At 40.0% G+C, this 72,089-nt stretch overlaps 1 long non-coding RNA gene across 1 annotated transcript; it reads right to left on the bottom strand.

Moving 5' to 3' along the window:
* Positions 1–21,581: 21,581 nt before the first annotated feature.
* Positions 21,582–67,116, bottom strand: LOC133085581 (uncharacterized). The gene is made up of 3 exons (XR_009699567.1): positions 67,022–67,116; positions 63,325–63,395; positions 21,582–21,703 (listed from the first exon to the last, which is right to left on the bottom strand). It is a non-coding gene; the product is annotated as an uncharacterized LOC133085581 (long non-coding RNA).
* Positions 67,117–72,089: the final 4,973 nt, after the last annotated feature.

The following is a 72,089-nucleotide window of genomic DNA, read 5'->3' as shown; positions in this document are numbered from 1 at the left end:
GTGATTTCCTCACGTTCCAAAACCAGAAAGTAGGTGTGACATATATGTCTCATATATTGCATAGTCTATATTCTAATTCATGACTCAACATAGGCTGTCATGTACCCTACTACAGAAATTAGATAAATCAGTGAAAAATGGAACAATCTCATATATGAGAGACATTTGATAACCTATTCATAACTAGATACTTCTCATTCATCTTTATCAGTAATATTTCTAAAGCATCAATGAAAGTAAAGCCCTGTGCTCAGTATAAAATGTTGGGAACAAGAAAGGAACACATAAACACAAAACATGGGTCCAACCTCAAGGCACTTTTGGTCTACTGGGGAGAAGTGGAATTTTTTAAAGCTACAAATAAAGCTACATAAAATTAGAAACATCAACTACACTTTTGGTTGCTCTCTTCAATACATTTGTTTTAAAAAAAACTTTACAGGAGTATAAATTTAGAAATCACATTTATAATTTAGTTGCTCTCTTCAATACATTTGTTTAAAAAAAAAAACTTTACAGGAGTATAAATTTAGAAATCACATTTATAACCCAAGCCCCCAAATATTCTTAAAATATTTATGACAAAATTAAGTTCTAGCAAAATTTTTATGGTGATATCTTTACAGTATCTTATTTTTATTTCATCTTGCTTCCTTCTTGTTACCATCAAATATTTATGCAGTATCTTTTCTTTGTAAGACACTGTATTGAGGGTTTTACAGTAGTTTGATTGTTGTGAATTAAATAGATAACCTGAGCACATTGCCATTGAGCTGGGGTGAGAGCACAGTATTAAGTGACAGTCTTCCTATCCCTTGCTACTTCAGTGTCAGCAAGATGGTCATGGTGTCCACCTTTTTCTTTTCTATTTTATCCCTTTGCATTTGGTATTAAATGGACAATGCAGATATTGTGAAACGGTGGAAGTTCCTCCAGAACTCTGGCACTTCTGAGAAATGACCAGAATTAATTGATAATGTTGAGAGAGAAGAGTTGCAGCTGCACATTCGTTCAATAAATAGATATTAAGAGCCTCCTTTATGGTTTTTAACTATTTTTGTTTGTTGTTTTTGTTTCTGTTTTTTGGCCCACACCAACGAAAATCAGATGAAAGCTATAGACTTACATCTCAAAAGATGCCAAAATGCATCACAAAACTTCACGACACTTCCAGGCTGCTTGTCAGCATGCATGGATTTCCCACTGGGTTCAAGGACCAGGCAGAGAGTACCAGGCTTCGTTACACTGTACTATGCTGAGTGTTGGAATAGAAATATGTAAACACATGGTCCCTGTTTTCAAAGAGCTTTCATGCCAGTGAAGAATAAAATAGACACAAATATTTTTATTGCAGTAAGATCATATTTTAATTGAACTACATACAGAAAAAAGCCTTTTGGTAAACACCACTATTATTTGTACATGCTTATACCTTTTTTGAAACAAAATGCCTAGAGCTCTTTATAAACCATATTATCTAGATGGAAAAAACAGGAGAAAAGAGAGGTTCTGAGCCTGCCAAATATGACTCAGCAAGTCAGTGACATACCTAGAAATAGAAAGAAGTGAAACCAGTTTCCCACTATCTACCTTGAAATAAGCGCTCTCTCCGTTAGCTCAGCGCTGCAGTTGGGAGAGAGACACGGTCCTCTGACACCGTAGGAGGAGGAAGCCAGTGAGTCAGCTCAACGTGGAGACCAGGTCTGAAGAGAGTCCTCCTGTGTGGGACAGAGCAGAACTCTGACTCCCAGCCTTAGTCACTTCCTCCCTGGTGGCTGGTGAGACCCGACCAGGATATATGCAGCTGCCCATCCTGGCACCTGTGTTTTCTTTGATCCATAACACAGAACCTGTCACTTCTGACTTCCTAGAACAGCTCTTGCTTCCTGCAGGTAGACCAACTGGCTGGAGGTTGAAGGGGAAGAGAGTTCCAGCCTGTGAACTCTATCCTGCAGACTTTCGGGAAAAACTTGAAAGCCCTGAGACCTCTTGGTGAAAAACTCTCCAGATGAAATGATGTGTTTCTGTCCCCAGCACTTGCCTAGGGCTTGGCTCATATGTGGATGTTTAATGAAATGTGTTGTGAAATTGAGTCAGTTCTTCATGACATGTTAAGTCAGGAAATGGTGTCATCATACGTATCAGAACGTGTTAAGAGTTGTGTGCTCAGTATTCTTCTCTAAATTGTGGTTTCCTAAAGGGTCAACATGACATTTATTTATTTCATTTTTAATGCCTAATATATGACCTGGAGCACAGTAGATGCCCAATCAATTAATGAATTAGTGACTCTTGAATTATGGAGGTTCTATATGATGCTAGTTCTTGGTAAAGGAAAAAAAAGGGAGTTGCAGAGAAAGGATTCAAACCAAGTTTTTAAGGACATTTTTATTAGACTTACTGCTTATTTTTAAAAATCCAAGCAATAACTGGAAGTACAAAGAATAAAGTAATTATCAATTGCTTGAATCCAAAAGTAACCTTGATGAAAATTTAGTGGGTATCATTCCAGACATACCTTAATGCATAGATTAACAGCTAATATTTTTAAATATGAAACTGATCCATTCTAATTTCCTTCTGAATTGGTTCCCCAGCAGCCTTCCCTCATCAGAGTTGAGTTGTTGAGTTACAAGGCTTATTGTCACTGGGGAAGAACAAGTATGGCCTGGAACAGGGAGCATGGATCACAGCTAACTTCCTTGACCTCTTTTTTTTTTTTTAATTTTTTCCTTTTAATTAATTAATTAATTATTTTATTTTTGGCTGCATTGGGTCTTCGTTTCTGTGCGAGGGCTTTTTCTACTTGCAGTGTGCGGGGGCCACTCTTCATTGCGGTGCGCGGGCCTCTCACTGTTGCGGCCTCTCTTGTTGCAGAGCACAAGCTCCAGACGCGAAGGCTCAGTAGTTGTGGCTCACGGGCCCAGTTGCTCCGCGGCATGTGGGATCTTCCCAGACCAGGGCTCGAACCCGTGTCCCCTGCACTGGCAGGCAGATTCTCAACCACTGCGCCACCAGGGAAGCCCCCCTTGACCTCTTGATTTCAAACAAGAAAATATTCAGGAAAGCCAGATGTAATCAAGAGAGAAAAGGATTTTTAAGCTATGTCATCTCCCCCTTTAACATCAGTACTAGATCATAGAGCTTCTTCTCTGGCATACAGGAGCCCTCTCTCCGGTGTGTGATGGTCATGTCATGAGGCTGGCTACCCTAGGAACAGCATGTCAGAAGACAGATGTGCTACAGATGAAACAGAAACCCCCAAACCTGCCCAATTCTCACTCCAGGAATTGTAGGAGAAGAAGGGTCAGACAGAGATGGAGAAGGTCAGACACAAAGTTCTGGTTTTCAACCTGCCTCAGAACCAAAATTGTATGCACAAAGGGAATCTTAAAACATCCACATAGCTAACCGAAGCCAAAGAGCTGGAGGGCTTCCCCACCCATCCTACAAGGAGGTTGTCAATCTCTAGAGCGGCACTGCAGGCCCCGCCTCCGATAGGGCACAGGGCAATAGTGCAGCAACTTTGGTGGGGCTCAGGAGGATAGTTCAACCTGAGGTCGTGCTCCTCATCCCCCAGGGCTTGGTGTGGCCTGCAAGGGGCCCAGAAGTTCCTGCACGACTGAGGGCAGGAATGCAGAGGAGCTGACAAGGTCAGTGGACAGGCAGAAGCCTGCTCGTGGGGGACTTCAAGACCAGAGGCAACAGGCCAGCGCCATCAATGCCAGTGGTGGGTGCCTCAGAAGCCACAGGCCAGGAAAGAGCCCACAACTGCCAGTGCAAAGCAGAGATCACTGGTGATCAGAGGGTTGAGTGTGGATTTGAGGACTTCGTCTTTCCCTCCCTGCTGATGACACCATGAGGCCATAAAATCCACAGACTCCACCTTGGAGAAGAGCAAGGAGAATCTGAGAGACTGAGAATTTACCACAATGAACTCCTTAAACCACTTCATTATATTAAGTTTACCAGACTGGAGTAAAATTTCAATCCGTCCTTCTTTGTATTCCATCCACCACATCATAGCTGAAGAAGCTTACAACCAATACCAGAGCATTTATTTAAAACAAAGTGGTGTCTTTTCTTTGTACATAGGAGTATAGTCAATGTGCAGCTCAGCTATATAGACGTACAGATAAAAGTATACAGAGGTAAATATAAACAGTTGTACCAACATGTGACCATGTTTGTATGTATCCATTAGGACGCAGTTGCAGGTAACAGAAAGCTCTTGTAGTTTAAGCAGACAGGGAGTTGTGTGCAGACAGAATTCAGGAAGGACCCAGGGATCAGGCTTCAGGCTTGGGCCTCTAGGTATAATCTCCAGAACAATGCTTTAGAACAAGTGTGTCAGGCAATGTCTGCTTCTGCCACAATCAGGAATCTGGAGAACCAGTAAGATACTGCCCCAAATTCAGGCTCCAGGATCATGCCATTTATGGTATACTAAAAGATAGCCCTAAAATATATCCACGTCCTAATCCCTGGAACCTGTCAATATTACCTTATATGGAAACAGGGTCTCTGCAGATGTGATTAAACTGAGGATCTCGAGATGATTATCATGGTAGGATTATCCTGGATTATCGGGGTGGACCCTAAAGGCATGGATACAAGTGAATGAATCCTTATATGAGGGAGGAGAGGGAGACTTAACACAGACAAAAATGGAGAAGGCAACTGAAGATAGAGGCAGAGATTAGAGTGATGTGGCCACAAGCCAAGGAATGCTGGCAACCAGCAGAAGACGGAAGAAGCAAGGAACAGATTTCTCCCTAGAGCCTCTTGAGGGAGCCTGGCCCTGCTGGCACCTCAGCCCAGTGATACTAATTTCGATCTTTGGGCTTCCAGAACTATAGTACAATAATTTTCTGTTGTCTTAAGCCACCAAGTTTGTGGTAATTTGTTACAGGAGCCACAGGAAATTAATATACCACCCGAAGGTGATCTGGCCACAAGGAAGTCACCACCTTAGTTCTCAGTAGTGGCTCAGGAACCACCGGGTTGCCTTAGCTGCAACACAGGAGTCAGAAGCCCCAAAGGAATTGTGGGCTCCAGAGCCATGATGTAACTGCTGAAGCTCCATTGCCACCAGCTTATCCTCACTGAACTCTGTGCTGAATTCATCTCACAGAAGTGCATCTGATTGGTGGCTCCTAAATTCTATTGGAACAGGAGCTGCAAGAGTGTGGAAATACAGATCCACTGTATCATTCCAGCCCCAGAAGAACAGGAAGACACAGTAGACTGAAACTGAAGAGATGTTAAATATTGCATCTACCATACTATCCACGCTATTTTTAGGAAAGTATTAAATTTAATATTACTCAAAAAAAAGGAAAAAAGAAAATAAATGAACTTGAAGTGAAAACAGGAAAGTGCCAAACTTCAGATAAATGTTACCTTCACCACTCAAGATATTGCTTCCTCAAAGAGCCCCCTACAATTAAGATGAAAATATTATTCAAAACAAAACAAAACTCAACAGGTTAAAGTGCCTTTAAACAACTGTTTTAATTTTAGACAAGATATTTTGGCTTCCTGGTATACATTCATAGCTTGTTCCCAGTGCCCCTCTGAATACAACTGAAGTTTGATTATATTAAATTTACCTTGTCAAGGTTTTAACATTTACATCGACATGTATAGCATAAATCCCATAGGATCCAAGGCTAATTTCTGATTCTTTTTCCTTTTTTGACTTCTCTATTTTGATTCCTCTCCTAGGGTCTTGCACTTCAACTTTATCAATAAGTAATTTATTCAAGAAGGACCCATAGTAATATATACCGAGCTCTTCCATGCTTGAGACTATGTGCCTATTTACTTTATTCTTGAAGCATAAACTGGATAAATTGTTAGGTCACAAATCTTTTCTCTGAGAAGATGGTAAATATTCTTCTATTGTCACCTAGCATTGAGTGTTGGGCAGGGTTTTTTGGTTTTTAAATTTTTTTATTTATTTATTTTATTTATATATTTGGTTGCGTTGGGTCTTCGTTGCTGCACGCGGGCTTTCTCTAGTTGCAGTGAGCGGGGGCTACTCTTTGTTGCCGTGCACAGGCTTCTCATTGCATTGGCTTCTCTTGTTGCAGAGCACAGGCTCTAGGCGCGTGAGCTTCAGTAGTCATGGCGCACGGACTTAGCTGCTCCGCGGCATGTGGGATCTTCCTGGACCAGGGCTTGAACCCGTGTCCCCTGCATTGGTAGGCGGATTCTTAACCACCGTGCCACCAGGGCAGTGCAGGATTTTTTGTTTGTTTGTTTGTGTTTACTACAGTTTACCTATTCAACCCCTGTCTAACTGGATTTCATAACCCTTTAAAAAATTTCTGGCAGGAAGTTGTACTTTTTAAAAAATTTTAAATTTATTTATTTTTTATAGACCAGGTTCTTATTAGTTATCTATTTTATACATATTAGTGCATATATGTCAATCCCAATCTCCAATTCATCTCCCCACCGCCCACCCCACTTTCCCCCCTTGGTGTCCATATGTTTGTTCTCTACATCTGTGTCTCTATTTCTGCCTTGCAAACTGGTTCATCTGTACCATTTTTGTAGATTCCACATAAATGTGTTAATATACGATATTTGTTTTTCTCTTTCTGACTTACTTCACTCTGTATGACAGTCTCTAGGTCCCTCCACGTCTCTACAAATGACCCAATTTCGTCCCTTTTTATGGCTGAGTAATAATCCATTGTATATATGTACCACATCTTCTTTATCTATTCATCTGTCGATGGGCATTTAGGATGCTTCCATGACCTGGCTATTGTAAATAGTGCTGCAATGAACATTGGGGTGCATGTATCTTTTTGATTTATGGTTTTCTCTGGGTATATGTCCAGTAGTGGGATTCCTGGGTGATATGGTAATTCTATTTTTAGTTTTTTAAGGAACCTCCATACTGTTCTCCATAGTGGCTGTATCAATTTACATTTCCACCAACAGTGCAAGAGAGTTCCCTTTTCTCCACACCCTCTCCAGCATTTATTGTTTGTAGATTTTCTGATGATGCCCATTCTAACCGGTGTAAGGTGATACCTCATTGTAGTTTTGATTTGGATTTCTCTAATAATTAGTGATGTTGAGCAGCTTTTCATGCGCCTCTTGGACATCTGTATGTCTTCTTTAGAGAAATGTCTATTTAGGTCTTCTGCCCATTTTTTTATTGGGTTGCTTGTTTTTTTAATATTGAGCTGCATGAGCTTTTTATATATTTTGGAGATTAATCCATTGTCCTTTGATTTGTTTGCAAATATTTTCTACCATTCTGAGGGTTGTCTTTTTGTCCTGTTTATAGTTTCCTTTGCTGTGCAAAAGCTTTGAAGTTTCATTAGGTCCCATTTGTTTATTTTTGTTTTTATTTCCATTACTCTAGGAGGTGGGTCAAAAAGATCTTGCCGTGGTTTATGTCAAAGAGCGTTCTTCCCATGTTTTCCTCTAAGAGTTTTATAGTGTCTGGTCTTACATTTAGGTCTTTAATCCATTTTGAGTTTATTTTTGTGTATGGTGTTAGGGAGTGTTCTAATTTCATTCTTTTACATGTAGCTGTCCAGTTTTCCCACCACCACCTATTGAAGAGACTGTCTTTTCTCCATGGTATATCCTTGCCTCCTTTGGCATAGATTAGTTGACCATAGGTGTGTGAGTTTATCTCTGGGCTTTCTATCCTGTTCCATTGATCTGTATTTCTGTTTTTCTGCCAGTACTATATTGTCTTGATTACTGTAGCTTTGTAGTATAGTCTGAAATGAGGGAGTCTGATTCCTCCAGCTCTGTTTTTTTCCTTCAAGATTGCTTTGGCTATTTGGGGTCTTTTGCGTCTCCACACAAATTTTAAGAGTTTTTGTTCTAGTTCCATAAAAAAAATGCCATTGGTAATTTGATAGGGATTGCACTGAATCTGTAGATTGCTTTGGGTAGTATAGTCATTTTCACAATATTGATTCTTCCAATCCAAGAACATGGTATATCTCTCCATCTGTTTGTGTCATCTTTGATTTCTTTCATCAGTGTTTTATAGTTTTCTGACTACAGGCCTTTTACCTCCTTAGGTAGGTTTATTCCTAGGTATTTTATTCTTTTTGTTGCAATGGTGAATGGGATTGTTTCCTTAATTTCTCTTTCTGATCTTTCATTGTTTGTATATAGGAATGCAAGAGATTTCTGTGCATTAATTTTGTATCGTGCAACTTTACCAAATTCATTGATTAGCTCTAGTAGTTTTCTGGTGGCATCTTTAGGATTCTCTAAGTATAGTATCATGTCATCTGCAAACAGTGACAGTTTTACTTCTTCTTTTCCAATTTGTATTCCTTTTATTTCTTTTTCTTCTCTGATTGCTGTGGCTAAAACTTCCAAAACTATGTTGAAATACAATGGCGAGAGTGGACATCCTTGTCTTGTTCCTGATCTTAGAGGAAATGCTTTCAGTTTTTCACCATTGAGAATGATGTTTGCTGTGGATTTTTAATATATGGCCTTTACTATGTTGAGGTAGGTTCCCTCTATGCTCACTTTCTGGGAAGTTGTCATCATAAATGGGTGTTGAATTTTGTCAAAAGCTTTTTCTGCATCTATTGAGATGATCATATGATTTTTATTCTTCAGTTTGTTAATATGGTGTGTCACACTGATTGATTTGCATATATTGAAGAATCCTTGCATCCCTGGGATAAATCCCACTTGATCACAGTGTATAATCCTTTTAATGTGCTGTTGGATTCTGTTTGCTAGTATTCTGCTGAGGATTTTTGCATCTATATTCATCAGTGATATTGGTCTGTAATATTCTTTTTTTGTAGTGTCTCTGTCTGGTTTTGGTATCAGGGTGATGGTGGCTTTGTAGAATGAGTTTGGGAGTGTTCCTTCCTTTGCAATTTTTTGGAAGAGTTTGAGAAAGATAGGCATTAGCTCTTCTCTAAATGTTTGATAGAATTCACCTGTGAAGCCATCTGGTCCTGGACTTTTGTTTGTTGGAAGATTTTTAATCACAGTTTCAATTTCATTACCTGTGATTGGACTGTTCATATTTTCTATCTCTCCCTGGTTCAGTCTTGGAAGGTTATACCTTTCTAAAAATTTGTCCATTTCTTCCAGGTTGTCTATTTTATTGGCATAGAGTTGCTTGTAGTAGTCTCTTAGGATGCTTTGTATTTCTGCAGTGTCCATTGTAACTTCTATTTCATTTCTAATTTTATTGGTTTGAGTCCTCTCCCTCTTTTTCTTGATGAGTCTGGCTAAAGGTTTATCAATTTTGTTTATCTCCTCAAAGAACCAGCTTTTAGTTTTACTGATCTTTGCTATTGTTTTCTTTGTTTCTATTTCATTTATTTCTGATCTGATCTTTATGATTTCTTTCCTTCTATTAACCTTGGGTTTTGTTTGTTCTTCTTTCTCTAGTTCCTTTAGGTGTAACGTTAGATTGTTTATTTGAGATTTTTGTTGTTTCTTGAGGTAGGCTTGTATTGCTATAAACTTCCTTCTTAGAACTGCTTTTGCTGCATCCCATAGGTATTGGATTGTCATGTTCTCATTGTCATTTGTCTCTAGGTGTTTTTTGATTTCCTCTTTGATTTTTTCAGTGATCTCTTGGTTATTTAGTAAGGTATTGTTTAGCCTCCATGTGTTTGTGTTTTTTACGTTTTTTTCCCTGTAATTTATTTCTAATCTCATATCGTTGTGGTTGGAAAAGATGCTTGATATGATTTCAATTTTCTTAAATTTACCAAGGCTTGATTTGTGACCCACGATGTGATCTACCCTGGAGAATGTTCCCTGTGCACTTGAGAAGAAAGTGTAATCTGTTCTCTTCAGTTGGAATGTCCTATAAATATCAATTAAATCTATCTGGTCTATTGTGTCATTTAAAGCTTGTTTTTCCTTATTAATTTTCTGTCTGGATGATCTGTCCATTGGTGTGAGGTGTTAAAGTTACTCACTATTATTGTTTTACTGTTGATGTCCTCTTTTATAGCTGTTAGCAGTTGCCTTATGTATTGAGGTGCTCCTATGTTGGGTGCATATATATTTATAATTGTTATATCTTCTTCTTGGATTGATCCCTTGATCATTATGTAGTGTCCTTCCTTGTCTCTTGTAACATTCTTTATTTTAAAGTCTATTTTATCTGATGTGAGTATTGTTACTCCAACTTTCTTTCGATTTCCATTTGCATGGAATATCTTTTTCCATCCCCTCACTTTCAGTCTGTATGTGTCTCTAGGTCTGAAGTGGGTCTCTTGTAGACAGCATATATATGGGTCTTGTTTTTGTATCCATTCAGCAAGCCTGTGCCTTTTGGTTGGAGGATTTAATCCATTCACATTTGAGGTAATTATTGATGTGTATGTTCCTATTACCATTTTCTTAATTGTTTTGGGTTTGTTTTTGTAGGTCCTTTTCTTCTCTTGTGTTTCCCATTTAAAGAAGTTCCTTTAGCATTTGTTGTAGAGCTGGTTTGGTGGTGCTGAATTCTCTTAGCTTTTGCTTGTCTGTAAAGTTTTTGATTTCTCTGTCGAATCTGAATGAGATCCTCGCCGGGTAGAGTAATCTTGGTTGTAGGTTCTTCCCTTCCATCACTTTAAATATATTGTGCCAATCCCTTCTGGCTCATAGAGTTTCTGCTGAGAAATAAGCTGTTAACCTTATGGGAGTTCCTATGTATGTCATTTGTCGTTTTTTCCTTGTTGCTTTTAATAATTTTTCTTTGTCTTTAATTTTTGTCAGTTTGATTACTATGTGTCTCGGCGTGTTTCTCTTTGGGTTTATCTTGCCTGTGACTCTCTGTGCTTCCTGGACTTGGGTAGCTATTTCCTTTCCCATGTTAGGGAATTTTTTGACTATAATCTCTTCAAATATTTTCTTGGGTCCTTTCTCTCTCTCTTCACCTTCTGGGACCCCTATAATGTGAATGTTGGTGTGTTTAATGTTGTCCCAGAGGTCTCTTAGGATATCTTCATTTCTTTTCATTCGTTTTTCTTTATTCTGTTCCATGGCAGTGATGTCCACCATTCTGTCTTCCAGGTCACTTACCCGTTCTTCTGCCTGAGTTATTCTGCTATTGATTCCTTCTACTGTATTTTGCATTTCAGTTATTGTATTGTTTATCTCTGTTTGTTTATTCTTTATTTCTTCTAGGTGTTTGTTCTTTAATTCTTCTAGGTCTTTGTTAAACATTTATTGCATCTTCTCAGTCTTTGCCTCCATTCTATTTCTGAGGTCCTGGATCAGGTTCACTATCATTATTCTGAATTCTTTTTCTGGAAAGTTGCCTATCTCCACTTCATTTAGTTGTTTTTCTGGGGTTCTATCTTGTTCCTTCATCTGGTACATGGTCCTCTGCCTTTTCATTTTGTCTGTCTTTCTGTGAATGTGGTTTTCATTTCACAGGCTGCAGGATTGTAGTTCTTCTTGCTTCTGCTGCCTGCCCTCTGGAAGAAGTTGTACTTTTCTCCTTGTTTGGTTGTTCTTAGTGAAGCTTGTTTGTATGTTTATTGGTTAGTTGGTTGTTTTTGTTTTGTTTGGAGAGGCAGGTTTTATTATTTGCATATTATTGCATATTAATCTGGGAACCAGTTTTCCTTGCCATCTTTACCTGAAACTCTCCAAAGAGTTGTTTGGAAGATTAGCATTGGAAACTCCATCTGGTAGCCAGGTCCTGGGGTCTCTATTGGTCATAAATATTGAAGACACACAGTCAGAGTGTCCCTACAGGCTGGTTCTCTCTGCTAGAGCAAAGTACACTCCTGCTACAAGTAGCAACCTGAGAAGTGGCCCTTCATATGTTTGCAAATGGCTCTCCTATTCCCAGTCTCTACTTCTTTCTAGCATAAGTATTCCCAAATCATTTCCACATCTTTTGCCATCTTGACTGGATTTCTTTTTATCACCATCCCTCTTCTAATGTGATTCCCAGCACAGAACACTGCAGATACGACAATGACATATCTGCAAGGACACTGCAGGTCTGAGCAGACTTGGGCCTTCCTTTGTTTGGGACCCTCTAAGCCTATTAATATGGCTCAAGTTCATGTTAACATTTTTGCCAGCTATATTTCACCATTTACTCATGACAAGTCTGTCTTTAATTAAAACCTCCAAGACTCTTTTACACATGCTGCTGTTAAGCCATATCTCTCCTATCTTGGAGGTAGGTAGCGGGGTTTTTTTGTGTTTTTTTGCTGTTGTTTTTTGTTTGTTTTGTTTTAGACCTTCAGTTATTCTTTCTGTTTACATTCATTATTTTAAATGTGATCCACCATTTTGAACTGCTCATCTTTTTGAATGATAATTTTATTATCTGACTCATTACTTATCCCTGATAGTTTCATGTCGTAAGAGTGTCACCAACGTCTTCATCAGAGTAATAGCAAAGTGTTTGGAATCCATTAGGCATAGTCCTCACTCCTCCACTTGCTAGTTATATGATGTTGAATAAACTAATTGTCCATTCTGAGCCTATGAAGTGGAGATAAAAATGGTACCTGCCTTTAGGATTGAATATAAAGTGCTTAGCACCGTGCCTCGAATATATTAAGCATCTAATGAAAGGTAATTATTGCTAGAATTATTGATTAAAACGTCAAAAAAGAGCCAACTGAGAAGAGTCCCTTGGCAGGCCATTAGAAATTCCCCAAAGTTTGCATTAACCCTTTAACCAACAACTTTTGGGGATGGTCTTAATAGTGTCGCATCCACCCAATGGCATCATCATAGAAACTTCATTTTGTTTGTAATGCTATAATGAAAGATGTTGTTATACATGTTGCTCAAGACTTGATGAACTCTGCTGTAGCATTCCACCAACAGCCTATGGAAAAGGAAATGAAGTTGGTCTGGCCTTGTTCTTTCCTAGGCAACCCTAGCTTGCTGGCCTCCAGGGTTCACTGCTTCCCTTTATAGGAGCTAACGAATGATTTATTCAGCAAATGTCAACTTTCCTGATCTAGAGAGGTGGTTTTCACTCTAGGGTTCAAAAGAGTGTCTCAGAGTATGCCCCCTTTCCAGGGAAAGAGGGGAGGCAAAATGGGGGTGTTCCTAGCCTCCTTTCCCTATGACACCCAGAGCATCTCTGCTTTGACCAGTTTTCTATGTTTGAGTTCTGTAGCCTCAGACTGCATTTTTAAAAAAAGGGCATCAGGAGGGATCTGAGAGCCATCATTTGGAAACAACTGGTCTGAGCTATATTGAGATCTCGCTTTTTTATCCTTTGCACCCCTTGAGTTTAAAAACAACATTCCAGGTCTTTATGGCCTGTCACAGGTCACGAGAAGAGGACAGCAAGTTTATCTGCAACAAGTTCCTTCTGACTTCTGAGATGACATACCTTACTTGGGCGGAGAGACTCACATCCACCTGGGATGCTCGGAGCTCTGGACCCCTGGCTTCTGTTCGTGCTCACCACCTCCTGTAGCTCCCCTTCCAGGATGAAGAGCTTCCTCTCTTCCTGGGAGGCAGGAGCGCTGCCAGACCCAGTAGCTCTGTTTTCTCTGTCATCTGTTATAATTACACATCTTGCCCCAAGCAAAAGGACTGTGTCTTCCTTGTTCTTCCTCCTATAACTGAAAAAGCCCGTTGCATTGTCTTAGCAGGACACAGGACCCAGCTGTTCTGCATTGTAGAATCCCTATGGCTTTTACAAGTTGGGAATGACTCTCTCAATTTCTCTCTTTTTCTCTCTCTGTCACTCTCATTTCTATTCTTGCTCTTTTCTTTTATTATTTACCATGTATATGTGGTGATCTGTCTAATCCTCTTCGAGTTTTAAAGACATTCTTCTCTTCCTTGTTTTTGTGCTTCTGTTTTTTGTTCTTACACTCAGTTTCTCATAGTGCTCTCTGTATAATCACATCTAATTCTTTGGCCATCTCCCCATTTTTTCCTCACCCATTTCCATTCATTTTGAAAATATTTATCAGGGTTTAACTGTGTGCCAGACACTGTGTTGAGCACTGGGGATATAACACATGGTTCCCATTCTCAAGAAGCTGGAGGAAATAGACAAATAAACAGGAAGTTCCAGTACAGTGATTACTTTGTCACAATTCCATTTTTGGTATTTTTACTCTCTTTTGAGCCACTTTCTTTTTAGAACCTGAGAGCATAGGATAACTCTGGAGCAAGTAATGACCTCTACCAGATGTAAAAGAACATGACTTTATGCTGATTGGAGCCTGAGCAATGGGTTTATATGAAAGACTGGAAAGAGAAAGGGAACTACCACGTATTAAGTGCCTACTGCATGCTAAGCACAATGCTGGGCCCTCTAATATACATTATCTTATTCTTCACAATTACCCAAGAAGGAGATATTATAATGCTTACTTTACAATGATGGGAAAGTCAAGTTGAGAGAACCCTAAAGTCGCAGAGCTGTAAATCAAGCTGTTGGGATTCACATCCAAGTTTGTCTCTCCAGTGCATCATGTTGCAGAACTCAGCCTCCTTTGCAGGGGGTGTGGGGGGACGGATGGAGTGGGAGTTTGGGGTTAGCTGACGCAAACAAGATAAACAACAAAATCCTACTGTATAGCACAGGGAACTATATTCAATATCCTGTGATAAACCATAATGGAAAAGAATATGAAAAAGAATGTATGTATATGTATAACTGAATCACTTTGCTGTATATTAGAAATTAATACAACATTGTAAATCAACTATATTTCAATTAAAAAAAAACTCAGCCTCCTTTGAAATGGTGCCTTAACCTTCCTTCTCTTTCCTTTACTCAGCGTACATCTCTCATCCTCTTCGCAACTCAGCCTGGCTCAGAACTCACTTCTTCAAGCAGCCTTCACCAACTGCCCCAGAATATTCTTTACTTCTATGCAATCCCTCTTTGGGGTTTGTCATTATTTTGTACTGGTTGACTTTTGCTTTATAGCTGTCCTGGCATTATTTCGAACTTGTGTCCTTGGCTTTCCTGAGTTGCTAATTCCAGGAGGGCTGAGTTTCTCCCACCTCGGTGACCAGCACAACGTGTCCCCATTGTGGATTGCGTGCAGTCTCCTTCGGGCTTGGTCCTCATCCTTTCTCTCTTCTCCTCCTTTGTTGGACTTCTGCTCTATGTCCTTTTCCTCTCATTTATTTATGGGTCTTTAAACCATCTCCAAATGATTAAAATCCGGGTCTCTACCCCAATTACATAGCATGATGGCTTCAGCTGTTGTCTTTATAGGCTCTGCCCATAGTAGGGGCAGTAGCGAGCTACTGTGTGCCCATGGTAGGGTGTTGTAATCCACCAGCTATAAGGAGCAGCAGAGGCCAGAGCACTCATCTTCCTCCTCCCACAGAGATGTTGTCTTCCTGGAACGCAGCCCAGCATCACTCATTCCCTTGGGAATGCCCTCTGAGTTCGTGATGCCCTCTGAGACCACAGCTGGCGCTCTGAGGGACTCTGAGCTCTCCCCTCTGCTCTGTGACCAGCGCCTCCCATTTAACAACAGCCAGAGCTTCTGCTGCATTCATGAGATATATGGCATTTTCCGATGGAACTGTAAGCTTTTTTTTCCTCATTCACATTTTCCAGACCTTGTCCAACGAGCAAGGCCACATTTTCATTGCCATCCCTGCAGGCAAATTCTTCAGGTGGTTGGAGAATAGGTATTGGTGCCATAGGACAGCATGTGTGGGAGTTTGCTCTGTTTTTCTTCTCATCTCTGTAGAGTGTACATATCTTAGCTGTAGTCTGTGAATATTCATCTCTGACATGTGTGCCTAGCCCCTGACATCACTGTGTGGCAACACTGCCGTTGTCTCCACGCTAGGACTAAACAGTCAGGCCAAGGGCAACCTTGCACACCATTGCCAAGCTTCTATGTCAGTCCCCACACCTGCCAAGGAAGGTCCTTTCCCACTCCCACTAATGCATCCCCATACTGACAAGCCTCTGAGCAGGTGTGCTGGCAGTGGTTGCCCATCATTTTGTAAACTGAGAAAGTAAAGATTCTGGATAAGAAACTCATTCAGGGACACACAAGTTGCTGACAAAAAACACACACAGGGCTTCCAGGATCCAGACGCTGCCTGTCCTGACACTGTCTGTCCCAAGTCTGCCCAGGGAGTCTGGAAGTCCAGACACTGTTCTGGATTAAGCCATCACTTAATCCTTATAACAATCTTAAGTGGTGGGTACATGCCTTCCTCATTTTATATGTGAGAGAGGTTAAATAACTTGCCCAATTCAGGAATGTGGTACCTTACAGAGCCAGGATTAGAACCCAAGCCATCAAGTTCTAGAGCCTGTGCACTTGAGCATCCTGCTCTACAGGGTCCAGGCTGCATTTTACAAACAGAGCCTGAAGTATGTTAAAGAACTTCTCCAGCCAAAGCAGCAAGTCAGGGCAGAACCAAGGTTAGACAAGGATAGAGGGCAGTCGAAATGGCCCAAGAAGCATCTAGTCAGCCTCGTGGAGGGACATGGGTTCAGTTCTAGCCAACCAGGAGATGGCATTTCTCATGGCAATGTTAGAAATCCAGATGCATCTCTGTTTCTCTCTCTGTCTCTGACTCTCTCTCTCTCTCCCCCTTTCTAATGGACATGAACCACCCCTCACTCCAAATCTGATCTATCACTTTCAAGTCGTTTCTAAGGAATCCCAGAAAACCCCCTACCCTCTGATACTATCCTTTCCTTAAGACAAGAAGGAACAAAAGAAACTCTTTTGATTGGTTCGTACTGAGCAAATATGGGTATGTTAATCCATTCACTTTCAAATTCCCTTTGTTTACTGATAGAAATTACCTGGGCCTGTTCTTTAAACTAAAAGTAATTTCTCCTGAGGGACAGAGGATAAAATAAACTGTGCCTCTGAACTTTGGTATTAAAGTATCTTTCCTTTTTCCTCAGAGTGTGCCAAAGCACAGGGAGATTTTACAGTCTCCTCAAACCCTTCTATTTTTTCTTCTCAAAAGCTGCATCTAACTGTACATGGTAAGTGCTAGAACTATGGCCCAGGGGACTATTTTCTCCACACAAAGGTGAATTAGTGGAAAAGTAGAGTGACCAATGCTGGAAGGATATTACCATAAAATACAAGTAAACGTATCACCTGGGGGCAATGTAACTAAAAATAACCAGCAGTGTACCACAGCCATTCTGAGCTTCTTCCACAAAACTTTCCAGGATTCAGCAATTGAATAAATCATTATAAGGGAAGTACTGTTAGGCCAGGTGCTGTTTTGGATGGCAGGGGCACAGAGTGATCAAAATAGATGAAATCCTTGCTCTCCCGGAGCTCATCTTCTAGAGGGGAAGAGACAGGCAATAAACAAACGAGCCAATAAGTATGTAATTTGTCATGTTGTGATAAGGGCTAAGAAGGAAAAAAAAGCAGGGCAAGGGGGAGAGATACTGATGAGATGAGGGTTTGCTAGGTATGGTATAATATGAAATATATTTAGTCTTTGTTCCCAATTCCTGTCACAAAGCTCCTAAAACCCTTGGAATGTCTTGAGTGATAGGAGTGTCTTTTGTGTTCATTAACGAGCCCCTTTTGAGCACACCTGAATTTATGCTAATGAGATGACAGCGTGGGGCTGCTAGATAGGCCCTCAGGATGGGGGTGGTCACCAGAAAGACCCTGAGATTAGAAGGTTGTAACTTTCAGCCCCACCACTGACTTCTGGGACAGGGAAGGAGGGGGCTACAGATTAAGTGCTATAAAAACTCTTGAACAATGAGATTTGGGACCTACTGTATAGCACAGGGAAATATACTCAGTATTTTGTAATAATCTATATGGGAAAAGAATTTGAAAAGGAATATATATATATGTGTGTGTGTATATATATATATATATATATATATATACACACACACACACACACACACACATATATATATATACACACATATATATATATATATATATATATATATATATATATATAGCTGAATCACTTTGCTGTACACCTGAAACTAACACAACATTGAAAATCAACTATACTTCAACTGAAAAAAAAAAGAGAGAGAGAGAAAGGCTTGATGAGTTTGGGGGTTGGTGAATGCATTCACATGCCAGAGGGTTGCACACCCCAGTTACATGGGGACAGAAGCTCCTGTGCTTGGGACACTTCCAGACCTTGCCCTATGTACTGCTTCATCTGGTATTCATTTTTATCCTTTATAATAAACTGGTAAATGTAAGTAAATGTTTCTCTGCTTTCTCTGAGCCACTCTAGCAAATTAATCAAACCCGAGGAGGGAGTTGTAGGAATCTCCCGTTTATAGCTAGTCAGTCAGAAGCACAGGCAACAACCTGGACTTGTGATTGGCCTCTGAAGTGGAGGACGTCTTATGGGACTGAGCTCTTAACCTGTGGCATATAACACTAACTCCAGGTAGATAGTGTCAGAACTTAATTTAATTTGTAGGACACCCAATCAGTGTCCACTGAGAATCAGAGAATTCCTTGGTGGTTTTGGAAAACAAATATCAGAGTGAGGTAGGTTGGACCATGAAGGCTTCTCTGATAAGGTAACATCTGAGCAGAGATCTGAAGAAAATGAGGGAGTGAGCCTTGTGGTTTTCTTGCAGAAGAAACAGCACATGCAAAGGTCCTGAGGCAGGATTATGTTTGCCATAGTCAAGGACAAGCAAGGAAGCCAGTGTGGCTAGAGCAGAGTAAGAGAGGGTGAGAGTGACCGAAGATGTCAGACCTGTAGGGCTTTAGAGGCCCTCGTACAGACCTTGAAGCTTATGCCGAGAGAGATGCAAAGCCATTCAAAATTTTGAACAGAGGAGTGATAAGAGCTGACTTGCCTTTTAGAAGGACCACTCTGGCTGCTATGTGAAAAATGCTACCTCCAGAGCCTAGCATTTCTCACCATAAGCAGTGAGGAAGCTGATGGCCCAGGGGGGAAGGCAGGTAAAGGGTAACTGGAAAGAGAAATGCAGGATGTTTTGGAATCTAAAAAAGGAGGATCTGACCTAGTCTGAGGATCCAAGGGAAGGCTGTCTGGAGGAATTGATTTTAAGCTGAGACTTAAGGGATGAGTAGGAATAGAGGAGATAAAGAGGGGAGGGGAAGAGCTTTCCAGGGAAGGGAAAAGACACATATAAAGACTCTAGGCATGAAAAAGCATGGACTCATTGGGGGGACCAAAACAACATCAAAGAGGCTGAAGCATAGTAAGTCAGGGCCAGGGTAGTGGGTAAATGCTAGTAAAGGAGAGGCCACGCCTGTAGGGCTGCATCTAGAGTGCTAAGGACTGGTCATAATCCTAAAGCTACAGGGAGCCAGTGAAGGTTTTCCTCAAAAGACTAACACGATCAGATTTGCATTTTCAGAGGATGACTCAGGCACAATATGAAGAATACACTTACTCAGGGGGTGAAAGTGGATGAAGGGAGACCAATTAGGAGACCATGTCTGGGCCAGAGAAGATAAAGGCCTGGACCTGGCAGGAGCAGAGGGGAGGGAGCTAAATAGGTGGGTTTGAAGGATATTTTGGAGGTGGAAGAGAGCAGATGTGGTCACTGTTTAGAAGTGGGCAGAGGGGGCCATAAAGTAGCTCTCCATGACTTTCGCCCTTGGGCACCTGGATAGATGGAGGTGCCATTCCTGAGAGAGGGAACCAGAGTCCCACGTGGTCTGGAATTCCAGGGCCTTGGCCAATGTTGATCTTGCCTCGTGAGCAGAGCGGCCACTGCCCTGTAGGTAGAGTGTGCTGGAGCCAGCTTACACCCGCAAGCCAGCTGCTCAGCGTTTGGTTACTTGAAATCAGCTCTGGAGGGAGAATTTACACAATGAGGACAACATTACAAATTACAGCTTTCCTTCCAAAGAGCCAGTTTACAACACACTACTGTCTGCAAAGAAAACCTGGCCCTGGTTTCAGGCCCTTCAGTGACTGCTTGTTGGTACTTCAGTGGTTTGGGAATACAGGTCACCATTCTCCAATTTTGTTACAAAATGTTCACCTTGCTTCTTGGATTTAATGCATGGGTACCTTCCTATGTATAGCTTATCTTCTCTAGGCTCTTGCCAGAGTTGAGAATGAAAGCAGCTGTGGGACATTGGAAAGAACCCTGACTAACCTTGAGGCACTCCTAGGATACCAATCTTGGCTGCCTTTCTGTTTTATGGCTTTCTGGACTTCCTGACTAAACACCTTACCTCCCCTTGATATTTTATCTAATGTCAAGGATAAAAGGATTAGCAGGATATTTGAGAAGGAGGCACATACTGGAAAGCACAATGGACAGGATGCCAGAAGATTCATCTGTCTTTCCATCCATCCATCCATCCGTCCATCCAACAAAAATGTGCTGAGCATCCAGTAAGTGGCATGGGCTTCCTAGTGCTGGGGGTATAAAATCAAAGGCGTTCTTTGGGGTTCTCAACATCACTGGGGAGAGAGACTCAAAAATAACTCTAATGCCAATTTTCCTCAAGGTGTGTTCCACTACAAGTGACAGAAAACCTAACTCAGAATGGCTTGAACAACAAAGACATTTATTGCCTCAAATATCAAATAGTCCAGAGTTAGGGCAGTTGCCATGAACATTACATAAATTTTAGTTCCTCTTCTCTGTAATACTCTTGAATTTGCCCTGTTCTATGTGCACTGGTGTCTAAACCAGGCTAGAGATAATATGGCTGCAGCAGTTCCAGCCATCACATCAGATATCACAACAGCCAAAGGAAGAAAGAAAACCATTTCTTCCTGTATCTTTTTTTTTTTTTTTTTTAAGAAAAGAGGACACTTCTCACAAATTTCCCAGCAGATGTTCCTTCATGTCTTAGTTCCCAGAATCAGGTCATGTGCCCATTCCAAACTTCATCACTGGCAAAGGGAATGAGACAACTCTGACGGGCACAGACTAGTTAGGTTGTATTCCTAATGCTGAGAATGAGGTCACCATCCTCGAGTCTCATGGGGGCAGGAGTAGATACCTGAATAAAACTGAGTTCTGTTAGCAAAGGAGAATTGGGTGAGAGCTCTGGGTGTTTGGCAGGTGGCAAACTGCATCTACTACAGAGGACTAGGGAGATGCCATATCAGAGGTGTATGTACATTGCATGGTGGGGTTCATGGGGAAAGACAAAGTTTTTTTCTGGATGAGGGAGGCAGTTGGGAAGATTTCAGAAAGGAGGTGACTTGGGAGCTGGGCTGGGGATAAAGAATACAAGGCTGAAACCTGTGTCAGATACAGGTTGAGAGGGTCTTCTAAGCCCTTCTCAAAGGATTGCACTAGATCCCACGGGAAGTGTAGAGTCACTACATGTATTCTTAATATTTTAAAATCCTATTTTTAAATTGAGAAATAGGAAAGGGGAAGAAGAATAATCACTTATTGAATGCCTTCTATGTGCTCGATGCCATGTTGATGCTTTACATAGATTCCCTCCTTTAATCCTCACGACAACTCTATTGGAAAGCTATCACTGCCCCATCTTAAAATGAACAAATGGCTCAGGGATCAGGGGCCATGTCCTGATCAAGTAACAGAAGCCCTTGCCGGCTGATGTTTGCTCAGGGATACGCCTGCAGGTGTGGCAGTTCCCAAGCCTTTGATGGGGGCGGGACAGGGCCCTTGCAGTGGAAAGAGCAGGGGCGGCTGTTACCATGGGAGGTGATGATCGTCCGGGTTGGAGCCGCAGCGGCAGGGACGGCGAAGAAGTGAAGAGGAGAAGAGAACGGGTGTGAATTGGAGCAAAATGCACGGGAATTCACGACCAAGGGCCTGTGTGGGTGAAAAGATGGAGTTTTTCAGGACACAGTAGTTCAACTATAGTCTTTGCTTTGAGAATTCAAATTTGTTCCAACCCTACTGAGATATTAGGGAACATTTTGAGCATAACTGTCCCTCAAAAAACACTAGGTGAAGGCAGAAAACTGCACCTAGTTTAGGAATACATGATACACACGCATACACACATGCACACACACACACACACACACACACACGCCCCTCAGACATTTACCAGCTTCCTCAGTTCACCATGTGTGTTATGAGTCACACTTATCCACATCTGGGGTGACAACTTTCTGCCTGATTTCCACCACTTGACAATAACCCACAAACTGCAGCCCTTCTGACGCCCACTTCCCCAAGCAAACTTCAGGTCTTTTGAAAGTGCCACATTTATTCTATTATTTATGTATTTCTCAACTACTGAACATGTGTAAGACCATGCTAACATTTAATAGGTTTCTATCTCTTTTTTTTAAATGTCACTGATGAAGTTTCTGAGTGTTGTGCTCACTTTCCCCATGAACCCTGTGGTTTTCATCGATCAATTTTGTACAACAAAATTTTCAAGGATGACTTCAAATTTTTAGGCTTATAATAGGATTGACTATACGTTTAAGGTTTCTGCTTCGAATACCTGCATGTATGATTATTCACTTTATAGAAAGGGGGTTTGGGGGGGGGACAGGAGAAATTGCGGTTTTGGCTTTGGACATACTGAATTTGAAGTTCCAGCAGTTGGAACTGACTAAAAATATTGATCTGAAGTTCAGGAAAAAAACAACTAGGGGATATGTAAGTAGTTTGTAGACAATTAGCAAATAGCAAGTAACAGAAGCCACGTAAGTGAGAGAGGCTTCCCAGAGAAAGGTGTGGACAGAGAGGGTCTAGCAGGACACCAGCATCCAAAGACAAGGCAGGGAAAGAGGGGCCAGGGAAGGAGCCTGGGCAGCGATGGGGTCAGAGAGGTGGGAGAGTGTGGTGTCAGGAAGTCAAGAGAGGTCAGAGTCCAAGATGGGAAAGGTGGGCCAACAATGTCAAATGTTACAAAGTTCACATAGAAAGAACAGTGAAAGGTGTTGGTTGAATCAGGGCATTTGTAATTCATTTTTAGCCATAGGGAGGGCAGGCTTTGGGAGTCTCTTCTCCCAAGATTTTTAGATGTGAAGTGAAGCAAAAGAATGGTATTTTGGAAGGGAGCCAAAGCTGAAGGAAAATTTAAAAGCTGTTTTTAAACACTCCCATTTACCATTGCAACAAAAAGAATAAAATACCTAGGAATAAACCTGCCTAGGGAGGCGAAAGACTTGTACTCAGAAAACTGTAAAACACTGATGAAAGAAATCAAAGATGACATAAACAGATGAAGAAATATACCATGTTCTTGGATTGGAAGAATCAATATTGTGAAAATGACTATACTACCCAAAGCAATCTACAGATTCAGTGCAATCCCTATCAAACTACCAATGGCATTCTTCACAGAATTAGAACAAAAAATCTTAAAATTTGTATGGAAACACAAAAGACCCTGAATAGCCAAAGCAATCTTGAGAAAGAAAAACAGAGCTGGAGGAATCAGGCTCCCTGACTTCAAACAATACCACAAAGCTATAGTAATCAAGTCAGCATGGTACTGGCACAAAAACAGAAACATAGATCAATGGTACAGGATAGACTGCCCAGAGATAAACCCAAGCACATATGGGCACCTAATTTACGACAAAGGAGGCAAGAACATACAATGAAGAAAAGACAGGCTCTTCAATAAGTGGCGCTGGGAAAACTGGACAGCTACATGTAAAAGAATGAAATTAGAACACTACCTAACACCATACACAAAAATAAACTCCAAATGGATTAAAGACTTAAATGTAAGACCAGAAACTATAAAACTTTTAGAGGAAAACATAGGAAAAACACTCTTTGACATAAACCACAGCAAGATCTTTTTTGACCCACCTCCTAGAGTAACAGAAATAAAAACAAACAAAAAAAACAAATGGGACTTAATTAAACTTAAGAGCTTTTCCACAGCAAAGGAAAACATAAACAAGACAAAAAGACAACCCTCAGAATGGGAGAAAATATTTGCAAGTGAAACAACAGACAAAGGATTAATCTCCAAAATATACAAACAGCTCATGGAGCTCAATATCAAAAAAACAAACAATCCAGTTAAAAAATGGGCATAAGACCTAAATAGACATTTCACCAAGGAAGACATACAGATGGTCAAGAGGCACATGAAAAGATGCTCAACAGCACTAATTGTTAGAGAAATGCAAATCAAAACTACAGTGAGGTATCACCTCATGCCGGTCAGAATGGCCATTATCAAAAAAGCTAGAAACAATAAATACTGGAAAGGGTGTGATGAAAAGGGAACCCTCCTACACTGCTGGTGGGAATATAAATTGATACAACCACTATGGAAAACATTATGGAGGTTCCTTAAAAAACTAAAAATAGAACTACCATATGACCCAGCAATCCCACTACTGGGCATATACCCTGAGAAAAACATAATTCAAAAAGAGTCATGTGCCACAATGTTCACTGCAGTTCTATTTACAATAGCCAGGACATGGACGCAACCTAAGTGTCCATCGACAGATGAATGGATAAAGAAGATGTGGCACATATATACAATGGAATATTACTCAGCCAGAAAAAGAAACAAAATTGAGTTATTTGTAGTGAGGTGGATGGACCTAGAGACTGTCATACAGAGTGAAGTAAGTCAGAAAGAGAAAAACAAATACCATATGCTAACACATATATATGGAATCTAAAGAAAAAAAAAAGGTTCTGAAGAACGTAGGAGCAGGACAGGAATAAAGACGCAGACGTAGAAAATGGACTTGAGGTCACGGGGAGGAGGAAGGGTAAGCTGGGACGAAGTGAGAGAGTGGCATGGACATATATACACAACCAAATGTAAAACAGATAGCTAGTGGGAAGCAGCCGCATAGCACAGGGAGATCAGCTCAGTGCTTTGTGACCACCTAGAGGGGTGGGATAGGAAGGATGGGAGGGAGACGCAAGAGGGAGGAGATATGGGGATATATGTATATGTACAGCTGATTCACTTTATTATAAAGCAGAAACTAACACACCATTGTAAAGCAATTATACTCCAATAAAGATGTTAAAAAAAACAAAAAACAAAAAAATAGTAATAGTAGCAGCAGAGGTAAAACTAATATTAGTTAAAATTATAAGTAAAATTAATGGGCTTCCCTGGTGGCTCAGTGGTTGAGAATCTGCCTGCCAATGCAGGGGACACGGGTTCCAGCCCTGGTCTGGGAAGATCCTACATGCCGCGGAGCAACTAGGCCCGTGAGCCACAACTAATGAGCCTGCGCGTCTGGAGCTTGTGCTCCGGAACAAGAGAGGCCGCAACAGTGAGAGGCCTGAGCACTGCGATGAAGAGTGGCCCCCGCTCGCCGCAACTAGAGAAAGCCCTCGCACAGAAACGAAGACCCAACACAGCCAAAATAAATAAATAAATAAATAGTGTTCCCTTAAAAAAAAAAAAAAAGTCCACTTGTGTTGCTTTAAAAAAAAAAAAGTAAAATTAATAAAGTAATCTATATTTAGTGTTTTACAGCTTACAAAACTTTTGATAAATTCTTTAATAAAATATTGTTCTTCCAAGTACCTTACCAAACTAAGATGTAATAACAGTAATAGTATTCATAAATACAAAATAAACATTTTGGTATGTCAAAAAAGAAAAGGAGATGGAAGGAGACAGAAAGAGATGGAAATGGTTACGTTTGGAAAGAAAGATGGTCCCTTCCTCCTCTAAGAATGAATAAGGCAAGATGAATTTAGGTATGGCAGAGTTTATACCCCACAGCCTCTATTCTTTTTGGGAATTGAGAGGAATGTAAAATAGGACCGCAGTCGCTTAACCAAAAAGAGGCTTATTTTTCTAGCATAATAAGAAGCAACAAGAAGAGCCAGTCTGAGGTCGATGCAGGGGCTCAAAATGTCACCAATGCCCAGACTCCTTCTATAGTCCTTCTCTGTCACCATAGGGACAATATGGCAGTTGACACTCCAGATAGCGTGTCTTCATTTCAGGAGGAAACATGGAGAAGGGTAAAGAAATTGCATGCTAGCTATATAGCCTGCTCTTTTTAAATCAGGAAGACAATGGCTTTCCTGAAAGCCCTCACCCAGTGGATTTCCATTTATATCTCACTGGCCAGAACTAAGTCTGGCTGCAAGGGAAGCTGGGTAGTTATTGTTTTTAGGAAGGAAAAAAGAGATATTGGGTAAACAACTAGCTATGCCTGCTGCACTGACAATAAGTAAGAATGAATTCTCAGGCAATGTAAAGGACACAGTTGGGTTTTGAGAACACAAACTGCTAATAGCACTAATTTGTCCTGGGTTCCATCATTAGCTAGTTGGGTAACTGGGGGCCTAAATTTTTCTCATCTATAAGAGGAGATGCTTAAGCCATATTATTTCTAAGTTTTAAAAAAATTGTACAATCTATAATTCTAAGGGCTTATATAACATCTATTTCTAAAATAGCAGGAGACTACGACTGACTTTCTTGGAAGCCTGAGAAACCTGTTGATTATTCTTCAATAAATTAGTTCAGAAGGGCACAGTGTAGGACCCAGGGAAAATGTTGTCTATAGGTATGTTTAATAAGGCTTACTAGCATATGAAATTCAAGTTTTCAGTTAAATATGCACTTATGAATAGTTCTCTAATATAGACAACTAGAAGTGCAATTGCAGGCTTGAAGCCCATGAGATTTAAAAAATTTAACAGAAATGGCCCTCCAAAAAGACTGTACAAATTTATATTCCTTCCAGCAATGTTCTAGTGTGCCAATTTGCCTAGCAGAAAATATACGTAAACATGAAGAAATAAATATTATGAGTTCTTCTATTCTTTGTCAGACACCATCATATGCCCTTAAAATCATTATTTTATGTGATTCTCCTGGTTACCCTATGAGGCAGGTAGTGTTATTATACCCATCCTAGAGATGAAGAAACTAAGGCTCAGAAAGATTAAACAGCTGCCCAAGGCCAGTCACTCCATCACTGGCAAAATTGAGACTGGAACCTAGGCTTATTTGACACCAAGTCCATTGTCTTAAACCCTGTACTCTACTGCCTTACAACTTCTTCCTACTGGGTCTTTAGTCTACATGGAAAAACATGGAAAGACTTGTCTATCTTGCCTCAGGATTCTGTCCAGAAGCCCTAACATTGCAAAGGCTAGAATTTGGTAGAAATCAATACTACCCAGAGTAAGTCTGAGACACTACAAAGCCACAAAGCAGTATTATTCAATAAGAAAACCTTCAAGAATCATACATAAAGAGGTCTCCCTTTTACGGTTTTCAGCAGTGTGAATAACATAGGAATAAAGGAAACTTATTTTCACCTTTTCTTCCCTTTACTCAGTAGGAACTAACTGTGACTTCTGGTTACGCTTTTAAAGAAAATCTCAGGCTTTTCCTGTTCTTTGTCATAGACCCGAGGTGAGGTTCCCACAGGGCCATCTCTGCCTATTTGATCCTCCTTGGATATGTGTTCACTCACAGAACCAGGCACTGAACTTCATTTTGTTATAATACATCACCACCACAGGAGGAAAAAGAAACCACTGAATGGAATGGAATGGGATGGTTTTGTCACAACAAGGTCAATAAACTGTAGTAGCGGTTAGTCAGTGACCTGTTCTTGGAATCCTGCTAAGACAGAAGTGGCTAGCACAAGCAAATCTTCAGAGTTTCACCTGGGCCTTTTCAAGTGAGAAAGAAAAAGGGTAGAGGCAGGGTGGGAATGTCATTACAAATCATGGGGTACCTTGATGAGAGGAAATAACATGGCCTTTGAAAGATGTACAGTCTCACATCATGGAGATGGATGGGGATCACTCTTACCAAGCAACGGTCAAGAAAGATGCTTAGATCAGTGTGCAAATAACTAATTTAAGAGTCCTCTATCTCAAAGTCTGGAGAATTGTCATCAATTGATATAATCACATGGCTTTTCTTCTTTATTCTATTAATCAAGTAGATTACACTGATTGTTTCTTTTACAGCTTTATTGAGGTTTAACTTGCTTACAATCAAATTCACCCATTTTAAGCATATAGTTTACTGAATTTTGGCACATATACTTACAGCCATGCGACCACCCAATGTCTGCAGGACTGGTGTTTCTCTCTCCCATTCCTGACATAGGTAATTTATATTTTCTCTCTTTTTTTCTTTATCACTCTTGCTAGGTGTTTACCACTTTGACTAATTTCAGAGAACCAACTTTTGGCTTTATTTTCTCTGTTGTTCATCTCTTTTCTAGTACATTGACTTGTGCTCTTATCTTTTATTTCCTAATTTTTACTTACATTGGGTTTAATTTGCTCACTTCGTTTCTAGTTTCTTATGTTGAATATTTAGATTTTTTTTTTGGTAACAGCTTTATGGAGATAGAACTCACATTCTATACAATTCACCCATTTAAAGTGTACAGCATGATGGTTCTTAGTATATTCACAAAGCTGTGCAACCAAAATCAAATACATTTTACAGTATTTTTATCACCCCCAAAAGAAATCCTATACCCTTTTTCAGTCACCCCGCCCCTTGCTAACTTCCTCCCTCAGCTCTAAACAACCACTAACCTAATTTCTGTCTTTATAATTTGCCTGTTTGGGACATTTCTTATAAATGGAATCATACAATATGTGGTCTTTTGTGACTGGCTTCTTTCACTAAACATGTTTTCAAGGTTCATCCATGTTGTAGCATGTGTCAGCACTTTATTCCTTTTAACCACCAAATAATATTTCATTGTATGGATTCACCACATTTTATGTATCCATTAATCAATGTATGAATAGATGATTGATTTTAATGTCTTCTTCATTCCTAATATATGAATTTAAAGATGTAAAATTTCCTCTGAGAACTCCTTTAGCTGCATCATATGAACTTTGATATCTTATATTTTCATTATAATTCCATTCAAAATATTTTCAAATTTCCCTTATGAAATAAGTCATGGATTTTTATAAATGTATTGATTAATTTCCAAATGTGTGGGACTTTTGTCTATGTCCTGTAGGTTGAATAATCTCTAAGATCTACCTTCATGTTCACTGTTTCTTCAGCTGCCTCCAAAATGCTGTTAAAAACATCCAATGAATTTTTCATTTCAGTTATTGTACTTTCCAGCTCTAAAACTCCATTGATTCTGTTTTTATAGTTTCTATTTTTCTGCTGTGATTATCCCATTATGTTCATTTGCTGTGACTATTTTTTTCTGAAGTCCTTGAACATATTTATAGTGGTTGCCTTAGTCCTGTCTATTTATTGCAACAGCATCTAGATAATCTCAGAGTTCCTTTTTTTTTTTTTCCCCTGAGTATGGGTCACATTTTACTGTTACTTTGCATATCTAGTGATTTATAATTGGATGCTGGTTATAAAGGAATGTACAATGTGGAGACTAGATTCTGCTATGTTCCTTTGAAGAGTAATCGTTATCAACTTGGCTAGACTCAAATTCCAAACTATGTTTTCCTGCACTCAACAATAGTTGAATTTTCTGCTCAGTTCTTTCAGCTTCCAGTTGATGCCTTTTCCTTCCTTTCCTTCTTTCTATTTATTTATTTATTTATTTTTTAGATTTTTTTTTTTTTGATGTGGACCAGTTTTTAAAAGTCTTTATTGGGGCTTCCCTGGTGGCGCAGTGGTTGAGAATCTGCCTGCCAATGCAGGGGACGTGGGTTCGAGCCCTGGTCCGGGAAGATCCCACATGCCGCGGAGCAACTAGGCCCGTGAGTCACAACTACGGAGCCTGCGCGTCTGGAGCCTGTGCTCCACAACAAGAGAGGCCGCGATAGTGAGAGGCCCGCGCACCGCAATGAAGAGTGGCCCCCGCTTGCCACAACTAGAGAAAGCCCTCGCACAGAAACGAAGAACCAACACAGCCAAAAATAAATAAATTAAAAAAAAAAAAAGTCTTTATTGAATTTGTTACAATATTGCTTCTGTTTTATGTTTTGGTCCTTTGGCCATGAGGTGTGTGGGATCTTAGCTCCCCAACCAGGGCTTGAACCTGCACCCCCGACATTGGAAGGTGAAGTCCCAACTACTGGACCACCAGGGAAGTCCTTTCTTTTTATTCTTTTCTTTTCCCTTTCTCTCTCCCTCCCTCCCTTATTCCTTCCTTCCTTCCTTCCTTGCCAAGAAGTTGGGTGGATGTTTTAGATAGATTTTGGGATCCACACCTCCTGCAGTTCATTTTGTTCTAGGATTTCCCCCTTAATTCTGGCTGATCTGCCAGCCTGAACTCTCCCCTGACAACCCAAGACAGTGGATTGTGGGTGTGCTCAGGTAAAAAGTTGCAAACTTGCAAATCTCACAGGTATACTTTCTGCTTTTAATGGTGGACTGCTCTCCACTTTGTTTACTTTTGATAGGTCTCCAGTGTATTCAAATTGTTTTTTTAAAACATTTTGTTCAAGTTTTATAATTACTGTTTATGAGAGAGTTAGTCCAACCAAGCTGCTCTGCCATTATCAGAAGTCAAAATTTGTTTTCAAACACTTTTTTAAAAAGCATACCACTTGCAAAGATCTTACAGGGAAGGGATATAGGTATGATGGATCATGAGAATGTGGTTTTGGAAAGAATCAAGATTAACTAAGAAAGTAAAAATTAAGGAAATATAAGTCTTTATGGGAAAATTACATTCATCTCTCTGAGGTGCTTACATTAGTTTTTAAAAGGGAAAGAACACTGAAAAAGGAGTAAGCAGTCAAACGATTATACCAAACTTAAAAATCGGTATTTTTCATAGAAGACTTTGTTTAACATTGAAGAGATTGATGCATGGCCGCATGTCATTCTAAGTCTTAAATTTTAAATGTACTCTCTCAAATTGTGGTCAATTGCTATGTTAGATGTCTTCTAGTTGATCCCATCACACTCAAAATATCTATAGCTATAAATGACAAACAACAAGCATTCCTGAGGCTGTCACTAAAGCAGCTGCCACAGAGCCAGTGAGGCTGACGGTGGTAGGGCACAGAGTGATCCCACAGACTCAAGGTCCTAGCTGCTGTGGGGAACGGCAGCACATCAGGTACTGGCCTGTTGGATGAGCAGAGCTCATGACAGATTTTGTCCCCACAGAAAAACTCAGGTTCACTCTTTGGCAAGAAAATTTTATAGTAAATATCTCATGCAGATCAAAATATTTTAAGTCACATGACTGAAGCTGGTTTTACAAGCAAATAACTGGTTAATGGATTAGCAAGATGGGCCAGTTAAAAACTCCACTATTATCACGGGTTCCCTTGGGTCATGAGTGTTCTCTCAGATTCCTCTTTTAAAAATGAAGCTCCTCCTGTTAAGACCTTAACATTTTGGAATGAAAATATTTTTTAAAATCTTTCCTCCTCTAGAGCTGTGTTATAGCAACATGGGGACTATTGAGCTCAAAGTATCATAATTTTTGCCCTGAAAAAACAGAGCTAATGACCCTAATTTAGATTTTTTTTTTTAAAGCAAGTTCACATGATCCAATGAACCATCAGGATTTAGGGCCAAAGAGAGAAAGACTTGGCTCTCAAAGATAAACTGAGATCCTGGCTAAAAGACAGAAGGGATGGGGCACACCATGAAAATGTTATGAGAGGGAAATAAGAGAGAGTTAAAAGGAAGCAAAATAAAAATTCCGTACCATTGTGAAGAGTCATCAACATTTCAAGTTCAAAGCCTTTTAACTGGTCAGGTATTGCTAGTATCTTTAAAAAATTATTTAAAAAAATTTAATTGTGGTAAAACACGTATAACACAAAATCTATCATCTTAACTATTTTTAAGTGCACAGTTCTGTGGCATTACATACATTCACATGGTTGTGCAACCATTGGTATAAACATTATAGCCTTTATGATGGCTCTATGACAGTGTTTCCTAAGGCTAATAGTTTCTCCTTGAGGAAAAAAGACTCAGGGAGAAGACCTTGCTGACTGATGGGTGAAAGTTACAGGGAGGAAGAATTTTGGCTCAACATGAGAAAGAACTTTCTATGTTTAGATCTGAAACAGAAGAACAGGAGGCCGGGGAGCTCTTTTTGAAGGTGAAGAGTGTTCACACAGGGCTCTTAGACCATCTGTTGGGCATGTTTTGGAAGAGATTCCTGTCATGGGTGGGAGAGGGCCCACTGGACTTCCTCCAACAATGCGATTCGATAGTTGAACTGACTTAGAAATCACTGTACAGTCAGGCTTCAGATGAGCTTATTGGAATTCAAGTACACTAGATTTGGGCTTTAAAATAGTCACACTTAAAACCACTTATTGGCAGGTTATATCCTTTCCTGGCACACTGTCTGCTGGTTTTGTCTAAACTATGAAGAAATAATTAAAAGTAGGATACTTAGGTTTCATGCTTGGTCCAACCACTTATTAACCAAGGGATGTGGGTCAGGTGACTTTCACAAAAAGTCAGCTTTCATTTAAATGGGCTCTGCTGGCTTCAGGTTTGCCCCATTCCAATTCATTTTCAAAGTTGCTGCCACAATAATTTTTCTGAGATGCAAATCTAAGCACGTTACCTTTTCCCTCTTAAAAAATAATCTTTAATGGTACCCTTTCATTTTCAAAATAAAGTTCAAATTTCTAAGCGTGGCATCCAAGGCCATCCTGCTCATCTCTTGAGACTCGTCTCTAAGTCATTCTCTCTCTGAAATGCTAATCTTCAGCTGGAATGAATTATTTCAATTCTCCAGTCATTATTTGTCTGGTTAACTCCTACATATTCCTTAAGACTCAGCTCAGGTATGGTCTTTTTCAGGAAGATGTCCCCATTTTCCCTTATGGCTTAGCCAGAGCACCCTCATCATCTGTGGCCGTGACTATGAGCATCATAGAATAAGCTTGGGGGGGACTTTCAGCTCTTTGGGAAAAAAAATAAAGTTTGATCCCTACCTCAATCCATATATCATAATAATTTCCCAGTGGATTAAAAAATAGGAGGATTAAAAAATAATCTTGGAGTGGTGAAAATCTTTGAATATATGACATAAAACACAGAAGCCAATTTAGAAAGACTATTAAATACAATTATGTAAATGTTTTTGAATTCCCCATGTTAAAAACATTATAAAATATCTAAATATAAGATATTTAGATATATCTCTAAATATATCTCATATAGAGCCTCTACACATCTCATATAGAGCCTCTACACATGAATAAAGAAAACAAACACATAGAAAGGGGCAAAGAACATAAATAGTATGCATAAAAGAGTTACATGTGGCTTTTAAACAAATGAAAAGACAAAATTTATTATAAACTATATTAATCTTAAGAGAAGTACAAATTAAAACTGCAATGGAATACCAGTTTTCATCACTTGATTAGCAAAGGTTTTAAAATTTGAAGACATTGTTGGTAAAGATATGTGAAAACAGGCATTCCATTCATACACTGCTGGTGGAAGTATAAATTGGTATGATCTTTATGGTAATAGTTATCAAAATTACAAGTGCATATACCCTTGATCCAGCAACTTTACTGGTAGGACTTTATTCATAAATTTGCACAGGAGCAAAGTGACAGATTGATGAAGCTTTCCTTCTTTTTCTGTTCACTGCAAAAAATTTTAAACATAGGAATTATCTGTTTCTTGAAAGTCTCCTAAAACTTGCCTGTAATACATTTGGTATTTTGAAGGTGGTGGGTTTACGTGTACTTTAAATTATTGATTCAATTTCTCTAGTAAGTATTGGTTTATACAGATTTTCTACTTTTTCTTAGGTTAATTTTAATAATTGCTTCTTAAAGTAATTTTGGTAATTCACATTTTTCTAGAAAAAATACATATTTTATCTAAGTTTTTCAATTTAATGGCCACATTCATTTGTATCATTGTACTATTGATTTTTAATATAGTTACTGTGCCTGTTATTACATCCTCCTTTTTGTTAATATTGTTTATTTGAACTTTTTTTGGTTTTGTTTCAGCCTTTCTAGGTATTGTATCTCTTAATTTTTCAGAGTGAAAGTTCTTGTTTTTGTTGAATCTCTCCATTGTTCGTTTTTTATATCAACAACATTTTTTCATATCTTAAGTTTTTTCTTCATATTACTTTCTTTGGATTTACTTTATTATTCAATTTTTTTAGGTATCTGAGCATAAGGATTTACTTATTTATTTTAAATATTTCTTGTTTTAATAAATTTATTTAAAGCTATAGTTTTCCCTCTAAATACTACTTTAGCTGTTTTCCACAGGTTTTAACACGTCATGTTTTTGTTTTCCATCTTAAATATTTTATAGTTTCTTCTGATTTCCTCTTTAGCTCATGAGTTATTCAAGTTAATTTTCCCCAACATTTTGCTTTGTAAAATTTTATTTTGAAAAATTTCCAAAGAGTAGAAAAACTGAAGTACTTACACAATGAATTGAAATAATTGTAAAATGAACACCCTTATACTATTTACTTAGATTTACAAGTTATGAACATTTTGCCACATTTTTTCTCCATTAACTTTTTTTTTTGATGAACCATGTGAATGCAAGTTGCAGACATCATGCCTCTTCATCCCTAACTAAATATTCACTGTTATTGTTATTGGTAGACTTTTTATTGTTAGGTAATATCTCTCTTAAAGCCTATTAAACACTTTTTTGTTAAATTCTATTTTGTCTGCTATTAATATTGGTACATAGGCTTTCTTTTTTTTCTTTTACATCTTTATTGGAGTCTAATTGCTTTACAGTGGTGTGTTAGTTTCTGTGTATAGGCTTTCTTTTGATTGGCATTTGCATGGTAATTTATTTTCACTTCTTTATTTCAAACCCTTTTTTGGGGGAAGTAGTTTGTTTAGGCATGTTTCTAATAAGCTGTTTACCTGGGTTTTACACCAACAATAACTATCTGAGAAAGAAATTAGGAAAACAATCCATTTACAATAGCATCAAAAACAAAATACTTAGGAATAAACTTAACTAAGGAGGTGAAAGACTTATACATGGAAAACTACAAAACATTGTTAAAAGAAATGAAAGAAGACACAAACAGATTGAAACATCCCATGTTTATGGACTGGAAGACTAAATATTGTTAAAATGTTCATATTACTAAAAGCAATCTACAGATTCAATACAATCCCTATCAAAATCCTAAGAGTACTTTTTACAGAATAGAACAATAATTCTAGAATTTATTTGGAACCATGAAGGACTGCAAAGAGCCAAATTAATCTTGAGAAAGAAGGACAAACCTGGTGGCATCACACTTTTGTAATATATTTTGATTTCAAAATATATTACAAAGCTACAGTAATTAAACAGATATGGTATGGCATAAAGGCAGACATATAAACCAAGGGGACAGGAATACATCCATGCATGTAGTCAAATGATCTTTGATGAGGGTGCCAAGAACACACATTGAGGAAAGGATAGTCTCTTTAACAAATAACATTGGGAAAATTGGATATACACATACATAAGTGTGAAATTAGACCCTTATCTTATGCCATACACAAAAATCAACTCAAAATGGATTAAAGACTTATAAAGTAAGAACGAAACTGTAAATCTCATAGAACAAAACACGGGAGAAAAGCTTCAGGACATTGGTCTTGGAAATGATTTCATGGCTATGACACCAAAAGCACAGGCAACAAAAGCAAAAATAGATGAGTAGGACTACATCAAACTAAAAAACTTTTGCACAGCAAGCAAACAACATAGTGAAAATGCAACCTACATAATGGGAGAAAATATTGGCAAACGATACATCTGGAAAGGGGTTAATTCCAAATATCCAAGGAACTCTTATAACTCAATAGCAAAAAACCCTAATAGCCTAATTTAAAAATGGACCAAAGGCTTGAATACTTCTCCAAAGAAGACACACAAATGGCCAACAGGTATATGAAAAGATGCTCAGTGTCACTAGTCATCAGGGAAATGCAAATCAAAACCACAGGGACTTCTCTGGTGGTGCAGTGGTTAAGAATACCCCTGCCAATGCAGGGGACATGGGTTTGATCCCTGGTCTGGGAAGATCCCACATGCTGTGGAGCAACTAACCCCATGGACCACAACTACTGAGCCTGCACTCTAGAGCCTGTGCACCACAACTACTGAGCCCACGTGCCACAACTACGGAAGCCTGCACACATAAAGCCCATGCTCCGCAACAAGAGAAGCTACCGCAATGAAAAGCCTACCCACTGCAATGCAGAGTAGCCCCCACTCACCACAACTAGAGAAAGCCCGTGCTCAGCAACAAAGACCCAAAGCAGCCAAAAAAAAAAAAAAAAAATCCAATTCCTCCTACATTTAAAAACAAACAAACAGAAAACAAAACCACAGTGAGATATCATTTCATATGTTTGGATAGCTGTTATCAAAAAAAAAAAAAAAAGACAGAAATGTTGGGGAGGATGTGGAGAAATTGGAACCTTGTACACTGTTGGTGAGAATGCAAAATGGTGCAGCCACTATGGAGAACAGTATGGAGATGCTTAAAAAATTAAAAATTACAACTAGAGCTACCATATGATCCAGTAATCCCACTTCTGTATATTTATCCAAAAGAATTGAAACTAGGATCTTGAAGAGATATTAGCACTCCCATATTCATTGTAGCACACAATATCCAAGATGTGAAAACAAGCTAAATGTCTGTAGGCAGATGAATGGATAAAGAAAATGTGGCATAAACATACAATGGAATATTATTCAGACTTAAAAAAACAAATAAATTCTGCAATATGCAACAACATGGATGAACCTTGAGGACAGCATGCTAAGTAAAATAAGCCAGTCACAGAAGGACAAATACTGAATGATTCCACTTGCATAAGCTATCTAAAATAATCAAACTCGTAGAATCAGAGAGTAGAATGGTGGTTATCAGGGAGTGGGGGTAGGATGGAAATGAAGAGTTCTATACACTTAAAAATTTAAGAGGGTAGATCTTATGTTAAGTGTTCTTACCACAGAAAAATAAAACAAGCAATTTGTTAATCTCTATATTTTTATTGCAGAGTTAACTAACTTATATTTATTGTTATTTGATATATTTGGAATAATTTCTATCATTTTATTTTATACTGATATTTTCAGTTTGCTATTTTTTCCTTTGCTTCTTTCTTTCTTCTCTTATACCTTCTGTGGAATATGACAAAATTGAAGATACTTTTCTTTTTTTCCCTTCTTCTGGATTTGGAGCTATACATTGTATCATTGCATTTCTGTTCTTTTGGTGACTACTGTTTTTTTTGTTTTTGTTTTGGCTACAAAAAACTATGTCACACATGTATATTCAGATGTTACCATTAATATTTCTAAATCTTTGGTGGCCAGCTGTAAGCAAGAGAGAACATAGAGGTTCTGTAGTGCTTGGGACCTCCCTGCAACTTTGCTTCTCCAAATGTGGTACAGGACCAGTAGAATGGTCATCACTTGACTGCCTCAGGTTAGAAATGCAGGCTGGCCCAACCCCAGACCTACTGAATGAAAAGATACTTTCAACAAGATCTTTGGGTAATTTTGCATACACATTAAAATTTGAGAAGCACAGTTCTAGACATCATCATACCATTGTGATGTTTTCTTTTTATCTCCTGCTAGAATGTGACCAATATACATAGAAACATCATCTTTTATAATTCTATCCCTTAGACCTACACAGCAATTGGTATAGAGTGGATGTTCAATAAATGCTTACAGGATGAATAAAATGGGGATAATGACACTCCTACTAAGAAGCTGTTTGCTTTTGGTGAGGGCTGCACCTAAGGCTGGCTGCTGCTTTCTTACCAAGGTTTGTTTTAACTATCACCCTCTAGCAAATAATTGGACCCACTCTACCTTGGGCCCACCAACACTATCTGTCATTTCATAACCACATAGGAAAAGTTCTTTCACCTCTTGATGGAGCTGTTAACTTGGGGATTTAAGAAAGATTTTTTAAAAGTCAGAGATCAGAGAGCTGTTTATTTAGTGGCAGATGTTAGGTTAGAATATTAGAAACATCCCAGAAAAAGTCCTTAAAAATAGGCCCAAGGAGAATGGAATTAGATTTGGCCACAGCCATTCCTCCTTGTCTAGAGGAGAGGAGCAGATGAAAGGAGTCCTGAAATTTATCAGGAATAGAGTAAGAAAGGGGAGAAGCAAGGGAAGAATAAGGATGGCAAAGGGGGAAGACAAGAGTAGAAAGAAAAATATATATGGGAAGAAAAGAAATTTTCCATCAGCGTCAGGTGCAAGGACAGAGAAGAGAAGGAAATTTTTAGCATCCCATCTAGTGCTTAATGCTTGATAAGTGACCACTGAATTAAATGCAAATGCTTTAGCCTGACATTCAGAATTCTCCACTTAACATCCAAATCTCTCCCTTCAGCCACATTTTCCATTATCCCTGTGTGTGTGCCCCACTTCAGCCAAACTACATCGCTTATATTTGTCCTTTGTTGATCTGGGTCATTGCTCACAATGCCCTCTTGATCTGGACTGTCCCCTTGTTATATTTCCTTCTATAAAAATTCTACTAATCCTTCAAGGCTCTTCCAAAATGCCCCTCTTCCTTGAAGGCTTTCTTTCATTCTCTCCAATGGATGCCCTAGTCTCCCTCCTTGCAGAGAATCCTTTTCTGTGACTTTTATCTTCAAGTCCAGTTATTTGTGTACTTGTTTTCTCTTATTCAACTGCAAATGTCATTGACCATTTTGTCTCTCAATCTCCTAGAGTACAGCCCAGTGCAGATCAATGCAGAAGGCATCTATTGGGCATGGAAAGTGAAACGATTTCAGTTTATTTGCAGTGAACTGACTTGGACCTTACCTGGAGATAGAGTGACTTCCTTCTCAAAAACTTACCCCTCACTCTATTTTAAAACTATATATATGTTTAAAATTATATACATTTTTTTCTTCTTTTTTTGGCCAGGCAGATCTGTCTTCTTTTTTTCTGACTGAACAACAGCTTGGTCCCATGGAGAATTCCTCTCCCATCCCCTACTGCTGATGGCTCATCTTCAAACATGCATTTAACTTGGATTACTAACAGAGCAAGCTATTCTCACCCATAGTTTTGACCACTCATGAGTGGCCTAGGAGGTTAACGATGTGTCATAATTTATGATCTTCCAGGGACTTGGATTTATAAGAGCTGCCTCGTGTGAAAGTGTAAACCACTTGAAGATGGGCATACCCAGCTGACCACCCACAATATTTCAACACAGCTTTGTTGTTTGCTAGTCACTTTAGAATTCTGTTGACTCAGGAGGGGAAAACCTAGAGTCTCAAAGAGGTAACTGGACTCAGATATGTTTGTTCGGCCTACTCAGTGTTGATTTGTATCAAATTTAGAAAAACACATTGGTTACCAACTTTTTTAAAAATTCCGATATATTTTTATTAAAGTCCAGAGTTTATATTAGGGTTCATTCTTTACATTGTGCAGTTCTATGGGTTTTGACAAATGGATAATGTCATGTATCCTCCACTATATCATACAGAGTAGTTTCATCACCCTAAAGATCCCCCATGGTCCTCCTTTTCATTCCTCCCTCCCTTCTCCCAACCCCCTGACAACCACTGATCTTTTCAGTGTCTCTATAGCTTTGTCTTTTCCAAAATGTTATATGGTTGAGATCATACAGTGTGTATAGAGTTTTCAGACCAGCTTCTTTCACTTAGCAACATGCATTTCAGGTTCCTTCATGTCTTTTCTTAGCTTAATAGCTCACTTCTCTTTAGTGCTGAATAATATTCCACTGTTTGGACGGATCACGATTTGTTTATCCATTCACCTGCTGTAGGATACCTTGGTTATTCTAGGTTTTAGAAATTATGAGTAAAGCTGCTATAAACATTTCTTTTTGCTTTGTTTTGAATTTTTGAATTTTCTTTTATTTATTTTTTTATACATCAGGTTCTTATTAGTTATCCATTTTACACATATTAGTGTATACATGTCAATCCCAATCTCCTAATTCATCACACCACCCCCCCCACTCCCCACCGCTTTCCCACCTTGGTGTCCATACGTTTGTTCTCTACATCTGTGTCTCAATTTCTGCCCTGCAAACCGGTTCATCTGTACCATTTTTCTAGGTTCCACATATATGCGTTAATATACAATATTTGTTTTTCTCTTTCTGACTTACTTCACTCTGTATGACAGTCTCTAGATCCATCCACGTCCCTACAAATGACTCAATTTCATTCTGTTTTATGGCTGAGTAATATTCCATGGTATATATGTACCACATCTTCTTTATCCATTCATCTGTCGATGGGCATTTAGGTTGCTTCCATGTCCTGGCTATTGTAAATAGTGCTACAATGAACACTGGGGTGCATGTGTCTTTTTGAATGATGGTTTTCTCTGGGTATATGCCCAGTAGTGGGATTGCTGGATCATGTGGTAATTCTATTTTTAGTTTTGTAAGGAACCTCCATACTGTTCTCCATAGTGGCGATATCAATTTACATTCCCACCAACAGTGCAAGAGGGTTCCCTTTTCTCCACACCCTCCCCAGTATCTGCTGTTTGTAGATTTTCTGATGATGCCCATTCTAACTGGTGTGAGGTGATACCTCATTTTAGTTTTGATTTGCATTTCTCTAATAATTAGTGATGTTGAGCAGCTTTTCATGTGCCTCTTGGCCATCTGTATGTCTTCTTTGGAGAAATGTCTATTTAGGTCTTCTGCCCATTTTTGGATTGGGTTGTTTGTTTTTTTAATATTGAGCTGCATGAGCTGTTTATATATTTTGGAGATTAATCCTTTGTCCATTGATTCGTTTGCAAATATTTTCTCCCATTCTGAGGGTTGTCTTTTCGTCTTGTTTATAGTCTCCTTTGCTGTGCAAAAGCTTTTAAGTTTCATTAGGTCCCATTTGTTTATTTTTGTTTTTATTTCCATTTCTCTAGGACTTGGGTCAAAAAGGATCTTGCTGTGATTTATGTCATAGAGTGTTCTGCCTATGTTCTCCTCTAAGAGTTTTACAGTGTCTGGTCTTACATTTAGGTTTCTAATCCATTTTGAGTTTATTTTTGTGCATGGTGTTAGGGAGTGTTCTAATTTCATTCTTTTACATGTAGCTGTCCAGTTTTCCCAGCAACACTTATTGAAGAGACTGTCTTTTCTCTATTGTATATCCTTGCCTCCTTTGGCATAGATTAGTTGACCATAGGTGTGTGGGTTTATCTCTGGGCTTTCTATCCTGTTCCATTGATCTATATTTCTGTTTTTGTGACAATACCATATAGTCTTGATTACTATAGCGTTGTATTATAGTCTGAAGTCAGGGAGTCTGATTCCTCCAGCTCCGTTTTTTTCCCTCAAGTCTGCTTTGGCTATTCGGGGTCTTCTGTGTCTCCATACAAATTTTAAGATATTTTGTTCTAGTTCTGTAAAAAATGCCATTGGTAATCTGATAGGGATTGCATTGAATCTGTAGATTGCTTTGGGTAGTATAGAAATTTTTGCAATATTGATTCTTCCAATCCAAAAGCATGGTATATCTCTCCATCTGTTTGTATCATCTTTAATTTCTTTCATCAGTGTCCTACAGTTTTCTGCATACAGGTCTTTTGTCTCCCTAGGTAGGTTTATTCCTAGGTATTTTACTCTTTTTGTTGCAATGGTAAATGGGAGTGTTTCCTTAATTTCTCTTTCAGATTTTTCATCATTAGTGTATAGGAATGTAAGAGATTTCTGTGCATTAATTTTGTATCCTGCAACTTTACCAAATTCACTGATTAGCTCTAGTAGTTTTCTGGTGGCATCTTTAGGATTCTCTATGGATAGTATCATGTCATCTGCAAACAGTGACAGTTTTACTTCTTCTTTTCTGATTTGTATTCCTTTTATTTCTTTTTCTTCTCTGATTGCTGTGGCTAAAACTTCCAAGACTATGTTGAATAATAGTGGTGAGAGTGGACATCCTTGTCTTGTTCCTGATCTTAGAGGAAATGCTTTCAGTTTTTCACCATTGAGAATGATGTTTGCTGTGGGTTTGTCATATGTGGCCTATTTATGTTGAGGTAGGTTCCCACTATGCCCACTTTCTGGAGAGTTTTTATCATAAATGGATGTTGAATTTTGTCAAAAGCTTTCTCTGCATCTATTGAGATGATCATATGGTTTTTCTTCTTCGATTTGTTAATATGGTGTATCACATTGATTGATTTGCATATATTGAAGAATCCTTGCATCCCTGAGATAAATCCCAATTGATCATGGTGTATGATCCTTTTAATGTGTTGTTGGATTCTGTTTGCTAGTATTTTGTTGAGGATTTTTGTGTCTATATTCATGAGTGATATTGGTCTGTAATTTTCTGTTTTGGTAGTATCTTTGCCTGGTTTTGGTATCAGGGTGATGGTGGCCTCATAGAATGAGTTTGGGAGTGTTCCTTCCTCTGCAATGTTTTGGAAGAGTTTGAGAAGGATGGGTGTTAGCTCTTCTCTAAATGTTTGATAGAATTCACCTGTGAAGCCGTCTGGTCCTGGACTCTTGTTTGTTGGAAGATTTTTAATCACAGTTTCAATTTCATTACTTGTGATTGGTCTGTTCATATTTTCTGTTTCTTCCTGGTGCAGTCTTGGAAGGTTATACCTTTCTAAAAATCTGTCCATTTCTTCCAGGTTGTCCATTTTATTGGCATAGAGTTGGCTGTAGTAGTCTCTTAGGATGCTTTGTATTTCTGCAGTGTCCGTTGTCACTTCTCCTTTTCATTTCTAATTTTCTTGATTTGAGTCCTCTCCCTCTTTTTCTTGATGAGTCTGGCTAAGGGTTTATCAATTTTGTTTGTCTTCTCAAAGAACCAGCTTTTAGTTTTAGTGATCTTTGCTATTGTTTTCTTTGTTTCTATTTCATTTATTTCTGCTCGGATTTTTATGATTTCTTTCCTTGTACTAACTTTGGGTTTTGTTTGTTCTTCTTTCTCTAGTTCCTTTAGGTGTAAGGTTAGATTGTTTATTTGAGATGTTTGTTGTTTCTTGATGTAGGATTGTATTGCTATAATCTTCCCTATTAGAACTGCTTTTGCTGCATCCCATAGGTTTTGGATCGTCGTGTTTTCATTGTCATTTGTCTGTAGGTAATTTTTGATTTCCTCTTTGATTTCTTCAGTGATCTCTTGGTTATTAGGTAACATATTGTTTAACCTCCATGTGTTTGTGTTTTTTACGTTTTTTTCCCTGTAATTGATTTCTATTCTCATAGCACTGTGGTCAGAAAAGATGCTGGATATGATTTTAATTTTCTTAAATTTACTGAGGCTTGATTTGTGACCCAAGATGTGATTTATCCTGGAGAGTGTTCTGTGTACACTTGAGATGAAAGTGTAATCTGCTGTTTTTGGATGGAATATCCTATAAATATCAATTAAATCTATCTGGTCTATTGTATCATTTAAAGCTTCTGTTTCCTCATGAATTTTCTGTTTGGATGGTCTGTCCATTGGTGTAAGTGAGGTGTTAAAGTCCCCCACTATGATTGTGTTACTGTCGATTTCCTCTTTTATAACTGTTAGCAGTTGCCTTATGTATTGAGGTGCTCCTATGTTGGGTGCATATATATTTACAATTGTTATATCTTCTTTTTGGATTGATCCCTTGATCATTATGTAGTGTCTTTCCTTGTCTCTTGTAACATTCTTTATTTTAAAGTCTATTTTATTTGATACAAGTATTGCTACTCCAGCTTTCTTTTGATTTCCATTTGCATGGAATATCTTTTTCCATCCCCTCACTTTCAGTCCCTATGTGTCCCTGAAGTGGGTCTCTCGTAGACAGCATATATATGGGTCTTGTTTTTGTATTCATTCAGCAAGCCTGTGTCTTTTGGTTGGAGCATTTAATCCATTCACGTTTAAGGTAATTATTGATATGTATGTTCCTATTACCATTTTCTTAGTTGTTTTGGGTTTGCTTTTGTAGGTCCTTTTCTTCTCTTGTGTTTCCCATTTAGAGAAGTTCCTTTAGCATTTGTTGTAGAGCTGGTTTGGTGGTGCTGAATTCTCTTAGCTTTTGTTTGTCTGTAAAGCTTTTGATTTCTCCATAGAATCTGAATGAGATCCTTGCTGGGTAGAGTAGTCTTGGTTGTAGTTCTTCCCTTTCATCAATTTAAATATGTCATGCCACTCCCTTCTGGTTTGTAGAGTTTCTGCTGAGAAATCAGCTGTTAACCTTATGGGAGTTCCCTTGTATGTTATTTGTCGTTTTTCCCTTACTGCTTCCAATAATTTTTCTTTGTCTTTAATTTTTGCCAGTTGGATTACTATGTGTCTCGGCGTGTTTCTCCTTGCGTTTATCCTGTATGGCACTCTCTGCACTTCCTGGACTTGGGTGGCCATTTCCTTTCCCACGTTAGGGATGTTTTCGACTATAATCTCTTCAAATATTTTCTCGGGTCCTTTCTCTCTTTCTTCTCCTTCTTGGACCCCTATAATGTGAATGTTGGTGTGTTTAATGTTGTCCGAGAGGTCTCTTAGGGTGTCCTCATTTCTTTTCATTCTTTTTTCTTTATTCTGTTCCACAGCAGTGAATTCCACTATTCTGTCTTCCAGGTCACTTATCCGTTCTTCTGTCTCAGTTATTCTGCTATTGATTCCTTCTAGTGTAGTTTTCATTTCAGTTATTGTATTGTTCATCTCTGTTTGTTTGTTCTTTAATTCTTCTAGGTCTTTGTTAAACATTTCTTGCATCTTCTCGATCTTTGCCTCCATTCTTTTTCCGAGGTCCTGGATCATCTTCACTATCATTATTCTGAATTCTTTTTCTGGAAGGTTGCCTATCTCCACTTCATTTAGTTGTTTTTCTGGGGTTTTATCTTGTTCCTTCATCTGGTACATAGCCCTCTGCCTTTTCATCTTGTCTATCTTTCTGTGAATGTGGTTTTTGTTCTACAGGCTGCAGGATTGTAGTTCTTCTTGCTTCTGCTGTCTGCCCTCTGGTGGATGAGGCTATCTAAGAGGCTTTTGCAAGTTTCCTGATGGTAGGGACTGGTGGTGGGTAGAGCTGGCTGTTGCTCTGGTGGGCAGAGCTCAGTAAAACTTTAATCCTCTTGTCTGCTGATGGGTGGGGCTGGGTTCCCTCCCTGTTGGTTGTTTGGACTGAGGCGACCCAACACTGGAGCCTACCCAGGCTCTTTGGTGGGATTAATGGTGGACTCTGGCAGGGCTCACGCCAAGGAGTATTTCCCAGAACTTCTGCTGCCAGTGTCCTTGTCCTCATGGTGAGACACAGCCACCCCCTGCCTCTGCAGGAGACCCTCCAACACTAGCAGGTAGGTCTGGTTCAGTCTCCTATGGGGTCACTTTTCCTTCCCCTGGGTCCCGATGCACACACTACTTTGTGTGCACCCTTCAAGACTGGAGTCTCTGTTTCCCCTAGTCCTGTCAAAATCCTGCAATCAAATTCCACTATCCTTCGAAGTCTGATTCTCTAGGAATTCCTCCTTCCATTGCCAGACCCCCAGGTTAGGAAGCCTGACGTGGGGCTCAGAACCTTCACTTCAGTGGGTGGACTTCTGTGATATAAGTGTTCTCCAGTTTGTGAGTCACCCACCCAGCAGTTATGGGATTTGATTTTATTGTGATTGTGCCCCTCCTACCATCTCATTGTGGCTTCTCTTTGTCTTTGGATGTGGGGTATCTTTTTTGGTGAGTTCCAGTGTCTTCCTGTTGATGATTGTTCAGCAGTTAGTTGTGATTTGGTGCTCTCACAAGAGGGAGTGAGAGCACGTCCTTCTACTCCTCCATCTTGAACCAATCTCCTCTGCTATAAACATTTGTGTGCAGGTTTTTGCGTGGACACAAGTTTTCAACTAATTTGTGTAAATAACAAGGAGCACGACTGATGGATTATATGGTAAGACTGTGTTTAGCTTTGTAAGAAACTGCTAAACTGTCTTCTAAAGCAGTAATGAATGAGATTTTCTGTTGCTCCACATCCTCACCAGCATTTGGAGTTGTTAGTGCTTTGGATTTTAGCCATTCTAATAGATGTGTAGTGGTGTCTCATTTTTTAAATTTGCAGTTCCCTAATGACACATGATGTAGAGCATCTTTTCATATGTTATTTGCCATCTGCATTTCTTCTTTGGTGAAGTGTTTGTTCAGGTCTTTTGTCTATTTTAATTGTGTCATTTGCTTTATTGTTGAGTTTTAAGTGCTCTTTGTGTATTTTGGATACAATGCCACAAAATATGCATTTCGTAAAGATTTTCTCCAAGTCTGTGGTTTGTCTTTTCATTCTCCTTAACAGTGTCTTTCACAGAGCAGAAGTTTTAAATTTTAATGAAGCCCAACTTATTAGCTTTTTCTTTCAGGGATTGTATTTTTTTGGTGTCTTATCAAAAAAGTCATAACCAAATCCAAGCTCACCTGGATTTTCTCCTATGGTACCTTCTAGAAGTATTATATTTTAAACTTAGGACTATGATGATCCATTCTGAGTTAATTTTGTAAAAGGTCTCAGGTCCAGATCTATGTTAATTTTTTTGCCCGTGAATGTGCTGTTGTTCTAGCATCATTTATTGAAAAGACATCCTTTCTCCATTGAATTGCCTTTGGTCCTTTGTCAGAGATCAGTTGGCTATATTTATGTGGGTCTATTTCTATGCTCTCTATTTTGTCTCATTGAACTATTTGTCTATTCTTTTACCTATACCACTCTGCCTTGACTACTGTAGCTTTGTAGTAAGTCTTGAAGCTGGGTTGTGTCAGTCCTCTGACTTAGTTCTTCTTTAGTATTGTGTTGGCTATTCTTGGTCTTTTGCCTTTCCATATAAACTTGAGAATCAGCTTACTGATGCCCACAAAATAACTTACTGGAATTTTGACTGGGATTGTGTGGACTACAGGTCAAGTTGGGAAGAACATACATCTCAACAATGTCAAGTCTTTGTAGCCATAAACATGAAACACCTCTCTGTTTTATTTACATCTTTGATTTCTTTCATCAGAGTTTTGCAGTTTTCCTCATATAGATCTTATACATATTTTATTATATTTGTACCTAGGTATATAAATTTTTTGTGCTAATGGAAATGGTGGTTTTTTTCTAATTTCAAATTCCCATTGTTCATTTCTAGTATATAAGAAAGCAATTGACGTTTGTATATTAATTTTGTATCCTGCAAACTTGCTATAATTGCTTATTAGTTCCAATTCTTTGGGATTTTCTACACAGAAAATCATGTCATCTGTGAACAAAGACAGTTTTATTTCTTCTTTCCTAAATCTATATATCTTGTATTTCCTTTCCCTGTTTTATTGCATTAACTAGTATTTCTAGTCTAAAATTAGGATATTTAATATAAATATCTATATTTCTGGCTTCTCTTGAAAAAAATAGAGAACTGGGCAAGCAGTCTATCTTGGAAGAAGTTGGCTGGAGTTGAGATGGAGTATCTGCTTCTAGTTTACTGCAGTCCCCACCATTCATGGTCACAACACTTTGCTCCTTTGTGAAAAATGGCACTCAAGAGAGGATTAAAATTTCTGTGTAAATTGAAAACATGGTCAAGGTATACCAAGATCTTCACAAAAATCAGAGAACAATCTCCATGGGCATGTGATTTGTAGGAAAGCCAGACCCTCCATAAACAGCTCCTTGTTCAAGTATTTGGGAATTTTTAAGATCTCCAAATACCTCCTTGTGAATGTCAATGGTCTACTAAACAGGCAGCCCCCATCTCATACCACCTCACTCACAGCTGCCTCAGCCTATCCCTTAGATCTCAAAGTTCTGCTCTTGATCTACCCCTGTCCCTACACCATTGCCATTTCATGTCAGTCTTCCTGCTTCTGCCATTATTCTTTCAGGGAACACCTTGCTATATCAGGAATCCAGCAGGGTGGACACATGCCATTAGTGTTCTAAATCCACGACTGCCCTAGAATTTTTTGTGTGCTTTGGTTCAGATGTATTACGGGTTAACAGGCTGCACTTAGCTGACTTATGAACTTTATCACAACGATCACACCATTTCTATGAGAACGTGTTGGAATTCCAAACAAATAACTTAAGATGGAATACAACTTGTCACTAAGTTGAGGCCACCTGCAGCCCAGTAAGGGCAGGAAGGCCATTTTGACAAAGAGACATCAGCCACTTCGCTGCTTTGTGCCAGGTTGGCCAAAGCTGGAGTTTGTGCGTAGAGCTACAGTATGTCACTGTGTGTATGTGTGTGGGGGGGTGCGCTCACACGCATGTGTGTTGCACATGCATGCAAGCATGCATGCACATGGGGGAGGAGCAGGGAAGGAGGGAAAGAAGCATCATCACAGTTTGCCCAGCGTTCAGATTCTAATATTTGACTTTTCAGAACTTTGGCCCTTATTATCTTTAGGTGTTACACTTCCTTTCTCCTTCATTGCTGATTGTCATTGGCTGCAGACAGGCAACCAGTTTCAAGAATCTCCTTTTGAATCTCAGAAGAAAGTTATCTAATTCATAGGGCAACAAAGCCAGATATGGGAATGGTCAGATTTCTTCTTGAAGCTATGAGCCAGTGATTCTCAACCTGGATGCACGTTAGAATCACTAAGGAGCTTAGAATCACTAAGGGCCAGTGCCTGGCCCTACCTCAGAACAATTGAATCAGATTCTCCAGGGTGATGCCCAGGAAATCAGTGTGTATGTGTATGTATGTGCGCGTGCACACACAGACACACACACGTGGTTCTAATGTGCAAATTCAGTTAAGAAGTACTGCTCTAAGGGTATGATGCTCAAACTTGTACCCTTGCAGATGCGATGCTAAGATCTAATCATCTTGCCCCCTAACCTGTTCCACTGTGTGAGAACTCAGAGAGAAGACAGTCATTTATGAACCAGGGGGAAGTCCTGTACTAGATACAGAATCTGCCAAAGTTTTGACCTTGGACATCCCAGAATCCAGAACTGTGAGAAATAAATGACTGTTGTTTGGAAAAAAAAAGAAAAAAATCTAATCATCTTATCTGAGCAAGGATCCTACGCCCACCCCTGCAGAGGAGGCTGCTTATAGACATTTTTCTTTAGTGACATGACAGGCACCTGATACTTTAGAAGGGAACTGGATCTCCTTTTTAATAAACCATGTTTTCTCTTTCAAGAGAAGAGGAAAAGGTGAAATTGACATCTACCAAGATAATTGAAGCAAATAACTCCAGGCACAGATGACAAAAAGTTCTTCCACATATCCATTAAATAAAGGTAACTGCTGCTTTTACAAGAAATGTAATTTGTACTAAATCTTCCCCTCTTTGGAACTATCTATAAATTTCTAAATTAACTTGTAGCTGCTGACACATTTCTTACTGTTGAGAGAACATCTTCTTCCCTCCCCCAGGTGTGCTTTTCTTTTATTTCTTTAGCTACAGTTGGAAGAGCGGAAGAAGAGGAAGGTTTTTATGTGTTTATTTTAAAGGTAACACCTAAAATCTTATCAAAACAGGACCCAGTTAAAAATACTTTCTCTCTGGCTCCTTCAGCAGTTGAGTAAGGGGTAAGCAGGGGAGGGATTCACACATTAGTTCCCTTGGAACAGAACTGGTGAGTATCTGGCATCCTTGTGTGATGAGTCAAGCCATCAGAAGAGTGTAATTTGTGGAATAAACAACCAGGAATGGCACCCAAGTTCATAAGTGACCAAAACTGGAGGCCATATCGGTTACTGTCTCAAGGTAAATTAGTGAGGAAAACTGATCTACTTTGGAAACTAAGCTGGTTTTCTTCTGTGGCTGGGAAATGTGTTCCACCCCTCAAAGGCAGGGAAGTCTGGTTGACTGTGTGGTTCAGCCTACCTGAATCCATAGGTGGGGGGCACAGAGTAAAGAGGAGATAAGGAAGGCAAAAATCTGAGGCAGTGGGGAGAAGTGAAGAAAGGTGAAGTGGGTGAGAATGGGAGGTGTGAGAAGGGTGTACCTTTAAATGTCCATACTCATCAGATCCCATTTGTAATTCATAGACCCTCATTGACACTGAATCATCTCTGAGCTAGGAGAAACCTGCATGGGCTGCAGAAGTTTGGCTCTTGAGTTTAGAATGGAATAGTGACCTGTCATCACTCACTGGTCACTGAAGGGTAGAGAGAAGAGAGAGTGGCTGTACTGAATGGTTGGCTGGAATCACCATCACTTCAGAAAAAACTATTCAAGATGCATGCACTATTGATGCTGTCATCACAGCTGAAGACAGATGGCCTTCCTTGTTGTTATTACCACAGCTTCTGTCAGACGTGTTTATTGAGTGTCTGGCTATACTGCCAGGTCCGTTTAGTTAGAGGGGAGGAACTCATTTGGCACAAAGAGACAATCTGTGTAGAGGGGGCCACAGTGCATTTACAGGGGCAGGAAGATCACAAAGCTATTCTAAACACACTTCTCACAACTCTCCTCAAAGAGCTGAATCTCAGTAGATACTAACTTTCTTTTAACATGCCTTGATCTGTGGATGAGAGAAGTGAGGAGCAGGAAGGTCGGGAACCATGATCCCTAACATACAGTGTAGGGCACCAAGCTTGTTTCTTATACGTGGGAAATTTGACTTTTCTTTTTTCCAAAACTTGACTTCAAGATTATGAAAATAAAAATAATATTCATTTACCTGCATACATCTGGTAGTACGTACCAGGCGCATACAACAACTTTGCTGGCTATTCTCCTTTGCCCCTCCCCCATCCATTCTCCACCCTTGTCTCTTTGGCTTCTTGTTGGGTTTGGCCAAGGTGGGGGGACAGTAACAGAGATCAGAAGGTGAGAGGAGAGGAAAATGGGGACATTTGTTTCCCCTGCTTCCTTGTCCACAGCCTCTAGGCCAGCACTCTTTTTTGGGGACTTATAAAATGCCTCATTCATTGCTGTGGTATCCCTCACAACATTGCCTCCCATGAAAGAACTCATATGCCAAAGGAATACTGGCAATGGAAATGGGTCTAGAGAAACTAAGTAACTGCCCAAGGACTGTCAACTAGAAAATGGAGTCAAGAATAAAACCAAGTCTGTTTGATTCTTCACTGAAATGGCTACATCTCATTATCGCTATGTTGGATATGTCTTCCAATTTCATGGCAACATCAGTTTTCCCTGACCTGAATAATATTGTACAACAAATGGCACTAACAGACACATACAGAACATTCCATCCAACAGAACACACATCCTTCTTAAGTGCACATGGGAAATTCTGCAGGATAGATTATATGTTGGGTCACAAAGCAAGCCTTAACAAATTTAAGAAGACTGAAATCATATCTAGTATCTTTTCCAATCACAATGGTATGAAACCAGTAATCAATAACAGGAAGAAAACTGAAAAATTCACAAATACATGGAAATTAAACAACACACTCCTGAACAACAAATGGATCAATAAAGAAATCTAAAGGGAAATCAGAAAGTATCTTGAGACAAACAAAAGTGAAAACACAGGGCGGGCACCGCGGGGCGGCTGCGGGGGCACAGGGCCTGTCTCTGGGCTGAGCCCTGGCGGTGGTGGTGGGTGGCAGCAGAGGCAGCTGCCACCTCTGTCCTTGGGTCCGCTCCGTTCTGCTCCCTGGCATGTTGATTCTTCCCCACCTGCTGCCTAATGGAGTCCAGGCTCTCGCATCACAGGAAATGCCTATATGGCCCTCCTCACTCACTTCCAGTGGCAGCTGCACTGCATGGATTGTGGGATCTTAGTTCCCTGACCAGGGATCAAACCAGCACCGCTGGCAGCGAAAGCATGGAGTCCTAACCAGTGGACCACCAGAAATTCCCATGAATGACACACAATCCTAACACAGAGGAAAGTAAAATGGAAAGATAGTGAGAAACTTGGTCCAAATGAAATTGCTTGAGCCCCTGTATGCAGCTATGACAGATTTATACTAGGACTATTCAGTTACATGACCTAATAAATCTTCACCCCCCTTTTTTTCACATAAGCTAGTTTGAATTGTGAATGATTCCTAATAGGTATCAGTACCTAGCAGTGAAGTGTTACAAATGATAGACTTTAAAAGGTACCATCCAAGGTAGGATGAAGGTCAGCGAGGATTTGTCTATCCCTGGCTAAGTTAGCTGTCTTTGTTATGCTTTAACAAAGCAGCTGGTTAAATTGTTGCCCATTCTCTCTTGGGACTCAGAGCATGTGCCGTTTGAGACCGAATCATTATTTAGCAGAACTTTTCAGGCTGTAGAATGTGTCTGCTGCTTCTTAAAGATCTCAGTGAGTTTTTATGAGAAAGAGATAAGCTTCTCTCAAAGTTCGTCCATCTACAAGTAGAAAAAGAAGAAAAATATGTCTGATAAAATGTCTTTTCTGCCTTTCGTAGCTGAGAGCCAGGTAAAACTATACCTTGCAGAATTGGAAGAGGTGAGTTCTCTGTCTTATGATGAAGTTTGTTCCAGCAAAAGCAGGAAGACTAGAAACAGAACAGAAGATAAGACTAAAACCAGGAAGGAGCCTGAGCTTGATTGCCATTCATCCTCATGGTCATCAAAAGACATCATGGCAGAGTGAAAGCACAAGCCACAGGATGGGAGAAGATATTACAGCACATATAACTGACAAAGAGCTCATATCTGGAACTCCTATAAGCAAACAAGAGACAATCCAATAGAAAAGTGGGCAGGATTGATCAACAGACATTTCACAAAAGGGGATATCGAAATAAACACGGGAAAATGCTGAATCTCACTTGTCATGAGAGAAATGCAATGAAAACAACTAGAGGGTCCCACTATAGACTCTACTAGAAAAGCTAAAATAAAAAAGACAGATCATACCAGTGTTGTTGAGAACTGTTGGAGCCCTCAAACACTTCTGGTAGAAATGTAAATAGATGCTTTGGAAAAGTGTGGTATTATCCATTAAAATTGAATGTGTGTATATCCTATTACCAAGCAATTCCACTCCTAGATATATGAGTGCATATGTACCAAAAGACACAACAATATTACAACATTGTTTGTAACAGTCCCAAATTGGAAAACCCTAAACGCCCATCAACAGCGAATGGGTAAATAATTGCAATGAACTCTATACTCCAATGAACATGAACAAACTATCGCTACAGTCACCAGCAGGACTAAATCTGGCAGATACAGTTTTGAGTGAAGAAGCTTGACATAAAAGAACACATCCTGTAGGGTTCCATTTATGTAAGCTTCAAAAACAATATGTGGTGTTAAAAATGAGGTGAATGGAGATCTTGGGGAGGAGGGGGGGGGTCTGATTGGGAGGGCACACTAGGGGTTTCTGAGGGTCCTGATGTAGTCCTATTTCTTGACCTGGCGCTGGTTACACTGGTGTGCTCACTTTGTGATAATTCATGTGTGATTCCAGCACTTCTCTATCTGTCAATAACATTAAAATAATCTTTTGATCATAGACCATGGAAGAAGAAAAAAAACAAAAATGAAAACACAACATACAAAAACTTATGGGTTTCAGCAAAAGAAGTTCTAAGAGGGAAGTATTTAGCAATAAATGCCTACATTAAAGAAAAGAAAGATCTAAATAAACAACCTAGTTTTACATCTCAAGGAATTAGAAACAGGAGAAAAAACTAAGTCCAAAATTAACATAAGGAAGGAAATAATAAAGATTACAGCAGACACAAATAAAATAGAAAGTACAAAGACAATAAAAAAAAATCAATGAAACTGAGTTGATTTTTTGAAAAGTTAAACAAAGTTGACAAACCTTTAGCTAGACTAACAGAGAGAGAGAGAGAGGTTTCAAATAAAATTATAAATGAAAGAGGAAGCATTGCAACTGAGACCACAAAAATATAAAGGATCATAGAGGTCACTATGAACAATTATACATCAATGAACTAGATAACTAGAAGAAATGGATAAACTCCTAGAAACAGACAACCTACCAAGATGGAATCATGAAGAGACAGAAAATCTGAATAGACCAATAATGACTAATGATATTGAATCAGTAATCAAAATCTCCCAACAAAGAAAAGCCCAGTACCAGATGATCATTGGTAAATTCTACCAAACATTTACAGAAGAATTAATATGAATCTTCTCAAATTCTTCCAAAAAATTGAAGAGGAGGGAACACTGCTAAATTCGTTTTATGAGGCCAGCATTACCCTGACACCAAAGCCAGATAAGGACACTATAAGAAAAGAAAACTACAGGCCAATATCCTCGATAAATATAGACACAAAAATTCTCAACAAAATTTTAGCAAACTGAATTCAACAGCACATTAAAAGGATCCTGTACCATGATCAAGTGGAATTTATCCATGGGATGCAAGGATGGTTCAATATACACAAATCAATAAATCAATAAACATTATACACTACTTTAATAGAATAAAAATCATATGATCTTCTCAATAGATGCAGAAAAACACTTGACAAAATTCAACACCCTTTCATGATAAAAGCTCTCAACAAATGAGGTATAGAAGCAACATCCCTCAACATAAAGGTCATATATGAAAAAATCCACAGCTAACATCATACTCAACTGTGAAAAGCTGAAAGCTTTTCCTCTAAAATCAGGAACAAGACAAGGGTAACCACTCTCACCACTGTTTTTCAACATAGTACTGGAAGTCCTAGCCAAAAGCAATCAGACAAGAAAAAGAAATAAAAGGCATCCAAACTGGAAAGAATAGCATAAAATTATCTCTATCTGCAGACGACATGATCTTGTATATAGAAAACCCCAAAGACTCCACCAAAAAACTCTTAGAATAAATGAATTCAATAAAGCTACAGGATACAAAATCAACATACAAAAATCAGTTGCATTTCTATACATTAACAATGAAATATCTGAAAGAGAAGAAAACAATCCCATTCAAAGTAGCGCCAGGCAAAGGTCCCACAGAATGAAACTTTATCAGTCTCAGCTGGTCTGTTTATCTAGCTCCCCTTGCCGAAAGATTGCTTTCGGCAATTGCATGGGAGTGTAATGCAATTATGGTTGAAAAGATGTGAGGAAAAATTATGAGAAGCACTTCTGGGAAGGGATTCTTTGCTGTTAAGAAGTTACACAAGTGAGGGACTTTCTTTTTTTCCTGTCTTGAACATTTTTATCTACATGGATGCCTAAAACTGCAGAAGCCATGAGGAGAGCCATCCTAAGAGGACACCACTTTGAGGATGGGGGAGGCGAAAGATGGAAAGAATTGGGTTCTTGCAGGAGGCATGGGGACCCTGATTGGAAGAACCCTGGAATTGCCCTATCTCACCTAACTTCCTGTTTTATGAGACAATAACTGTTCCTTATGGTTCAAACTCCTTTCTGCCGGGTTTTCTGTTACTGTTAGTAGATGGGGGTGGGGGGTGCCCAGAGAAAGAGAACCAGTCATGGCTTTCTTGACATAAGAGAAGCCATTTTGTGATCTGAGCCTGGCCACAATGCTTGTCCTTGAGGAGGTCTCAGTAATTAATGACCTTTAGGGAACAAAGGAATGAAAAGCAGTCAAGAAACAATAGTTCAGCAATGAAAGAGAATCCTAGTTCCTCCTCAGGCGATATACATCACAATCTGATACACATCTTTGAATTCTGAAGGAACTAAGGTCCCTACCTAGGTGGAGGATGGTAACTGCTTAATGAGACCCCAGTCTGGTCAGGACCTAAGGAATGATGACATTGACCTTTTCTGACCCTTATGACCTCAATCAACTAAAGCTTAGACTCTGTCAACCTCTGCCCCAATTCAATGCTGAATTCTCCTCTGCTCAATCCCCTTCATGAATATGCATATACTGCCCAAACCCCTTCAAGAATATGCATGTACCCTTAGCTTAAAATTTCCCCGGTGTTTTCCTTACTTGCTGCAAGTAATAAATACTGCCTTCTCCCGATCTTTGGCTCCGTTTTGTCTCTTGGCTTGACACCCACCAAAAGATGAACCCAGTTTTGGGGTAACATTGCTTGTAGCCAAAATAAAATGAAGACAGATACATATAGATTGTGGTTCTGGTATTAACTTCTAATATTTAAGGACATTGTCTAAAGGAAATAATTTTGTCACGATCCTGTTTGGATCCTCTTATTTGTCCAAACCTCTATGTAGTTCCTCTAAATCGTCACCCTAGCCATGGATCAAGCATCATATAAAAGAACTCCAGAAATTTAAGACTCACTGTCTTTGTTCTGAATTTGCTGCTTTGACCCTTCCCTTCCCTCAGTTCTTCCAGCTTGCCTTTGACTTCTTTTTTCAGTCTCCAGTATTCAACTTCCCCTCGTCCTCAGGCTTGACCGTGAGCCCTGCCTTCTCCATTACAGCTTACACTTCTCACTGGTTAAGACTAGGGGTCTCCCTGCAACTACATGGCCTCAGTAGGACTTAGGAAAATGTCCCTGTGATTTCCCCTCTCATCTCATACCTCACTTGGGTGATCTCAGGACTTCTGCTTCTCATCCTTTTTGGTTTGAATTTCCCTTCTGGGTTCTACAGCTACCATGTCTGCTTACTCAGACCAGAGGTTTTATCCAACTGCTATAACTCCTCAGTCGGGCTGAACTGACTCAGTGTTCCCCCTGTTAAGTCTGACTTGACTTCAACTCTATTTCCACGGAGGGTTGCTTCTTTTTAGTGTGTACTTTATGGAAAAAGCCAGCTGCAGCTGTTACCTGGGAAGAATTCTCCCTCTGTGCAGTTCTGCACGGTTACCTCTGCCCCTTCTCTGACAGACAGGAATTGCAATCTTGCTATGGCTGTTTTTGATAGAAAGAGAAGCACTCTCAGATTGCATGCAGTTCTGTTTGATGCTCCCAAAGCCCTCCTCATTCCCAGGTTTAGCAACCAGGGCTTTTTCTGTTCAGTTTTTCAGACCAACAATATGAAAGCTACATTAGGAGGTGAGAGGTATGCAAAAGTGCACGCAAAGTTCCCTGCCCTTATTTTAGTAGGTGATGCCTGCCTACCTCGAAGGTCCGTTCCAGCTCTTAAATTCCATGCTTCCAAATAAGATAGTAAAATATTCAACTTTACGGATTGCTAACAGATTCTTGGACCGAAGCATGAGCCACCCCCAACATGCCTGATTGGATAACAATGCAAAGTACAATGGTATAACATGTGCAATGCATTGTCTTTCCTTATTAAAAACTCATTTTGTGAAACCCCGTAATTGAATCAGGCTTGAACTTCCCATGGCATAAAACCAAATAGAATTACACTGATGTTAAAAATGTAAATGTATCCCAGATACCACTGAATGATGTATTCATGGGAACATTCAAGCCTGAAGAGTTGTGTGCACACACTGTGATAATAAAGCAGAACCTGAAGATCAGGCATTTGAGGTATAAACATTTATGGGAACATTTTTAATTCCCTGCTTTTTAAAAATTGTAAGACCACTTTTGACCTTGAGACCCTAGAATGTTGGACCTGGGACAATCCCTAAGAGATCATCGGTTCATTCTCCAGATGGTAAAAAGGATGCCTGGAAGGGCAAAGAGATACACTCAAGGGCACTCAAAGTACAAACAGAGCCAGGTCCAGGTTTGGCTCAACACACCTGTATGAGGCTGCAACCTGGTGTCTATTGTTGCTCTAGGCATTGGGATCCAGAGGTGAAAAAGAACCACTGCTCTTGACGTAGCCCCACATGTGCAGACGTCTAGATCAGTCCTTGTTCCACTTTCTCCCTCATTCTGAATAGACTCCTTGAGAAATAGGAAACTCTATATTTAGCAGCACATGCCTAAAAGCTTAGGAAAAAAATAGAGGAATATTTCCCTGTCTCCCTAGTCTTGAGCCCTACTCCCTAAGCAGAGTCCTACACTGAGTCACAGAGAGTCAGTTAGCTCTGCTTCTTTCAGCTTCATCTTCCTGCCTCTCACTGTATTGCAGAAACTCGTTTCTTATTATTCATGTATAACATCTCCGTGGACAGACCCAGCCCGGTGACATTTCAGTTTATTGCAGTCTCCCTGTTTGATGGCAAGTTAGGGGATATCTTTTGGAGAATGCATGTACAAAACACTTATTTTCCTTTTTTTTTTTTTTTTTTAAAAGAGGGTAGTCAGCCCACCAAGGAGGAAAATTGTGCAGCGTGATGCTTCTCCACCAGTGTGGAGATGCTGGCTCTGATCTTGGGGCCTGGGATCTCTCCTAGTGCTGTTGCCAGGCAGACTTGTTACTGACACACATTGCCTCCCCGATAAGTAGAGTTCTTCCCCCCTCCCAACTTCATTATGCCTGCAGCCGGAGCTCGGCTGCAGAGGGAGCCATGCCAGACACTCTGATTCACGCTCCTAAAATATCAGCCGGCCTGGGTATGCGAGTGATGCGGTAAATCTGGAAAACATAAATCAGATCGTTGGATGCTATATCTGTTCGTACACATAGGCTGCTGCAGCAGGCACGGTGACATGCTCTCCAACTCTTTGGGGGCTACAGCCAGGAGGAGGTAAAAGGACGTAGTTTCCAGACCTGGGAAAGGAGGGCAGGAGCTGACATGCAGAAGAAGCTTTAAACATGCTGACATACATCCCAGACACCAGACGTGAAGTGGAGTTCAGGCTCAGAGATTGTTGGGAGGGGCTGGAAAAGGATGCCTAAGGAGTGGCCCTGATGTTAGCAAATCTTCCAGCGTAAAGAGCTTGTCAATTCCCTGCATTTGGACATCAGAGGGAAGGCTTCAGCTTTCCTAGGAACCCAGACAAGATGGAAAATCAAATATATAGAATCTGGAAGGTGGGAAACTTCCTTAAAGAACACTCTAGAAAAAGCCAACCAACAAGGCCCTTCCTTCTGTGAACAAAGAAAAGTGCCTCCATTGAGCCACTTAATCGTTTCAAATTCCGGAAAAGAAGGGTCTTGTCCATTTAGCGGAGTTCAGGCCATTTGATCCCAGGGTTTCTTGACCTGGGCCTGGGGACAGCTGGCTTGTCACAAATGGCAGTACTCCTCTGGGTCAGAAGTGCCAGGATTCCTAGTTCAAAAGTAGTTTTAGAATTGTATGAAAGTATGGAGGGTTCATACCTTAGATTCCCAACCCTCAGTCACTGCTTTGTTAGGGTTAGCTCCTGCTATATCAGTGGGACTCTGCCCTAAAATCAGATCAGATTCCCTGGGGCTTTGTGTCTAGGGATGCAGGAGAATGTCTAGGAGTGAACAGGAGACAGAGCTGGGATGAGATGGGAGGTGCCACCTAGAAGCAGCTGTGAATGTAAATTAAAGGAAATGAAGGCGCAATCAGTGGCCCACCCAAAAGTGTCCAGGAGTTACATGTTGAGGAGTCAAGAAAGACCCATGAACAGACTACCAGCTGGTAGGACCAACGGCTCCACTTGACATTATGGTATCAGATGAGTGAGCCCAGCTCACCTGTCTCCAGGTGTTCAGGTGAATGAGACCATCCATGTGCAACAAGGTGAGATATTGAGAAATTAATCATAGCTTATCTTTTGTGCTATTCTGACCTATCAGCAAAAAACAATGGAAAGATAATTTCCCCCTTTCCCTTCCAGGAAAGGCAGCCAGGGCTTTGTGTTCCCAGACCTGGGTATCCTGACCCCAGGCAGGGAATTTCCAGCTCTTTGTGAGTCAGGCCCACCTGAGGAATCAAGGAGGCTCTTCCAAGAAGGGAAGAGTGTAGAGGTTTATGTGCTGTTTGGGTAAGAGAGTCAAGGTCTGACCCCAGGTAGGTGATAGAATCCTGGGAACTTGGAAAATGAGATAGGGTACATTTGCAGGATTTTCCACATGGCCCGTCCCCTATACTTTGTGCTCCTGCCATGGCCAGATGAGATTTGGCTGTGGACGCTCATGGATCCTGGACACTTCTGTGGCCTTGGGAGCAGGGGTAAAGTTCCTCTTAGGGGAGCCTGGGGATGCAGAGAGGAGCCGTAAAGGCCATCTTTGTGGTTGCCGGAAACAGAAGTGCCCAACAGAAGGCAGGGACCGGCACATGGCAGAGGATTCAAAGAGCAGAAACAGCTGCAGTGACAAGAGTGACCCACACCGATCGACAATAAACTAGTGAATGAGTTGATCTTGATGATCTTCCAGGTCCAAGACGTGTAATTCTACACGCCCTCTGTCTCCTTCTCGAAAGCTGATTCCCCCCCACCAATCCCACGACTCAGAATGACTGACACAGCACCCACGGACTTCCAGCTCACAAGCACGCTCTGTTCTCCCCCTGCCGGGGCCAAGGCACTGGTTGTACAGCTGTGCACCACTTGCACTCCACTGCCCCACGCAAGTCCATGTGTGTGGGTACTGGGGGGAGACGTGCTGCAGAACGGCCAAGTCCAAGATGCCGACAAGAAATATTACATAAGCTTTTGCAGTTAATGAAAAGCACTTCTACTCCGTTCCTTGCCAGACTGCAAAACCAACAGCTGCACACAATCAGGCACCAACATGCAGGGAGCCATTCCCCTGTTTGCACAGGAAGCTCCAGCATGCTCCATGTCCCTCTAGAATCACTCAAGGTCTCAGCTCTGGTCCTGACACATGGCTGGCTTGGACTTTGCTTTCTGAGTTCAGCCCACATCCTGGGTCATCTCCCCAGGAAAGACAACGCTGCCACATCCAGGCCTGAGCTTGCCCCCCTGCTGGCATTCAGCCAGGTGTGTTCAGTGTCCCATGATGCCCTAAGACTGGGGTGACTGATTTCCTCCTGTCTCAGTGCTGTCCCCCGTCTCTATGTCACTTTCCAGTGTGCCCCCCATGTTCATCCCATCTTTTTCATGAGTAAATTCATAAGGGTTTTTCAAAGTCCAGTTTAAACACCTCTTTCTCTGAAAAGCCTCTTTAACTACCCAGGCAGAATTCACTGCTTGTATCTCTACACTTGGCCACTATTGCACTTCCCTGTGGATTGTAGTTAATTGCTTACCTGTCTTTCCCACTTATTAGATGGCAAATCCTTGAAGAGAAGCCATATCTTATTAAACCCCTGAGCCTTATGTAATACTGGTAAAATGAGTATTTCTTCTTTTTTACAAATTCATATAAAAAGGCATACTGTGTAGGTGGAAAGCCCAAACTAGGGAAATATCTGGTTTTCAAAAGAGATCACAAGCTATCCAAGTCAAAAATTCTTGTAAAACTGCCTATGGAAAGATAAATTCTTTTTTTAAAAAAATTATGAAAAATATACATAACATAAAATTTACCATGTTAACCATTTTTAAGTGTACAGTTCAGTGGCATTAAGTACATTCACACCGTTCTGCAACCATCACCACCATCCATCTCTGGAACATTTTCACCTTTCCCGTCTAAAACTCTACACCCATTAAACACTAACACACCGTCCCTGCGTCCCCTAGCCCTGGCAACCACCATATTACTTTCTGTCTCTTGTGAATTTGACCACTCTACATACTCACATAAGTGGAATTATACAATATTTGTCTTTTTGTGACTCCTTATTTCTCTTGGCATAATTCCTCAAGGTTCATCCGTGTGCATGTGTCAGAATTTCCTTCCTTTTAAAGCTGAATAATATTTCATCATATGTATATGCCACATTTCATTTATTCATTCGTTGATGGACATGTGGGTTGCTTTCATCTCTTGGATATTGTGAATAATGCTGCTATGAACATGGCTGTACAATTATCTCTTCAAGTCTCTGCTTTCAGTTCTTTGGGGTATAAACCCAGAAGTAGAATTGCTGGATCATATGATAATTCTATATTTAATTTTTTGAGAAACCACCATACTGTTTTCCACAGTGGCAGCACCATTTTACATTGCCACCAACATGCACAAGGGTTCTAATTTCTCTGCATCCTTGCCAACATTTGTTATTTTCTGTTCTGTTTTTTTTTTCCATAATTGCCCTCCTAATCGGTATGAAGTGGTATCTCACTGTGGTTTTGATTTGCATTTCCCTGCTGATAAGTAAAATTGAGCAAAAGACAATTTTCTTTACTTTTTTTCTTTCAGATTAAAGAACTACCTCATGTACTTTAGACAATTTGAAAGATAGGGAAACAGAAATTAAAGTACAGGAACACACAAGAGGAAAAAACCACTTGCAATCCAGTTACCTAGAGATAAACACTGTTAACATTTTGGGAATATCCTTCCAGTCTTTCTTTCTATGTAAATGAATTTTTATGGCAAAAAATCATTTCCTTATTTAGCAACTCCCCACCCAGCCCTGCCCCAAGAAGAGACCTTTTTTGCTCAGTGAATGATCTGCTAAGTTCCCTGAGGGGTATGCTGGAGGTAAAAATATCTTGTTTGGTTTTAGGCTTAATATCAGGTTTTTGTTTTGCCGAGTGGACATATAACAAAGGGCAAGAGCCAACTGCTCCATGAGGACACTTTCAGGGGCTGGAGATGGCGAAAGGGAAGCATGTGGCTGAGAAGAGGAACAAGTGAGGTGAGTGTGCTACAAGGGAAGAGAATTTTGGAGCAAAGAACAGATATCCACGGAGGAATTTGATTACATTTCTGTCTTCCTCCAAGAACTTCAGTGACATCCAGGGGATGCTGGGGTGGGTTTGCTATAGAGAACATCATGAATGTACCAACACGGCTGGAAAAGAGCAAGAGCGGAGCCTGGCCACAGGGCTGGAGCAGAAAGAGACATAGCTTACACTATGTGGGACCTTAGAACCTTAGAGACTGGGACCTTAGAAAACCTGGGCTCATACTATGCACAATGCTCTGTTGGCATTTTCCCACGTATTTAATAGTCTCCTAAAGTATTCTATCTAGGCCAAGACTAGGAACTAGTTACCAAAAATCCACTTCCTCTTCCTGGGTTCCTTTGCAGTTAGATGTGCCCATGTGACTAGTTTTCGCCAAGGGAGGGTGTAAAGAGTTTGTCCCATTTCTAGGCCAAGGCTTTTAAAAAGCAGTGGTGCCCACCTCATCCTCCTTTCCCTTACGCCAGCTTGATAAGGGTGATGACAAGGCCCTAAGCGATGGGGGAGCCAAAAGATGGAGGGAACCCAGGTTCCTGAAAAACCAATGAAACCATGCAGAAGAAAGCCAGCTGCTGACCAGGAACACTTGTTTCCAATTGTTATGTGACTGTCATTTCTATTTATAACAGCCTAGTCTGTCCTGGCTAATATATCACCATCGAATGCAATTTAATTATCCAGTACTCTATTGTTAGATGGTTAGACTGGATAAACTGCATTTTGAGGTGTAATATTGTGTTTTAGTTCCACTGCCCAGTAGTCGGGTGTAACAGATAAAAGGGTTTTGGCTGCAAGTAACAGAAAACCTAATTGGAATTCACAAACAAGAAGGGATTTATCGGCTAACTGAGAGCACAGAGGTAAATGGACTGTACTGATGGCTACAATGATGTGAAGACTCAGTTTCTTTCTACCTCTCTTCTTTTTTATACCCAATGTTCGTTGCCTCCTAGGGCTAACTTCCTGGCGATTGCAGAAGGCTTTCACACTCTCTTGTTCTCACGTGACAGGAGAGTTTGTCTCTCACAGTCAACCAACAGCAGCTCAAAGCTTTGCACTGACTGGCTCAACCCTGAACCAAACCTTGTGACCATGACAATTGGACTTCCAGTAGCCTAGACCAATCAGGGCTATCTGCTGGAGCTGACAGTAGGTTCTGTCCCACCCAACAACGGCTAGATGGCTGCCACCAGTGGTGCTTACCTTTATACAGAGATGGAGAAACTGCGTTGCTCAGATATACAGAGGAGAAAGTCACTTGATTCCAGCTTTCTCTGAAACAAAGAAAGTTTCGGGGGATGCTAAATAAAAGTGAAGTAATCTCCCCCTTCCATGCATTGAAATATGTCTTTGGAAAAATTACTTTCTGCAAAAAAGATAAGAAAAATGGAAATGGTGAAAGAAGTAGACGATTTAAAGACAAGCACACAGAGTCAACAACCTGGCGAAAATTAAATGACTTGGAAACGAAGTCCGGATATTTGAGAAAGAATATTTTATAAGAGACACTCTCATGGTGGGATGGTACAAAACAGAATTTAAGAAAAGGACAGTGGTATATCTTGATGTCATGTGTGGGAAATTAAAGTTCAAATCTCTTTCTTGGCTGGCTCCCTCTCTGCTATTGGAATACCTTGCACATTTATGTACATTGAGCATGACTGTCAAGGACACTGTCTGTATGCTAAATTCAGGCTAGTTATGCTGATCTCAACCTTTCCTCCAAACAGTATAAATTCATTTTCCTGGAAATCATGGAATGGACTAGAAACAGAAGAGAGGTAGTTAGGTAAAGGCTTTTCTTTCTATACTGCATCACTCTTTACCTCTAAGACAGGAATTAGATAGGTTTTATTTGTTGGTTCACAGAGGAATTGGGCCAATTATTTTTATGCACACAAAAATAATTCCTTTCAGCACAGATGCTCATTGATTGACTTAAAAACCCCCGTGTGCAAAATCTGCACAAACAAAAGGCATGCAAAGAGATCTGCTATAATAAGATTAAGTTCAAATGGCAAGGCAGGTGTTGAATTGAAAATTAACTGGCAATGTCAACCACAAAATGGTCTAATTCACCTTCTCTACAGAAGCAAGGGAGCCTGCTCTGTTTGTTTTTCTGCCTTACTCCCTCCCCAATGCAATTCTCATATTTCCAATACAATCCTCAAAATCCAGCTCATCTTCCACCTCCTCCGTGGAATCTTCCTGAACTACTACAGCCTCTATCTCCAAACTCCCTGGCACTCACTGAAAAGGTACTAAAGAATAGGGGTTAAAAGCTCGGACTGTGATGTCAGACCTGCGATCAACCTAGATCCTTAGTCCACTAGCTGTGTGACCTGGGGCTCACCCACTCTGAGCCTCAGTTTCCTTGTCTGAAAAATGGGACCAAGAGGGTGACTGTAAGAATAAAATGAGATAATGCATGCAATGAGATAATGCCTGGAGCAGGAACTCAAACAGGGACTTTAAATGTCAACACATTGTTCAAAAGTGCACCACTAGTCAGGACTTCCTGTTTGATGGCTGGTCAAACAGAAATTTGGATCTTGAAGCAATTTAGAAATGGGCCAAACTCACCTATGAAAATTGTTTTTGTGAGATTGTAATGAGGTTGGAGGGGAGAGGCAACGTTTAACAGATTTTCCATCACCTGAAAAAATGAATGAACCAATGAGCCACTTACAAAGGATCATTATGAATTTGTTCATTGAAACAAATCTGTAAGGCCCTGGATTGAGCAGCACAAGCTAACCAGCACTTAAAGTGGTGAAAGTTTCTTTCTTTTTCTTTTTCACAGATGTCTACTGCTTGTGTAAGCAGCTTTTGGCAGGAAAGAGCTCTTTGCAGGAGGCACCCTTTTGTCTTGTCACTAACCGTAAACCAGGCGCCCCCATGCTCTACTCATCTCCGGCCCTAGCACCCCTTTCAAATCTTTTGATCACCCAATACCTTGCCTAATTTGTTGGTTCTTTCTGTAGATCAAAGAAATAGAAATGAAGAATAAGTAATTATCAGATGACCAGATCTCTTCCCTAGTTTCCCCTTCAGTAATCCTGCGAACAAACTGTGTGAACAAGATAGCATAGAAAGAAAAATCACAAGAAGTCGACGAGCCTGCACGCAGTGGGGAATGGCAACGACTCTGATCCCCTATCTCCACGATTAACGGAGATTACTTCCCTTCTTCCCTTTAAAAACTTTCATGGCCGAGCAGAATCTTCGGAGATGCTTTTCGAGGACACTGAGTCCACCACTTCCCCAGATTGCGAGCATTCTGATTAAAAGCAACTTTCCTTGCTACCAACATATCTTTCTTGGGTATTGATTTTCGAGCGGCGAGCAGCCAGACCTGATTCGGTAACACTTGTTCACGTCCAGTGGTAAGAGAATGGACCACGGAACGGTATAAATCAGCACCGGAGCTCTGGCCCAGTTCCCCACTAGGCCTGATCTTGGGAAAGTTACGTACTCCCTCCCAAGTAACAGTTTCCTCATCTATGAAATGGGAATAAAATTCTCCCTATATCAAATGGTTTCTGTGAGAATTAAACAAGCTAATTCATGCAAAGAACTCAGTTTAGTATCTGACACAATATATATTCAATAAATGTAAGGAATTATGGTAAAAATAACTATCCCACAATTCAGACTTCTTGCTACTTTTCTTTAGCGTTGTCTTCAAATGTGGACTCATTTGTTTAAGCACACCTTTACATGAAACTTGGAGCCAGCACTTTGCTGTTTTATGGAATTTGCATTTTTTAACCAATACATCTTTTGACTAGTGCTCTGTGGATATCAAGAATGATAATGATAAGGGTTGTCACAGAAAACCCATGTAAGAGATGGGAGAACTAGACCCATAGGTGAGGGAGGTTGGTATGATTTATAATTACTTATTGGAAAAATCAGCTCCTCTCCCAAATTGAGTTGATTTCCTACCATCAGCAAGACATGCTTCAAATTCTTCTTGGACAAGAAAATGTCTAAAAATCTTATACCTAACCAAATCATCTATGCCCTTGAACTAAATCTGGGAAACTCTGAGTTATGATATTATGCACCTAATACAGTAGGAATGAGCTTAAAGTAATTCTCCATAGAGAGATTTACAGAAAGCCTGTTCTTTGTATATATTCTGAGACGATGTCATTGTCTCACTTTCACTGGGAGGGGGCCAGGAATTGTGACAGGGCTGGGGCCCAGCAATGACGGATGGCTCCTCTCACATGGACCCTTTGAGAACAATAACCCCTTTGTGAGTTATCAGGCCTTTCTTCCGGTGAAAGGAAGAATAGACTCTTGACCTACTGGTGCCTAATTGTAAGAAGGCTCTAACTACCAAGGCTAAAGGCCACAGACAGGCACTGGCCAGCCACTGAGCCAGACAGGCATGGCCACTACCCTCCTGGAGCTTACACTCTAGTGGGAAAGACAGCAAATACATGATGGGCAAACATAATTACAACTGTAATGAACCCCATGAAATACAGAGCAGCACTGGATTTTATACTGGGACCTGATGGAAAGGGGAGAGGGGAGGCTAGGCATGAAATTGCAAACACAACTTTTATATCAAAACGAGCATAGATACATGATGTAGAACACAAACTTGCTTCAGTGTTAGAGATAAAGGTGGAGACGGCAGAGAAATCGCATTTGCCTGGAGTGGGACTGGCTATGCCTCATCCTCTCCTGGGTTCTGTGTTGAGGCTTCCAGCCTCAAGGGGTGGCTGAGTAGGAAGAGTTTGAGAAACCCTGGCTGGGGCACAGTGGGCTTGGGCTCCAGGGGTGAAGCCCTCTAAAGACATGAGAAGACACCTTCTGGCTGGCTGGGAGGCAGCCCAGGGCCAGGAGATCCCTGGCCCAGATTGGCAGCCAGCAACTCCTTTACCTGCTGTGGCATTCTCCAAATTCTTCACGAAGCTTTCAGTGTTGTCTCCTCAGCCCAGGAAGCCCCTCTTGTTTTAAGTTATCATCTAATCTTCCATCAGGCTGTAGATGAAACTGTTAGTCTTGGGACACAAAGGAGCCAGTGGGGCATGTGGTGGGGGGAGGGGAGAGAAAGAGAGGAGACGGACCTCTGACCCACTCCCCTTTCCTACCGCACTCTGTTCTCTTTCTTTAGGCAATTGTCAACTCATCTGCTAATTATCGAAGTCCACCCCCTGGGACACAGTAGGCTCAAAGCATCTGCCGTATGATGTCAACCATCCTCTGAATACTACCTGCACTCCTCTACCCCCCCACCAGCATCTTTAAACTCCTCTGACTAGACCAGCATGAGGCATTTCTGAGGTGTGGAGAAGGGCCACTCAGATTGCCATGGGATGAGGAGCCATTGGTGGTGAGAAATGGACGCACAGACGGCAGCCTTCTCTCTCACACAACGTGTGGGATGGAAACACTTGGAAAAGTCTCACCCGTTCCTGCCCCCAAGGTGGTACCAGTTGCAGGAGAATCTCCAGAACCAGGAAAGCTCATGGCACAGTAGAACCTGAATGTTTCCAGGGACTCAGCCCAGAACTATTGAATCCTTGAATTCTTGAACACCATCAAACCCAAACAGGCCCTGCGTAAAACATATTAAAGGATAACTGAGAAATTAAAGCAACCCCTTAAAAACTTTAATAATTCTATTACTACAGGACTCTAGTTATTTGTAATGGTCTTTCACTTTCTTAGATCCCTTTGAGGTAGGTTGGGACCTGGCACCTGGGACCCTTTACCGGAGTGCTTGCACCTGGACTAATGTCTCCTCCAGCAACAGAATACAAAGAAACTATAAGAGACTAAAAATAACTGCATGCATGTGCAGTTGGGACAAATTATGAGCAATAAGATACAAAAAAGCCCCAAACCAACTGCTATTTCTTAGGTGTGGGGAGCAAAAGCAGGGCACTGCACATGATCCCTGCACACAGCACCACCAAGGGGGTGGGCAGATCACTTAAGCCACCCCTCCAGCTTGATCCACAGATCCACCCCTACACTCACCCCATTTAAGGAACCAGCCCGCCCTCCTCGGAGAGCAAGCAAGGGAACCTGTTACTTGTTTTCACTCCCAGTAAAGCCTTGCCTGAATTCCTAGTCCGGCCTGTTATCAATTTCTATTGATTAAAGAGTCCAAGGACCCAAGTCGGTAACACCTTGACATGCATCATTAGCAGTTGCCTGGCTATCAGAATCGCTTGTCACACATAAGAAAGTTTTTACGTTTGTGAGAATAATTACAATGTGCAGGGAATGCCTGTGTTGATCCATGGATGCTGTAATTAACCTCATGCTCCCTGAGATTTGCACACCTGTACACCAGCTCCACCATAAAATCTGATGCCTTAAGATACAGAATACCTTTTTTTTAATGCTGAGAATTTAATTCATGGTACATTTCAAACCAGTTGGAGAAAGAAGGAAATATCCAATAAATGGTATTGGGTTGATATGCTACCTGTTTCAGGGCAGAGAAAAGGTAGCCTAGCCTTCTCTACCCCACCTCACATCTTATCCAATAATTAATTCCTTATGATTAAAGAGCTAAACAAAAAACAAAACTAACAACTTTAAAATATCTGTATATATAGGATAATTTCAAAAAGAAATTCTGAGTTAGGAAAAGCCTTCTTAAAGCAAGACTTCAAATCCAGAAATATTAAATAAAAATAACTGAGATTTGATTACATGAAAATGGCAAACTGTGCGACTAAAAAAATGCCATGAACAAAATGAAAAACAATGGCACAGCCACAGTGGAAAACAGTATGAAGTTTCCCCAAAACATTAAAACTAGAACTATCCTATAATCCAGCAATTCCACTTCTGGGTATATATTTAAGTGAAATGAAATTACTATCTCCAAGAGATATCCACACTCCCATAGTCACTGAAGCATTACTCACAAGAGCTAAGACTTGGAAATAACCTAAGTTTGTTTGAGGGATGAATGCATAAAGAAAATATGGTATATATATATTCTTCAGCCATAAAAAAAGAAGGAAATCCTGCCATTTGCGAAAACATGGGTGGACCTTGAGGGCATTATGCTAAGTGAAATAAGTCAGACAGAGAAAGACAAATACTGGATGATCTCACTTATATGTAGGATCTTAAAAAGCCAAAGTCATAGAAACAGTGGGACAGTGATTGCCAGGGGCAAATGTGGATGTGGGGAGATGTTGATCAAAGGGTACAAACTCCAGTTACAAGATGCATAAGTTCTGTGGACCTCATGTACAGCATGGTGACTATAGGTAACAATACTGTATTGTACACTTGAAAGCTGCTAAGAGAGTAGATCTTAAATGTTCTTACCACACACATACACACATAAGATATTTTCATGAGGTGACGGATTGTGATGAACATTTTTCAATATATTACATATTGAATCATCACATTGTACATCATAAACCTATACAATGTTATATGCCAATTATATCTCAATAAAGTTGGGGAAAAAAAGCCAAAAACAAAATTAAAAACTAAATGGCCAAACTGGAAGCAAATAGAGATACACCTCACAAGCTGCCTCCCTAGCAATCTTTTCTCAGTAGAATCCCTCTTTATCAACACTCAGATTTCATAAAGCATACATACCTCTCCAATGTAACATGTTTAGGGCCTAGATTTATATAGAAAACTTTATTTGTACATCTCCCAAACTCAATATAACATTTTAAACAAAGTAATATATTTATGGTGGAGGGGGCAGAAATTCTTTAGTTACTTTCCAAATATAACTGGAGGAATTTCAGAATCATATGCAGATGTTTTGAAGAGGGCAGAATGTCAACAAAGGGATGAGAGTCAGATGTTGACGGTGCTGAGAGGCCGTGCAGCTGCACACATGCAAATGTCTGTTAAAAGTCAGAGTCACTGTGTGGTCAACAGGAAGCAATGTTTTCTACATCTGACATACTAAGTAATTTGTTACGTTTACTGACTTTCTCTTTGTTTTAGGAAACTGGTTGGTAGTGATGGATTAGCAAAAAAGGGGCTACCGGTTAATATTTTCACTCTGTGTCTGGCTTTTAGGAAGGTTCCTGATGGTAAATGAAAGATACTCATATTCACAAGCAGTAGTACAGAGGATTAATATTGAGAAAAACTATAATTCTACATATTCAAATGTGAAAGAATAAACAACCACTAGAGAATGGGTGAAGAAGGGAAACAGACAACTCACAAAAGAAAAAACTGTGAAATTAGCCAATAAATACAAACGACACTCGACCTCACCAACAAACAAGAAAATGCACTATATGCATTAAAACAATGAACAACCATTTAAAAAACTTATCAGATCAACAAAAAGAAAAAGTTTAATAATATTAAGAGTTGTTGAGGATTTGGGAAATCAGGCATATTGCTGATGTCTGTGTACATTGATGAGGCATTTTTCCAGGCAAATTGGTGGTATCTATTAGAAATGGTAATGCACACATGCTCTACTTTAACAATTAATTTCTAGAAACCTATTATTCAGAAATACACATGTGCACAGACATGTGCATAAGGATAAATATCACAACATTATTTGTAATAGAAAAAAATTTTGAAAAGATACAAAAGGACACCAAGAATTTAAATATATTATGGCATGAAATGCCATATAGTTGTTAGAAGGAGTCGGGTAGGCTTATATGTACTGATATGAAAAGGTCTCTGAGGTAGATTAAATGAACAGAGCAAGCTGCAGAACAACATGTGAATATTCTACATTTATGTGCATATATATATTCATACACACACACACACACACACACACACACACACACTTAGGCAAATACATAAGAAAGGGGACTGAAGTGCTGAGAGCAGTTACCTCTGGGAGGGAAGTTGTCCTAGGAGGAGGTAGTGGGAGATGTCTTCTTGTTCACCAAACTTTCCAGTTTCTTTCCCAGCTGCGCTCCTCTCTGTAGGATATATCCCCACACTGTTGACCTTGGGAATGGCCATGTGACTTGCTTTGGCCAAAGAAGAGATGTTGATCACTTTTGTGCTAAGTTGTAGAAGTCAGGGCCTCATTTGTCTTGTCTTTTTCTTTCTGCCAGATTGACAGTGTTCCAGATAGAGGCTAGGTTTTTCCATCAGCTTTGGTTCTGGTGTGAAAAAGGCAATAAGCAGAGCTTGTAGCCAACTCGTGATAAACATGTAGTGTGAACAAGAAATAAACATTTGTTGCTATAAGCCACTGAGATTTTGGGGGTGTTTGTTACTGCAGTATAACGTGGCCTACTCTGACTGATACAAATAAAGGAAGACTTCTACACGTTTTCTTTGTGTACTTCTCAACTATATAAGCATTTTGCAATATATATGTACACTCATATATTACTTGTATAATAAACTAATTTTTTTAATAGCTTATTTTAACATTATTTATTTATTCATTTTTGGCTGCGTTGGGTTTTCGTTGCTGTGAGCGGGCTTTCTCTAGTTGCGGTGAGCGGGGGCTACTCTTCGTTGCAGTGCGCGGGCTTCTCATTGCAGTGGCTTCTCTTGTGGAGCATGGGCTCTAGGCACATGGGCTTCAGTAGTTGTGGCACGCGGGCTCAGTAGTTGTGGCTCGCAGGCTCTAGAGCGCAGGCTCTGTAGTTGTGGCGCAAGAATTAGTTGCTCCACGGCATGTGGGATCGGCCCAGACCAGGGCTCGAACCCGTGTCCCCTGCATTGGCAGGTGGATTCTTAACCACTGCGCCACCAGGGAAGTCCATAATAAACTAACTTCTAAAAATTGACATCTTTGCAAAATTACAAATGACTATATGTCAAGGACCTTTGAGATTGTTGACAAATAGAGACTGCAAAGCTAAATCCTGGAATTCCAAGGGCAATTGACGTGCCTGCCTGAGACCTGCAGGCCAACATACCATGGCTACAACCTGAAATGCTGGGAAAAGGTAAGAGGTGTGTTTTATCAAACCAGTGGCCAAGAAATACAGTGGTTAAGTGGATATGTG

The sequence above is a fragment of the Eubalaena glacialis genome, chromosome 2 (genome assembly GCF_028564815.1).
Source record: "Eubalaena glacialis isolate mEubGla1 chromosome 2, mEubGla1.1.hap2.+ XY, whole genome shotgun sequence".
NCBI classification, from domain to species: Eukaryota; Metazoa; Chordata; class Mammalia; order Artiodactyla; family Balaenidae; genus Eubalaena; species Eubalaena glacialis.
The sequence above is the reverse complement of the archived record's forward strand: the minus strand, read 5'-3'. Positions and strand labels throughout refer to the sequence as shown.